Source organism: Cryptomeria japonica, chromosome 5, assembly GCF_030272615.1.
Source record: "Cryptomeria japonica chromosome 5, Sugi_1.0, whole genome shotgun sequence".
Lineage (NCBI taxonomy): Eukaryota > Viridiplantae > Streptophyta > Pinopsida > Cupressales > Cupressaceae > Cryptomeria > Cryptomeria japonica.
Genome location: NC_081409.1, coordinates 336971415 through 337043503, shown reverse-complemented (window position 1 = coordinate 337043503; position 72089 = coordinate 336971415). Strand labels below are relative to the sequence as shown.

Here is a 72089-nt window from a genome sequence, read left to right as displayed (position 1 = left end):
TCAGCTTGTTGATCTTAACTTCCAACTCCCTCTGCTTACCCTGCATGCTGGTAATGTTTTCCACCACCCACTTCTAAAAATTGAAGAATTCAAGGGTGCAATTGCGGGTGGTATCCAGAATGGTTTCCGCAGAATCCTTGCTCTATTCCATCTCCTCCGCATTAGGGTTTTCACCTTCCTTAGGCTTCAGAGCCTCTTTCTCAGTTTCTGAGCCTTCAATATTATGATGATGATTCTTAGAATTGCCTCCTTCCTCTCCTTCCTCATAATTCTCCTCCTTATTGATCTCCTTTTCAGAAACTTCTTCATTATTCTTTCCCTCTTCTTCCTCACAAAGCACATCCTTTTCTTCCTGCACAATATCAACCTTCCTTTTTTTATGGGTAGGGGTTCTGGTCTCCCCAGTCGAACCAGAGTCTATGCTTTTCTTAGAAATCTGAGCATTGAGAATTAAAGGGTCATCCTTTGTTGCCCTAGTCTTATCCTTCATATATTCATAAATCAATAGAATGAGACCCTGGTGCGCTAGAGGGTAGGAACTGGGTTTTTTAATATGGTCGGCCAAGCTCTCGTTAAGAGAAGAGGCTAAATAGAAGGGCAAAGAAATTCTCACCCCATGGCAGAAGTGGTTCAGGATGGCGAAGTGATAATTGTAAATTTTCCTAAACCTACCATCCATAGTTAAATATTCCATTAAAGCCCTAAGAATTTTTTGCCAGAAAGGTTTTACCTGTTGGGGGGTGAAGTAAGATATATTGTCCTTCTTCTCCAAGTTTCTCTTCTCGTCCTCCATCTTAGGGAAGTTTTTGAAGGCCTCAGCGGTGTACTTTATATCCCTATAGAATTTGGTCCCCTCCATCTTGAGCCTCGTTACCTCCGAGATCAGAATTTCATCAATGTGCCAGATTTCCCCAAATAGGGTAGCCCTGTTATTGCTCTAGCTTTTTGCAAACCCCTGAGAAATAGAGCTTCTACTACCATGAAGCTTCTCCATATAGTCCGTGAACCCATGTCAGTGGAGCCTTCTCCATACCTTCCTTTCACTCTTCCAGTGCTCACAACCAGATGGTTCATTCCTGTTAAGGCTGCCGCCCATTCTGCTTTCTAGGTCACAATCACCTCTGTTACAACTCTCGGCCCACAGGTAAAACTCTGTGTTTCTAGTTTCTCCTTGAAGAGAGACTTTCACAATTTTGAGATTGCCATTCATGTTCATACAAACCTGGCTATTATTACAATTACTTCTCGCACACATGTGTTCTTGGTTATGATGCTGAGAAGCACTCATCGACTGGTAGTTCATCCGGCCCCAAACTCCGTTATTGGTACTCTTTCCCCTGAATTCAATCATAATATTTGCTTGCTCCATTAAGGTGATCAAAATATAATTGTTCCTTAATCTCCCACTTAATGTGATCTTCCCCTATATATTTGACCCCCTTTTCCAAATTAACCCCTTCATTAGCAAGGATATCCGCTACCTTGTTACCCTCTCTAAAAGTATGGGTTAAAATAATGCTAACATAGTTATTAAGGATAGTCTTAGCATTTTTAATAATATTAGCAATATTCCAGGAGACTGAACTAGTACCTTTGAGGGCTTGTATAATATTTAAGGAATCCCCTTCAAGCCAGATTTTTTTAAATTTGAATTCCTGGGCTAACTGGAGGCTCTTAAGCATGGCCATAGCTTCAGCTGCATGGTTGTTTTGGATTCCAAAAGGGGAAGCAAAAGCAGCTATACACCTTCCTTGAGCATTTCTGATAACTCCACCTCCACCAGCCTTTCCAGGGTTCCCTTTGGCGGCCCCATCAAAATTAACCTTTATCCAGTCATAATCAGGGAACCTCCAAACAATGTTTTCTCTCTTCTTCTTGTTATCCACTCTGTAGACCTTATGAATCAGGTTCCATTCAGTAATAATGCCTTTTTCCATATCATTCATGTTTATAATAGCCCATTGCTGATTATTCTTGTGAGGGATGTTGATGTTCTCCTTTATAGCCCTGCATATTTTTTCAAAGACAACCTGAGTTTTACACTTTTCTTCCCTAAATATCCTGTTATTCCTTTCTTTCCAAATGCCCCAGCATATCATGGGGAGGGTCAGGGACCACAGGTTTTTAATAATTTGGCATTTGGTAAGATAATTCCATTGCCATATTATATCCTTAATGCTTTTGTTCATGACCCAATTAATTTTCCACTTTTCCCACATTTTACACCATATTTCCCTAGTGAAGGAACAATGAAAAAATAGGTGATCAACTGATTCCCCCTCCTTCTGATAGAGCTCACATCTATTAGGGAATTTGAAGCCCCTTCGAATTAAATTATCAATAGTAAGGATACTATTATGAGAAGCAAGCCAAAAGAACATGTTGACTTTAGGGATCAAGATGCTGTTCCAAACTTTACTCCAAAAGGGATTGTGGATTTGAGAAAAAGTGTTTTTATAAGTAGAAGAAACTGTGAATTCACCCTTAGGGTCACTTTTCCATAGGAAAACATCATCATAGTTGTTGTTAGGGGAAAAGGACAACAACTCTTTCTGAATAAAGGAAAGACCAGGATGGATGTCCTCAAGATTGGCCCATTTATTCTCCTTCCAATAGTCACAAACCATCAGCCCAAACCTCCTTTTACATTCTTCAATAACTTGATTGTTGTTTTGATCAAATAGGGCTTCATTCTTCATCCAGGGGCCTTCCCAAAACCTTATTCTGTCACCTTTTCCAAGGACCCATCCAGCTCCAGCTTTTGCAACTTTTATGGCTTTGGTTACACTATTCCAGATGAAAGATCTAGCTGGGATATCTTCATCATTGAGGATCCCTTGGATAGTCTGATTCTTAATGTATTTGTCAAACCAAATTTGACTCCAGTCTTTCTTAATGTCAAAAGCTCTCCATAATTGCTTGGCAAGAAGAGCTTTGTTAAAAGTTTTAATAATTTTAATCCCCAACCCTCCTTTGTTCTTTGGTCTACACACCTTGTCCCATGCAATCAAAGGTATTCTCTTCTTTTCTTCAACTCCTGACCATAAGAATCTCTTCTGAATTCTTTCCATAGTTTTAGCAATTTTAGCCGGAACACCAAACAGACTGAGGGCATAAACAGGGAGATTTTGAAGAGTTGCTTGGAGGAGCTGCATTTTCCCAGCTTGAGATAACATTGAACCTTTCCATCCTGCAAGTCTCTTATTAATTTTATCAATGATCATATTCCAGAAAGAATTTGGGGGAGCCATCCCTAAGGGAAGACCCAGGTAGGTAGAAGGTAGCAATTCCACTTTACAACCAATTATATTGGCTATTCTCTATTGTCTTATGACTAGAGTATTGAGAAAGTACATAGCTGATTTGTCCTAGTTAACTAGTTGACCAGTTGCCAAAGCATAGGAGTTGAGAGCAGTTTTGAAGGCTTCAGCCTCCTTGACTGAAGAATGTCCCATGATGATAGTATCATCAACAAACTATTGATGAGTGCAAAACACATTGGTAGAAGAAGGTTGAAGACCTTTGATAGTTTTTCTTTATTTCAATTTATGAATCATTCTACTCATACTTTCAGCTAAAATGGTAAAAAGGATAGGAGATATGGGGTCTCCTTGTCTTAGCCCTTTAGAGTTTTTAAAATTTTTTGTAGGAGATCCATTAACCAAAATAGAGAACATAGGAGTAGTGATTAGTTCTCTGATTATTTTGATAACCTTACCATCAAAACCAAAAGCCCCCATGATTTTACATAGAACATCCCATTCAACTCTATCATAAGCCTTTGCCAAATCCAACTTTATCAAGAAACCTTCTTTCTTTGCAGCGCTGAGAGAGTGTATGTTCTCATGAAAAAGAATGATTGAATCAAGAATTTCTCTACCAGGAACAAATCCTTTTTGCTCTTTAGATATGATGAAGGGAAGAATCGCCAACATTCTAGTCGTCATCACTTTGGATATTATTTTATAGAAAGAGTTGCATAGACTAATAGGCCTAAATTTTCCCATAGAATCTGCCCCAACAACTTTGGGGATTAAGGCAATAAAAGTGGAATTCAACTCCTTAAGGATTCTTCTGGATCCAAAGAATTCTTTTACCATATTAACTGTATCCTTCCCCACAATATTCCAAAATTATTCAAAGAAAAACATAGGGAATCCATCAGCGCCTGGAGCTTTATCCCCTTGAAAGGAGAAGACAACTTTTTTTATTTCTTCAGCAAACGGGATGGCAGCAAGGGTCTTATTCTGAAAAGAGTTTATAATATTAGGAATATTGCTAACCAGATTGAGTTGATGGGTCTGATCAAGATCCTCATTACTAGATAAGAGTTGCTTGAAGAATCTAACAACTTCATCCCTGATTTCATCCTTATTTGTCAGAGTGTTGTTCTCAACAGTTAACTTGGCGATTCTATTTGCTGCCTTATGCTTTAGGGAAGTCATATGGAAAAACTTAGTGTTTCTGTCCCCTGCCTTCAGCCATATATCCCTGGATCTCTGTCTCCAATATATTTCTTCCCTAGAAATTATAGTATGAATGTTGTCAAGGACCTTATCTTCCATGGCTTTGGAATACTTTTTGTAGCCCTCTTTCTGGATGGAGATTTGAATCTGGTCTAGTTCCTCCTTTAGCTTTTTCTTTGAATCAAAAATATCACCAAAGACCTTTTTGTTCCAAGTCTTAATGTTGATTTTGACATTTTTAAGTTTTTTGGCAACTTTATACATGGTTGTTCCATTAATATCAAGATTCCAACATTCAACAATGGACTTTTCAAGATTGGGGTGGGATATCCACATCTTTTCGAAGCGAAAAGGGAATCTTTGATATTGCTTAGAGTTCTCAGTAACAAAGGAAATGGGATAATGATCTGATCCAATTCTATTAATAACAGAAAGGGAACAACTATGAGAAAGAATCCAATCATTAGAGAGAAGAGCTCTATCAAGTCTTACCTGGATAAGATCTTCACCATCTCTTCAGTTTGACCAAATGTAGGAGGCTCCAGTGAGATCCAAGTCAATGAGAGCATTGTCATTGATAAAGTCCATCAGGTCGGATTCGCTTTTAGGTTGAGCTTGACTACCTCCAAATTTTTCTCTATCTTGTAGAGGAGTATTGAAATCTCCCATTACAATCCAACTGTTCATAGAGAAAATTTTCCTTTTTTGCTGAACTTTTTCCCAAAATTTACTTCTAACATGTTTGGAATTAGGGGCATAGATATTAGTTATAACAAATTCCTTCTCATCAAAAATATTTCTAGCTTTTAAGGATAGAATATTGCCATCCTCATCTATCATATCTCCAGAAGTTGTGCTTTTATTCCAGAATATAGCAACTCCTCCAGAGGCGCCACTTGAGCTACTACCACAGACTCCCCCATTTTTAAAAAACTTAAGTTTCTCCACTTTCTCTTTGCTCATTTTAGTTTCTTGAATCAGGATAATATTTGGATTTTGATCTCGAATAAGATTCCTTAATATATCCTGTTTATTGAGACCATTTAGGCCTCTGATGTTCCATGATATTACCTTCATTTTGAAACCTGGGGGCAGGACTCCTTGATAGTTCTCTACCTTTCATCAGCTATGTTTTGTTTACTCTCCTGGTCCTTGTACCATTTCATGGTTTTGCGTCCTAGTGGGGATCTTGATGCCCCAAAATCTGCCTTAGACCTGGTTTTGGTTTTTACTTCATTAGGACCTCCTGTCTTCTTGGTCTTAATTTTCTTTTCATTTTCTATCGTGTTTTCTTCTTGTTGTTCTGCCCTGGATTCATCATTTGCCCTGGATTCATCTTGTATGTTACTCCAAAGCTTTTCTCTTTTTCGGGGTGAAGTGGTCATATTTATTTCTATGTTATGGAATAAGGCATTTAAGTTTGCTTGTGGCAATCCAAACTTGTTGCTCCTTCTCATTTCTATTTCCTGTTCTTGAAGCTCTTTCCCTAAACAGGGTTCTTCTTTCTCTAACATGGGTTCATATCGTTCCTCATGATGAGAGTCAGTGATATCCTCATTATCACCATCCTCAAGGGTCTCTGTACTAGTTTCATCCTCCTTTTCTTGCAACTAAAGGGCTTCAAAGGCATTACCTATTTTGATCTCAAACTCCTTAGTTTCATTCTTCTTGTTCCCCTTCATAGTAGGGTCTTTAGTTAAGTCATTGGATTCATTTTCCTGATTTACTGAAATTAGATTTCCACTTTTTTCTTCTGCCTTATTGCAGACTTTGTTGTTATTTTTTTCTTTCCATACTAGTTTATTAATATTTTTGTCTTTAATCATAGGTCTTTTAGGGTTGCTGGGACAAGCCTTAGCCCAGTGACCTGCTTTTTTGCAAGAAAAGCACACAAAAGGGAGAGATTCAAATTCAATGGCTTGTTCCCATAACCCAAGTTTGGAATTTATATCAATGGTACTTGGGAGATCCATATTCTGTGAAATGTTGAAGCAGATGCGTGCATACACTAGTCTCTTGCGAGTTGCAGTCATTGGATCTATCGCAATAAGCTCCCCAAAGGAGTTAGCAATTCCTGAGAAAACATCCTCCACCCAGTACTCCAATGGTAGTCCAGGTAGTCTGACCCACACTAGGACAGATTCAAAAAAGGAATCATTTAGTTCCATGTTAGGGGTCCATTTTCTAATAGAAAGAGATGATTTACCAAACATCCAGGGGCCTCCACTTAGAATTGCTTCCAAATCTTCCCCGCATGAAAAAGAAAGCACAAAAAAACCCCGTGGTAGGACAGAAACTTCAGCCTATCCTTTCATTCTCCATTTTATTTTAACAAAGGATCTAACATCCTCAATATTAGGTCGGGGTCCGACAAATTTTCCCACCAAAGAAAGAGTCATTAAAGAAATGCTATGATCAATAACCAAATCAGGAACCTCAATCGCAAGTTTACCTATTCTATTGTCTGATATATCCTTCACAAAGGGGAGAGAAGATTTACCAGTTGGTTTACTAGAGGCATGTCTAGCAAAGAGGCTATTCCATGGTTTAGGTATTCTCCCCTCCTTGGTAGTACCTGAATCAACCTGCACTGCCTCGGGGCAAGAATCTTGCATGTTTTTTAATTTTTTAGGATCGGGAGAAGGGTCCCATGTTCGTGGGTCCCCATCCTATCTTCCATCCTGATCATCAACTATTTGTCCTCGAGCTACAGTGGATTTAGACCCAGAGGACCCAACATTGTTGTTCCCTCCATTTCTCAAATTCAAATTTCCCCCTGCAAACGATGTTCCCTCCGCTGTTCCCTCCATTTCTCTCCTAGACTGTTAGGAGTAACTGTTGGTATTATGGATACTAAAAAAATGGTTTGAACCAAGGATGTAGGCTCTACAGGCAAGAAGCCCCACCATTTCTCCAAGGTTATCCCCATGGACAAACATGCTCCATTGTCAACACGGTAGAGATGAACCCACGGGGTTTGAACTGAGGTTGAATCTAATGTTTTTATGGATGAATAAGTTTGTATGATTCACCCCCCCCTCTCATCTTGTTGGCTATTGGATCTATACTTATATTAAGCATTAGAACTATCAATTGTGTCGTTATGGGTCATATGGTGTCCTAAGGGGTCGTAGGACACAATATGACCCCTTAGGACACCATAAGACCGAAAGCGACCCAATATGGTGTCATAAGGGGTCATATTATGTCCTAAGGGGTCATATGATGTCTTAAAGGGGTCATATGACACAATATGACCCATTAGGACACAATATGACCCATAACGATTGAATATGATGTCTTAAGGGGTCATATGGTGTCCGAAGGGGTCGTAGGATACCATATGACCCCTTATGACACCATATGACCCCTTATGACACTATATTAGGTTTTTATGGGTCATATTGTGTCCTAATGAGTCTTATTGTATCATATGACTGCTTTAAGACATCATATGACCCCTTAGGACACAATATGACCCCTTATGACACCATATTGGGTCGCTTTGGGTCCTATGGTGTCCTAAGGGGTCATAGGACACAATATGACCCCTTAGGACATCATAGGACCCAAAGAGACCCAATATGGTGTCATAAGGGGTCATATTGTGTCCTAAGGCGTCATATGATGTCTTAAAGGGGTCATATGACACAATATGATCCATTAGGACACAATATGACCCATAACGACCAAATATGGTGTCTTAAGGAGTCATATGGTGTCCTAAGGGGTCATGGACACCATATGACCCTTATGGACACCATAGGACCCCTTATGACACCATATGGTGTCTTTAGGGGTCATATGGTGTCCTAAGGGGTCCTAGGACTTAATATGATCCCTTAGGACACCATAGGACCCATAACGACCCAATATGGTGTAATAATGGGCCGTATGGTGTCCTAAGGGGTCATAAGGGTCCATGGGACATCATATGACCCCTAAGGACAACATACGACCCCTTATGACACCATATGGTGTCGTTAGGGGTCATATGGTGTCCATAGGGGTCATATGGTGTCCATAGGGGTCATATGGTGTCCTAGGACACCATATGACCCCTTAGGACACCAAATTGTGTCGTTGTGGGTCATATGGTGTCCTAAGGGGTCGTAAGACACAATATGACCCCTTAGGACACCATAGGGCCCAAAGTAACCCAATATGGTGTCATAAGGGGTCATATTGTGTCCTAAGGGGTCATATTGTGTCCTAAGGGGTCATGTGGTGTCCTAAGGGGTCATATTGTGTCCTACAACCCCTTAGGACACCATATGACCCATAACGACATAATTTGGTGTCTTAAGGGGTCATATGGTGTTCTAAGGGGTCGTAGGACATAATATGACCCCTTAGGACACCATAGGACCCATAATGACCCAATATGGTGTCATAACGGGTCATATGGTGTCCTAAGGGGTCATAAGGGTTCATGGTACACCATATGATGCCTAAGGACAATATACAACCCATGACCCCTTAGGACACAATATGACCCATAACGACACAATTTGGTGTCTTAAGGGGTCATATGGCATCCCATGACCCCTTATGACCCCTAATGACACAATATGGTGTCCTAAGGGGTCCTATGTTGTCCTAAGAGGTTGTAGGACATAATATGGCCCCTTAGGACACCATAGGACCCATAACGACCCAATATGGTGTCTTAAGGGGTCATATGGTGTCCTAAGGGGTCGTAGGATACCATATGACCCCTATGGACACCATAGGACCCCTTATGACCCATCTCTCTCTCTCTCTCTCTCTCTCTCTCTCTCTCTCTCTCTCTCTCTCTCTCTTTCTCTCTCTCTCTCTCCCTCTCCTCCTCTCTCTCTCTCTCTCTCCCTCCCTCCTTCTCTCTCTCTCTCTCTCTCTCTCTCTCTCTAAAATATGACTAGTAAAATCGGATATTGGATTTTATCAGATATCCAATTTTTGCCATTGCCATTAATGTGGCAACAGTAAAAAAAAATGCGGCAATAGGAAAAAATTTTGGGACAACAAATTTATACATTAAAATCCGATATTTGATTTTTGTAAATAAAAAAGAGCCTTGTGGGCCATTTTGTGGATTCCAACGGCCCACAGTCTACATATTATGTTTTCTATTGAAGATCATGGTTTTTCAGATAGGTTGAAATTTTTTTGTGCTTTTGGGAGATTCTTAAAGTCAAATCTTACATTGTCAATCATTTAGGAGCTTCTGTGTGGAGGTAAATGGGGAGTAGTAGTCATCGGAAGTCTAAACGCAAAAGAAAACTTTCAAATGACCAAATTGAAGTTTATAGAGATAGAGATAGAGAAGGTCATAGGAGGAGAAGACAAGGTATGTTAAATATTGCGAATGTTACTTCAAGTGAAGAGGAAATTGAATTTGAAAATGTGTCACAAGTTATTGAAAATGAAAATATAGATTTTGAAAGTGAAAAATTTTGAAAATGTTGAAAATGTTGAAAGTGATAATGAAAATACTCAACATGTGGAAAATTTTGACATAGGAGGTGAAAATGTGGAAAACTTTGACATTGAAGGTGGAATTGCTCAATCAAGTGAACCATATATAGCACCTAATTACTTTAGAAATGAAGACCCTCTCATGGATGAAAGACAAATTCCAAATCCAAGACCTTCAAGAACCCCAAAATGGCCATTTGAAATTGATGAGAACATTATCGTGAATCTTTAAGGCAAGAGGTCAACAAAAACCATTCGGTTGTGGGATACACAACTTTTCGACCAAAATCTTAGCAATAAGACGTTGACCGAGAAATGCCAGCTCTTTGTTCAATGGCTAAAGATGATAAAGATGAGACCATTGCTAAAAAAATTGAAGATTCATATGAACAATAAGATGGAGAGAATTCTATTATTGCCAAAAATGTATTTGACGCTCTCAATTATATTGGAAAGAATACCAAAGAAAGAGATAAGAGAGCCGCTCAAAGAGTGATTACAACTTCCTTAGTAAGCCATCAATTGAGGAAGGCTCGTCAAATGAGACAAACTTGTGTTGATTTTAACATAAACCGTAAAACTTTGGATAGAGCACTTGCACGAAGAAAAAGACTTGACGATCCACTTCAACAAGATACATGGGCTTTTGTTAGGAGGCTTCCACGTGTTGATAGAAATTTGATTGACAATGTGAAGAAAGAGATTAAACAATTTTGGCACTCTAGTTCTAGAGGGTCACCCAATGTAAAGGACGTTTTGAAATTAAGAATCGGTAACCGAGACTGCACACCGCATCCCAAACATTTCTTGGAATCAAGCCAAACAATGTTGTACAATTTTTTTTGTGAAGTTCATCCAACTTTTCAAATATCACAAAGGGCCGTTGAGTCTTTGAAACCATTTTATTGTGTTCCTCTTAAGATTCGCAATACTTGTTGTTGCAAGTACCATGTGGAGTTTTCAATGTACCATGAACTTTTATGTCATATTCATTATACGATGCATAATAATGAGATGTTGTAGGAGTATGGTGCAATGCTATTTCTGAGATCATCAAGAGAATTGCAAGATCTATTTTTATGCCCTAGAGATGATGGCTGCTATTTCTATAGAAATGATTGTTTGAATGAGAAGTGCTTAGAATGTGGTGGGTTGTCAAAGTTTGTTTCATGTTTTCATGAGGGCAGCGAACAAGAGTTTGGAAAGAATTATGTTGAGAAAAAAGGATATGAGACAATGAAATATACTTTGAAGAGTGGAGGTGAAGGTTCTAGATGCGGATTAGTCTCAAGAGAAGTGAGTATTGTTAATTTTATTTTGGATTTTAAGGAAAATATTTTCTACAAGTATGCAAGGCACACCCATAGGTCTAAGTGGTTGGATCAATAGTTCAGGATGTGTAAGAACTCTTTTCTGATTGACACTATTGTATCGGTGGTTGATTTTGCAAAGAACTATACATTGCAACCACAAAATGAGATACAGTCTCAATACTACAATTCAATCCAGATTGCTATTTTTGTTCACATTACATATAGAAATGCTCCTGATAGTACATAAGAGGATGGAATATAATCAGGGAGTATCATTTTTATATGAGTGATGATAGATCACACTCCTCCAAGTATGTGCAACATTCTTTCAAGAATTGTTTTTGAGTTCTTGCATGAGAAAGATATTGCAATTGACCAACATGTCATATGGTCAGATAACTGTACGGATCAATTCAAGAATGCCCGTATGTTTTATTGGTTGAGTAGAATGCATGTAGAGAGGTGTATACCTCATATTTGGTGTTTTTTTGAGGCAGGGCATGGGGAGGGGGAGCATGATGGAGCGGGTGCATGTTTGAAGAGAGCTCTAGTTAAGGAGAAATTGAGGATTTCAGGTGCAAATTTCTATGATGCACATTCTATTGTTGATTGGTGTAGTTCAACATTGTCACATGGAGGTACTCTTGATTCAGTAGTGACCAGATTCTTTTGGTTGGTTGATGAGGGCACAATGGTAGATATATTGGATTGTCAAACAATTAAAGATTCTTCAAAGATGCATTCATTTCTCAGCTCAGATGCAAGTACATGGACCATTTGGACACGAGTGTTGCTTGTTTTTGTCAGAGTTGTGTTTAGTGTGATTGGGATCAGTGCAAGTCAAGTGAGTGGGTTGATACGTGGGTTCCCCAAAATCTAACTCCTTTATCTCAAACAATATCCTTGTCAAACGATGACATGGAAAGTTCACTTGAGTATGACCGTCTATCAGATCTTGTACAACCAGGACATGTTTTTGTAGTTGTTGCACCGCAAGGGAATGAAGAGAGATCCGAATATTGGTTGGCATGATGTGTATAGGGAAAACAAAAGTTAGCACAACCAGTGACAGATGATGATGGGTTCACATATCCTACAAGTTCAGTTGTTGTTGTGGGAACTTGGTTGCGAACATACATGATTAGAAAGAATGGCATACCTGCATTTGAAGACTATGAGAGACACAAAACCATTATAATGTATTCGCACCTTATTATAGTTACAAATGTCAAGTTGTTGAAGCATCAAGAAAAAACAAAGACCAAAGAGCTATGGACAGTGACTACTATTGATCATGAAGCAATACTGGATACTCTTAAGCAAAGAGATGACCCTTCAGGCATACTTGAGTAGTAGGTCTTTAATGGTGCCTTATTTTTTTTATCATGAATTTCATTTCAAACAATGATCATTAAACCTTAATGTTCAAGTTTGTTATGTGTATGTTAAGGGTGTGTTCAAAATGCAGGTCTATTGATGAATGCTTTTTTTGGCAACACGATTTTTGCATGCACATAGCGGGTACACTCGATATAATCGGAAGGGACGTATTTTTGCAACACGACTTATTATCATGCATTTGATGAGCTTTATAATTTTTGTTATTAGAGAACACTATTTGACAATTTTTGATGATATAATTATCACAAAACCTTTATGCTCATACAGGTCTTTTTTTATGATATACAACAGTATCACATTATGATTTTTGCGTCAACATAGTGGGTTTTGTTGATATAATTCGAAGGGACATATTTTTATGGTATATAATCCCACCTTTTCATTTATTAGCATGTATTTCAGTTGAAGTGATTATCATAAAGCCTTTATGTTCATCCATGCATTTTATGTGTAGACTAACAATTCTTAAAAATATAGGTTCATGCTAGATCATTCGCCGTTGACAAGACCCTCTCTTGGTGATGGTACATATTCCTTTGTGCATTAATAATATTAAATTTTGTGCATAAAAATTAAGTCAAGTGAACGTATTGCTATTTAGAAATGACCATATCTACCATCGTCTTCAACCATGTAGAGAAATGCAGTGAGAAGGGCTTTAATCAACATGTGTCTTTCTTCAAAGTTATGCTTGTATACTTTGCAGAGAAACTGGTAAGTTTTGTAATTATACAATCTTGTACGTCTTAAAAATGTTTCAAATGATCTATTTATAATTTGACAAACTAATTTGTATTACGTGTTAGAATTTGTTTCTTGTAGCACATTCATTCCGCATAAAAAGGTTACTTATTTAGGTCTTCATTTATATGCGGGCATTGTTGTATGTAAGCTTTTCTCTTAGGACATGAGGATGTCTGATGTAGATGAAGTTGGATGTTGTATTTGTATATGGATGTGAATTGATGTAACTTTGTTATGATGATATACAATGTCCATGAGCAAATTGGTTTAGTTATATTGATGATATACAATGTATTTGTACATGAGTACATTGGTGTACATGTATTGATAATGAAAAAAAATTATGTTTGCATATCCCTTCATGGATGTCACATGCAAGTGTAATGGTAATTATGTGTATACAATACATGTAAATATTGATGATCATTATGTGTCTATAGTGTAATGCTTGTTTATCTATATTTTTCATTAAACAAGTTAGGGCCACAGATTCTGAGATAGGCTTTTGTAGGGACCCCTCTCATGGCCCCATAGGTTCAAATGGGTCATTCACAGGTGCCACGGATTCCGAGTTAGGGCCTATCAAAGTTTGACAATTTTTAGCACTTAGGGCGCTCAAGGGACGATGCTGGTAGGGTATGACCCCGAGCGTTTGACCAAGTGGGGGGGAAAAATAGGAGCATGCATAGGGTAATAATGCCTAACAGGTCATGTCAGAGCCAACGGTTCGTCATTGTGACGAACAAAATGAGAAATTGGCCATGAGACAACATTCAAATGAATGAGACTGGTGATTTTTTTACCAACTAAAAAATTGTTTCCCTAATAAAATTGTAGGGAAATTTGAAAAACCAAGATAGGATTTTGTAAAGACCCCTCTCATGGCCACATAGGTTCAAATAGATCATTCGCAGGTGCCATGGATTTCAAGTTAGGTCCCATCAAAGTTTGACAATTTTTAGCACTTAGGGCGCTCAAGGGATGACGTTAGTAGGGTATGACCTTGAGCGTTCGACCGAGTGGGGGGGGGGGGAAATAGGAGCATGCATAGGGTAATAATTCTTAACTGGACATGTCAGAGCTGATGGTTCCTCATTGCAACAAGCAGAATGAGAAATTGTCCACGAGACAACATTTGAATGAATGAGACTGACGATTTTTTTGCCCACCGAAAAATTGCTGCCCTAATAAAACCGTAGGGAAAATTGAAAAAATGAGATAGGATTTTGTAGGGACCCCTCTCTTTGCCTCATAGGATCAAACAGATCATTTTTAGGTGCCACGGATTCCGAGTTAGGGCCTATCAAAGTTTGACAATTTTTAGCACTTAGGACACTCAAGGGACGACGCCGGTAGGGTATGACCCCGAGCATTCAACCAAGTGGGGGGGAAAAATAGGAGCATTCATAGGATAATAATGCCTAATTGGACATGTTGGAGTCAACAGTTCATCATCGCGATGAGTAGAACAAGAAATTGGCCACGAGACACCATTCAAATGAATGAGACTGATGATTTTTTTGCCAACCAAAAAATTGTTGCTCTAATAAAGCTGTAGGGAAACTTGAAAAACTGAGACAGGATTTTGTATGGACCCCTCTCATGGCTCCGTAAGTTCAAACTGATTGTTTGCAGGTGCCATGGATTTTGAGTTAGCGCCCGTCAAAGTTTGACAATTTTTAGCACTTAGGGTGCTCAAGGGACAACGTCGATAGGATATGACCCTAAGCATTCGACCGAGTGGGGGGGAAAATAGGATGATGCATAGGGTAATAATGCCTAACTAGACATGTCAAAACTAACAGTTCATCATCGCGATGAGCTTAATGAGAAATTGGCCATGCGACAACATTCGAATGAATGAGACTAACTATTTTTTCGCCAACCGAAAAATTAATGCCCTAATAAAACCATAGGGAAAATTGAAAAACCGAGATAGTCTTTTGTAGGGACCCCTCTCATGGCCCTGTAGGTTCAAACCGATCATTCGTAGGTGCCATAGATTCTAAGTTAGGGCCCGTCAAAGTTTGATAATTTTAGCACTTAGGGCGCTCAAGGGACGACGCCGGTAGGGTATGACCTTGAGCGTTCGACCGAGTGGGGGGGCAAAATAGGACCATGCATAGGGTAATAATGAATTGTATCAAGTATTGTTCATTAAATCAATTGTATTGTATTGTTCATTAAATGAATTGTATTGTTCATCAAATGAATTGTATTGAATTGTTCATTAAATGAATTGTATTGTTCATTATACAAACAACACTTACGATGAAATGAAATGAATTGTATTGTTCATTAAATAACCATTATTAACCATTGTTAATTATTGGAATGAAGATTAAAGATTTCCATGATAACACCATTCACAGATGAGCAACAATTTATATGATCGAATATCAACTTTTGTATATATTACAAATGTATGTCCATACACAAATATGGCATAAATGCCAACTAAAACAAAATGTATGTCTAAATATGTGAATGTATGTCCATATACAAAATATACATGCCAACTAGACATGTAAGTATCCCAAAACTATCTATAACATCCTAAGCTGTTGATGGATCATCAAAATCGATCCTCTTCGCCGCATTGCTCGGCTCTGAAGGATCCTGCACAAGAAAAACAAACCATGATTAATATTAGTTATTATATAATTCACATTCGAAAAGTTAACATAAAAATGAACTATAATTGAACTATTCATGTTTACCTCATCTCCATGTTTTCTCTTCAGCTTTGCAGGACTCTTGATGTATGTCTTCGGTAGAGGAGGTATGTTTTCAATATTTTCATACACAACCTACATATGTTCAGAAACATGACATTGATACAAGTTAGCATATAATTGTCACTGATAACAACAAATTATATCTACTAAACACAAAATAAAATAAACACACATCTACTCAAGGCATCTCTTCTTCTTCATCTTTAGGTATACTGGGTGTAGTCATCAAGGATGTGAAGCCAAGAATTCTCTGTACATATACACAATAAGTATATGAAACTATCAATCTATGTCTAGACATGTATAATCACTATAAGCTATTTAAACTATTCATTCAATCATATTTGCATTCAATTACATTTCCCTTGTTTCCAACTGCACTACCAGATCCTAAATCACACTGCCCCACACTCATGTTGCTTGTTCCCTACAAGAGTAAAATAAGATATACATGCAAGTTACTACATAATCTAATTAATACCAATATAAATGATGAGAATGTATGTACAATAAAATACAAACGACTAGGTGCAATAATATATGTACCATCAAGCTATCAAGGCCAAATGAAATGGCCAACTAGGTGCCCTCTTGAATTTGTCTCAACTCCTCGGTCATCAACTGTTAAATAGGCCATGTAAATAAAAATTATTACTTAATATTATCTAGATTATAAATATTCATTTAAAATATAGCATGAACTGTGAAAATACAAATCTTACAACTACATCATTAATGTATAATGACGGTGCCTCCTCGCCTCTAGCATGCGAGGACTCCCCAGGGTATCCTCCAATCTATGTCATAACATCTGGTGCATCATGCATCTCATGCACCTCATAATCTGCACTGTCAGCAGGAGGATCAACAGGATGTCCAACTGGACCCAAGCATACGTGCCCATGCATGACACAACTATGGGGCACACATATGTGTGGAGTCGAGGATGACGTGTCAGTGCCACCGGATGCACTGCTACCATCAAAAGTAGGCTAAGCTAAGGACCCAGCCCGAGAAACCAAAAGGCTACTCAAAGAGTGAATAACCGATATGGTATGTGAAGCCACCTTACAAATGATATCTGGATGCTACACTGGAGGTGGGGGATCAACAAGAGGAGGGGGGAAATGTGGGCCCTGGACTACTTTGACTGCCCCAGGTCTATTTTGGGGCATACCTAAACCCACACCCTGGAAAGGTTGGATGTCAAAGTAGTTCACATGTTTGCGTAAAACAAACTCAACATTCAATTTTTTTATGAAGTAGAAGGGGACATCAAGATTGTTGTTGGGTGGTTTGTCAAAAACCATCCACCAACGATCCCAAAATTTTTTCACAATACCATCATTTGTACACCATTTAATAGAAAGTTTTGTTTTTTTGGGGTCTACGGGTTGACCAGTGCGGGGATTCACAAACAATGAGGTGATATCGGCTTTTGATATCTCAAGATTCTTGATCTCCTTATACAAAAAGCCATCTGCATATTGTTCCCTCATAGAATCTCACCACAAAAGGGCGACATTATACTCCTCAGTCATGGTTTCCATACTCTTTATGATCAACGTGAGAGGATCAAACATTGGGTTTAGACGAGAGATCCTACGATATACATCTGCAATCCCCCTCAATTCATTCAAATTTTGTGCAATCAAATCCTGAATTGAGGGGGGGTTTGGCAAAGGAGGGTTTGGTTGTTGCGGTTGTGGTTGATCAATGTTTTCATTGTTATCCCCCATTTTTAACCTAATTGAATGTAAACAATTGAATTTAGTTAACAAATTTAAACAATTTTGTATTTGATTTAAAAAAACCTGGTTTTCATGAAAAAAACCATATTTTCAATGAAAAATCAAATAAACATTAAAAAAAATATAAAAATTGAATGAAAATGATTGAAAACAATAAAAATATTACCTTTCAATCTATTTTTTAGCAAATTTTGGGCAAAACACTGGATATCGGATACAATCAGATATCGGATTTCTATAAAATCGTGCAGCCCGTGGGTTAAAAATGACTCACAAGCTATCACAGTTGAAATATATTGTCTAAGAAAATCGGATATCCGATTTTTATACTTCAATTATTTTAAAATAACATTATATTATATAATATAATATAATAATATATTATATAATATGTATTATATTATATTATAAAATATAATTATTATTATTATTATTATTTTTGATTAGTAAGAGGTTGAGGCCAAGAATTTTATTAATTATTTTGAAGTTTACATTACTCCACTCGTGCGGGCGCTGGTAGGAAAGAGTGGAGGCGAGAAAACCTCCGGCCTTGCCCGGGACCATAGTCCAGCTAGTCCTGACTTAATACAAAAAATTCCAAATTTTAATACAAAACCACCCCGGGCCAGGGTGATTAGGAGGGGGTGTTAATATTTTACCCCTCCCTTACAAGCCCTAATTTACAAATTTCAGGTTTTGAATTTTAGAAATCATTTGTCCCTTAACTTCCACCTACATGGCTCTGAAGATGTTCTTTGATTGTAAATACTATTCCTTAATTGCTCAAAAAATACCTGTTTGGCCTGCTTGGTTAGTAATATAAACACTAGGCAGATATGTTAGTATCGATCAATCCTTTATCATAAATGAAATTTTAACTGTCCATCTAGAGGGATTGTTTAGTAAATTATTCTATGAAACCTATCCTCATAGAATATACATAAGAGATGTAAAACTTAAAACTGAGTGATTAACCAAGACTCCATCAGATAAGGAATCTCTGACTTACCATCTCTTGTTAATGCTCCTGGATGTACTCCTTGAGAAGGATGAGATCTAGGCTACAATAACAAAAGTAGGTAAGTGGGATTCAGTCAGTCTCTCTTTCCTTTCCCCATCATTTCTAGCAGAGAGGATGACGGAGTATGATTATACCCTACAGGATATAAATTTTTGTTCAGACCCCGAGTTCTGCATGTTAGCTTCCTTTAAACCATAGTCTTAAGATATGACAGGCTAGTGGTACTAGAAATACTCTCATAGATACACATTCTAAAATATATATCATCAGTGTGAGTAAATACCAGTAAATGCATACGTTCAAGTGCTTTGCTAATGTCTGAAGTAAATATACAATTTATTGGGTATGTAGAACAAAATACTACAATATGACTACATATACATTTGTGTTAAAGATTCAATACACACTACTATTTTACCTCATTCATTGTTAACTATAAGTAAAATTCTGTTTTACTAGATTTGGTAAACAACTTTAAAATGCCAGTATAATCAAACATTTAGTGGAGAAAATATCTCCTGCAAAAGTGACCCTGATCTATTATCTAGAGTGATACCCTATTAAGACTGAAGATAAGAATATAAGAATGTGATGTGGGAGAGTGAAGTAAGCATCGAAGACTGCATATTTAGAGAAGGCAAGAAAATTTTCCTCACTTAATGTAAATATAGTTATATAGGTTGACGCTTATGCATAATCTTGAAAGATAACCGAGAGTATATATATATATATATGTATATGTATGTATGTATATTTGAATATCTATATAAGTATATGTGTATATATATATGTATATATATATTTATATATATATATATATATACACACATATATATATATATACATATATATACATATAAATATATGTATATGTATATATATACATATATATATATACATATATATATATACATATATATATATACATATATATATGTATATATATATATGTATATATATATGTATATATATACATATACATATATTTATATGTATATATATGTATATATATATGTATACATATATATGATTTTATGACTATATATGTGTAAAAATATGAGTATATATATATATTTGAGAATATGTATATATATATATATGTATATATACATATATATGTCTATCTATTTATATAAGTATGAAAATATGTATGTATTTTGAAATTTCTGAGTATATATCTGTAGAACGAGATTGTGCTAATGAGGGCCATAGGATGACTACTGGAAACTGAGACTACCAATACATGCATCAAAGCAAAAAATCCTTATAAACGCAGCCTCAAAGCATAATTGACACTTCCCCCCTTTTAACCTAGAAACATAAGAAAGACTCAGGAAAGTAGATTTCTTACAGAAAAAAATAGAGATTGAAAGATCCATATTATGCCTTTATATAATCACCTACTATATATTTCTTATGGATAAATATCTTCATGTCTTCGTAAATCAAAAAATAGCAAGAGGAAAAAACCATCTCAAGTCTAAATGGAAAAGTTTTGAAAGATCATCTATGCAGCATTCCTTTTCAAAAAGGATAAAAGGGCTGTTAAGCGTATTGCCTCTAAGTATTCTATAACTACTAGAAACAAAAAGATTATTTCTGATAACGTGACCTCGTCCTTGAAGAATGCCATTCCAGGGGCCTTCATCCTTACTTGCTTATCTTATGGGAGGGATGAAGCTCGAAGCCCTCTAGTGCATCTGCTGAGAGGGCAACAGGGGAACGAGGGAGAGGCATATGATCAGGGATGATCATGATATTTTCCGCCTCTAGATAATTCTGCAACCACTTCTCCCGTGGGGGTTTCTTAACTTGGAGAATCCAAGAGAGAAATAGGAAATTCCTACTTCTGATAGAGCGCAGAGCTTCGAAAGCAACCGGGTCTTCAATTACCAGAATAGGGGAGCAAGGGACTAGGTTATTTTTCCTGATAAGGACATCATAGTCCCATGGTTTGGGAGCTATAAGTTCTTCATCTATATTAACCATAACCCGTTCCAATTCACCAAGAATGTCTTTAATGAAGACCTTCTTACATAATTTCACCACCATGTCCCTATCCCTCTCAAAATGCATTGCCGGGGCTAGAAAAATTGTAGCGATATCCGAGTTTGCTCTGGTTCGGTCCTCGTTCATAATGAAATCCCTCCCAAGAAATTTCATTACCGCTTCAGAAATCAAAGGGTTCTGTTGGACAAGAATACCTCTCAGCCTTTCATCCTTAATCTCACCAACGAAGGCCATCTGACGTTTCAGCCCCAAAAGCCTGAGCGTCGTATCCATTGTTGCTTAGTAGGAAGAAACTTAGCATTCCAAAACAGGACTCACACTCTTAAAGATGCATAATGAGCAACTACTAAAGAGTAAATACCAAACATGGAGTGTACAATTCAAGGCGTAAGATCATTAATATTAACCCTACAACCGTCAAGCATAGGGTACCTCAACTGTCCCATCATTGCCGAGACATAAACTCAACTTCGCAATGAGCCGTCAAAAGGCCCTGATCGAGAAAGGAAGCTGACGTGTGATGTCCGACATTAATGTTTCATATGGCAACTGAAGCTCTCCAACTAAAGGGTTCAAACAATGGAAAATATAGCGACAGATACCTAGAAAGGCTTAAGTCTTAGAGGAAGGCCTGCTTTACATTAATAATATTAGCTTTATATCCATGCCGCATATACTTAGATGAGATATGAAATCATGTTTATAAACCTATACTTATTTAATGTATGGATTAGTCTTCTTCTAATCCTCAAGCTTATCTAGACATGACATCGTGGCAATAAAGCTACATTTAGGTATAGCCCAGTAAGAAAGGAAAATGATGCCAATTAGATCGCAAAGTATCTGTATGATTTAGAGCCTATCTGAGTAAGGTTAAAGGAGATATTCCTGGAGGATTAAATAAATAATTGAATATTTAAACAATGGCTCTGAAAGTATTTGGATAAGCGGTTTGGAGGATTTGAGCAATTAGAGATGACTCTAAATCTAAAGATAGACTTGCTGGGATCCGAACCTATCTAGACATAAATATGCTTGAAAAATATATGTTTATATATATAAGTCTATATCTTAATAAATATGTATATATATATATATAAACTATACATGAATATATATTTGTATATATATGTAAATATATCTATCTCAAGGATGTATATATATATGTGTGTGTGTGTGTGTGTGTGTGTGTAGATACATACATTCATGCATGCATACATTCATACATACATACATACATATAATTGTATATATATTTGTATATGTGTATTTATGTATGAATGTGTGTATGTGTTTGTATCTGTGTGTATATACATACACACATATATATCTATACATGTATATATATACTATATATATGCATACATCCATATATATATTAGAGAAAGTTTGAGTTCACCCCGAATCTCCTTATAGATCTGAATATGGATATGTGAACTATCTAGATATGCCTAGATATATATATATATATATATATATATATATATATATATATATATATATATATATATATATATATAAGATTAATGATTATCTAAACTGCAGGGTTCAAGGGATGGTTTGAGTGTGCAGCTAAACCGAGGTAACTAAGATACAAACACGCAGGATGTGAGGGAATTATGAAGACAGATCTTGTCTCAGGTTGGCATAGACAGGAGCTTGATGCCATCAGCCCCTAAGTTGGCTAGCTCATCTACCCTTTTATTACCTTCCCTATAGATATGATTAACTGTAAACCTATCAAGACTTTTGCATAGGTCTATAGCCTTTGATAGCAAGGTATTAAGTTTCCAATTGGGCATGCTTCCTTTTCTTAGAGCATTGACAACTATAGCCAAATCTCCCTCAATATCTAAGCATTTAGCTTCAAGTTTCCTGCATAAAAGAAAGCCTTCCACCAAGGCCATCAATTCTGCCCAATTGTTTGTATTGATGCCATCCAGAGAGGCAAGGGATGCTATTTCCTTGCCTTCCCAGTTATGAACAACGCATCCTATCCTAGCTTGCCCTGGGTTGCCCTGGGCAACCCCATCAAAGTTTAACTTCAGCCACCCTTCACCAGCGGGCTGCCATCTGCATGTTGCTCTAGATCGGAGGCTGGCCAAAGGGCCTTCTCCTACAAAGGGAGGAAAGGACAAGCCCTTCCATCATTTTTTTATCCTCTCATCCCAATAAGATATAGAAGCATTTTTTAGTGAACCTGAGGTGAGTCTATTGTTCACATGCTCAGTGACAACTAACTCTATCTTATTGATGATTCTTAGGGCTTCTAGTTTTTCATTCTTAAAGATGCACCTATTTCTTTCTTTCCAGAGTTCCCACATTATGTGATGGGAGAGCTCTCCATAAACCTTCAAAGAGACATCCATGCCTAAGGAGAGGCCAAGCTGTGAGCATCCCTAAGATGGTGTTGGGAAAGGCTGCAGACCATTCAAGTTTATTGGTGAACCAGATCTAGCATTGATGAGCAAAGGGACAATTAAGGAGTATATGATTGGTTTCCTCCTCCTCTGCTTTGCATAGAGGACATCTACTAGGACCCTCATAGCCCATATGCTTAAATTTGTCCGTAGTGAGGAGTTTGCTTTGGATTGCTAGCTAGGAAAAAATACTTGCCTTGGGCAGACAATTTCTATCCCAGCACAGATTCAATGGAAGTTCTACCTTAGGTCTTAAAACTGCTTTGGATATGTGAGAGTACCCATCCTTGGAATTGTATTTTCCTTTTAAGGAGCCCTCCCACATGAGCTTGTCCTCATCATGACTTAAGAAAAAGTTCCTAGAGTTAAGAATTGACAAAAGTTTATGCTTGTCCTTCTCCAAGATGGCTTCATCATCTCTTTCGATCCACTACCAACCAACCCCTTCCTTTGAAGGGGAGATAACTATTTAGCAGGGGGCCTCTATGTGATTCAAGAAGGGCCCGGGTAATCCCAAAGTCATGGATGTTTTCAATGGCTTTATACCCTCCCCAAGAATCTAACCAAAAGAGGGCTTTGTTCCTAGACCCCAGGTTCCAGGTTAGCCTATCAGAGATAATCTTCCTACAATCAAGCATAAAATTCCAAAGGTAGGAACCTTTGGGAGGGTTGGGCTCTTTGAAGATTTGGGTTGGATCATCTCCATTAAGGTACTTGAGGTTAAGTAATCTTGCCCATTTGAGGTGAGGAAATCTGAATAATCTCCAGACCAACTTTGCCCCCAAAGCTCTACCTTGATCTCATAGGTTTTTGATGCCAATACCACCATCCTCTTTGGGTGTACATATCTTGTCCCAAGAAATGAGTGAGATTTTGTGGTTGCTATCAGTTCCTTGCCAAAAGAAAGTTCTGAGATGCTTATTGATCTCAACAAGTTTGGAAGATGACAACCATTGGAGGGAAAGCTAGAAAATGGGCATAGCTGATAAGACTGATCTAACCAAGGTAGCCCTACCAGTCGAAGAGAGCCATTTCCCTTTCCAAGTGCTAATTCTAGACTTGATCTTGTCCACTAAGTTGTCCCATAAATTAGAGGGTCTCCTGCCTCTATCAAGGGGGATGCCTAGATATTTGCAAGGAAGGGATCCTATACTAATTTCCAGGACATTGCAGATTTCTTTCCCTAAAAGGGGGTCTATGTTGAACAAAAAGACTGCAGATTTAGCTAGATTAACCTCTTGACCCGAGGCCATCATGTAGGAATTGAGAATGTCTTTAAAGGCATGGGCCTCCCCTGTGTCACCTTGCCCAAAAAGCATTGTGTCATCAACGAATTGTTGGTGGGTGAAGTAGGGGAGGCCACTAGTGATGGGAATACCTTGGATCTTCTCCTTCTCTTTGGCCATCGAAATAGATCTACCTAGGGCTTCAGCCATAATAATGAAAAGGAAGGAGGACATAGGATCACCCTGCCTGAGCCCCGTCGAACTACTAAAGAAACCTTCTAGGGAGCCATTAACCAGAACCAAGAATCTAGGGGTGGATATGCATTCGAAGATAAGGTTGATCCAGGTTTTGGAAAAGCCAAAGGCCTCCAAGAATTTGAAGAGGAAGCGCCAATCAACTTTATCATAAGCTTTACTTATGTCCAATTTGATTAGCATGCTTGGTGATTTGTTAAGCTGAATTGAATGAATGGCTTCCTAGGCAATAATCACCCCATCATAGATTGATCTGTCCATTACGAAGCCAGTTTGTTCCTCGCTAATAATTAAGGGGAGGAGATTTTGGAGTCTAGCTGCTAAGGTTTTAGTTAAGAGTTTATACAGAGTGTTGCAGAGAGCAATTGGTCTGAAGTCATTGAAACTCTCCGGGTTTTCTTTTTTTGGAATGAGGGCAAGGAAGGTATTGTTGACTTCTTTAAGAATCTTGCCCGAATTGCTTACCCCCTCCAAGGCCTCCATGATTTCTGTTCCCATAAAACCCCAACATTTTTGAAAAAAGCTAGTGGGGAAGCCATCCGGGCCCAGAGCTTTATCTAGATTCATCTTGAAGAGGGCAGATTTAACCTCCTCCACTAAGAATTTCTTTAAAAGGGTTTGGTTGTCGTCATTGGTAATGAGTTTCGAGAGATTCTTAATGATATTGAGTTGGCTCTTAAGGTCGGAGCCTTCAAGATTGTTTAAGATATTCTCATAGAACTTAACTGCCTCAGACGCAACCTTATCTGGTTCAGAAAGAATGGATCCTTGGTTGTTCATGATCTTAGAAATTCGATTGACCCCTCTCCTTTTCTTGGTGCTATTGTGGAAGAACTTGGTGTTTCGGTCCCCATCATTCAACCAAGTCTCCCTGGATTTTTGTTTCCAGAAGATCTCTTCGTATGATAGTATCTTTTCATACTCTAAGAGTAGGAACTTTTCCTTAAGGAAAAGATGCTCATCCATCCCCTTCTCAAGTACCTCAGTGTTAACCATATTGAGATCATTCTTTATTAGGGTTTTTTTTGTCAAAGATGTTACCAAAATTGGTCCTATTCCATTCTAAGAGCTTCCTTTTTATAAGCTTTAACTTACTAGCAACAATAAACATCTTTGAACCTGAGAAAATGGAGCTACTCCACCATTGCTCAAGTAAGTTTAGAAAGTTGTCATCTCTAAACCACATATTCTCAAATTTGAAGGGGCATTTTTTAGGGGCATTATCGAATGATAAGTTTAATTGGAGTGGGAAATGGTCCGATCCTGATAAAGGGAGAGGCTCTGCCTTAAGGGAGTAATTTAGCTCTGAGAGCCCTCCATAGATAAAGAACCTATCAAGTTTCTCTGCTATATTACAGAAACTAGATATTCTATTGTTCCAGGTAAAGGCATTCATTGCCGTCTGGATTTCTAGCAGGGAATTCCTATTGATCCAGAGATTAAAATCTACAGCTGAAGGAGGAAGCTTGTTACTTCCTCCTCTCTTATCTGATGCCTTAGTGATGGCATTGGAATCTCCACCAATGATACTTAGGTCGTTCGGGAAGCTTTTAAGAAAGGACTCAAGTTCCTTCCACACCTTCACCTTATCCTTAATCTGGATGGGACCATATATGTTAATTAGTTTGAATCTAAGGTTATTTTTGTAGCTTACTACATCTCCTCCTATCCAATTCTGCTGAATCTCTAATGGTGTGAATGAAAGGGTTCTAGGATCCCAAATGATAGCTAAGCCCCTTGAGGCGCCTGTGGCTGGGGAATGTTTTAGTTTTCTAACCCCTAGTTTTTGCTCAAAGAGGGAAATCTCAGATGCGTTCATTTTTGTTTCTTGAATTAACATTAAGTCAGGTTTAGAATCAGAGATACAATGCTTTAAGATGCATTTTTTGTTAGGGGCATTCAATCCCCTAACATTCCACATTATGATTTTCATGGCTCTGTGGGGAGGAACTTCCCCTCCCCTACATTAAAAAGAGTAGATATTTTGGATTGACCTCTAGCTTCTCCATCCTTCAATCTTAATTTAGCAAGGGATCTCCTGCCCCTTCTTTTACTGAATTTAGCACAATCTGGAGATTCTTTGCTTTTAACAGAATAGAGAATGCTTAGGGTGTTAGGTTGCTGATTTTCCAAGTTCTCTGATGCTATAAAGAGTTCATCTATTTCTAAGTTAACTCTATAATATTTACTAGATTATTAATGAGGAGATCCCTTTGTCTTTCCAATTCCTCATCATCACAGATTTCATCAACCAATTGATCCATAAGGTCGTTTACTACTTCTTCCCCTATAAAATTGGCAATGATGTCTACTTCCTTAGACACTCGGTCACTCTCAGATACTACAGCTATAATAGGGTCAACCCATGGTGAAGAAGGGCAAGCCTCTCCCCCTAGAGGGGTCTTCAGATTTGAGACTAGGGAGAATTATTGATACTACCAAGAAGCCTTCTCTAGATCTTGGGGAGGATTATCCTTTTCTTTTGATAGCGATGGGATTATGAGATTCCGCAAAGGGGAAGTTTTTGAGGAGTTATCTCTCTCTAGTGGGGTAAGAGATCACGATGGTAACATATTTGTCATACCAAGTTGTTCTTTCTGGGGGAGCTACTCACAAATTTCCCCCTCTTCCAAGTTTCTATCCCCGAGAGAAGGGTCACCTATAGGGGGGATAATAGAGGGCAGTGGTTGGGGTGGAGAACATAGGGTCTTAACTGGGGATCTCTGATAACACAAAACCATGACAGGGTGATTAGTGCTAGTATTATTAAAAACCTCAAAGGAGAAACCCCCTCCATCCACAAATCTAATTGGAGTGATTCTCGACTCAGAGATTGATTTAGGGAAAGCATTTTTTTTAAAGGGAATCTTCCTTGGTCTTTCAATTTCGAAAGGACCATTGTAGAAGGGTAATTCAAGGGATAAACATAGATTATCGTAACATAGTGTTACTGGTTCGATGGTTTTAATGTTCATATCCATGTTAACAATCAGAAGATGGTTAAAGAAGCTTAAGGCTGATTTTTTAACTTCTACAAATTTACCTATTTTGTTCCCTAAAATTCTTAAAAAATCATTATTTCGTAATTCAATTGGGATTTTTTCGAGTGATATAGCTCTATTGACCATGGATGAATTTAATTGAGAAGGATGAAAGAGGGTTTGCCATCCCCAGTAGTCAAACCCTAAGCCCATGAACTCTGATAAACCCTTGTTTAGCAATGAATTTCTTAAATTTTGATTACCACATTCAATAGCTAAGAACTGATCAGGAAGGATGTCAATTTTTACCTGGTTATTGAGAGAAGACACCACCTAGTTGGCAATTTGTTCAGTCGGGATCCCCCAAACTTTCCATCGTGCAAAAAAAATTCTGTCGTTGTAATGCATTTGATACATATCCAATGTTTGGGAATCAATATCAATGATTATCCCGCTGGGACTAGCTTTAGGTAATTTGCGAACAGACTTTTTGGTAAAGAGAGCGGAAGCCGAGGGCCTGTTTGTCCGGTTAGGTTTTACAGAACCTGCCTTCCACCCAAGGTTGGGATTTTGCATAAGACGATTTGATTGCCCTTCTGCCTTGTTATTTCTGCACCTTACTGGCTGCCAATTTTGATCCCTACCTTGGAGCGAAGGAAGGGGATCCCTAGCCGAATCAACCAGTGAATACTTTGTTTTTGCAAAGAAAGCTTCTTGCTTGATGGTTCGAGATTTTACCCTGCTCAGTTCGTCTGCCCTAGCATGACTAGCCAGAACCACAAAATGATTTCCATAGCCTTGATAAACACCTTGCAGTGGAAAGGGATGTTCGCAGAGAGGAAATGACTTTATTCTACTTTTCGCACACAGAACCATCTCTCCTAAAATACTAATATTTTAACTAACCAAGAAACAAGTATTATTCATTGTCTCTATAAAATATAATTATATATTATATAATATATAATATAATAATATATTATATAATACATATTATATAATATATTATTATATGGTAATATAATATTATATAATATATATAATATAATATATTATTATATTATAATATAATATTATATAATATATGCAATATAATATATTATTATATTATAATATAATATTATATAATATATGTAATATAATATATTATTATATTACATAACTATATAATATATTATTATATTATATAATTATATAATATATCATTACATTATATATATTATATTTAATATTATATTATATAATATAATAATATAATAATATAATATATAATATAATATTTTTTAATATAATATAATATAATATTTTATAATCTAATATTATATTATATATTATGTATTATATAATATACATTATATATTATATAATTTATTTTTTAATTTAAAATTACAAATAAAAATCAGATATCCGATATCCGATTTGATTAGGTAATTACCATGCCAAGGTCTACTGACACCCAGGCCAAGCAAAAAGTCAACACAGATTTTCACATTTTTAGGCGAGTGGAGAAGGCTATTTTTTTCACATCGCCACTTTTTGGCCCCCCATGATCCTGCACTAACCCTCTTTGTGTTTGTGTTAATACCAAAAAAAGAATCCATGCTAATGTATGTACCCATGGTCTCTTTGGTATTGGCAATGGCTAGTATAATCTAGTATTTTACATCACTCAGGACCTTGGCATTTTGACATATTTGGCGATTATGCATGATTATTTTTACATCAACACTCATCCTCAACCAATAGTAATTCTCATTTAGCTATGCTAATGTCTTGTCCACTCCAAAATGTCCACTCAAACTACCACTATGTTTCTCTTTCATCAAGTTTTCCCTAATTGATCCTTGATGTATGCATAATCTCTTCCCTTTGAACACCAAATTCTCTTGTATGAAATACTCCAACCATGGAGTTCTATCAGTACCAATTGGATTTTTATACACTACCCAAAATTCTTTAAAATATGCATCTTCTTCATTCAAATTTGCCATACAATCAAAGCCAACAACAATTACTTTCAACTCAGTCAACAACAAACATCTCCTACATAATGAATCATCAACTCTATTTGATTTTTCAATTCTATGCTTCAAAATAAAATGATAACTTTGAAGAAGCTCTACCCATTTTACATGTTTTTGTTAGGCCCAATATGGAAAGCTAATATACTGAGAGGGGAGGGGTGAATCGGTACTTCAAAACTTTTCTTCAACAATAACTTTACTATTAAGCATAAACTGAATATTGCTGAAACATAATATGATGCTAAACAAATAAATAACAATCATACATGATTCACTCCATTACACATATATTTTGGTTATGTAGAAACTCTTGGTTAGAGAGAAAAACTATGGTGGGGATGACACCCACAACTTCACTACTACAATAATAAAGGTTGCTCGGTTAGAGCTACATGTTTAGCTATTTTTGATAGCTTACCCTGTTAGGAGTATCAAAATCTGTTAGATCTACCTTGCTAAAGGATTTTACAACACTTATTCTAAATGTTGTACCTAGTTAGAGGCTTTACAATTTATAGACTTAGTTAGAGTCTTTTACCTTGTTAGAGGTTTTTCTTACAACTCAAAATATTACAATCAAATCTTTACAAAATATCTGCAACTTTACATCTGAAATGTTATAGCAGATTCTATGTGCTCAAAATGATATTACCTTGCTTATAGCATACCTTGGTAATCCATATATTAACTCGGTAAACCCTTCTATTTACTCTGTTCCTTGACTGTTCTCTGAAATCCTTCTTGGTGACCTCTGTGTTTCTCTGTCAACTGTAATAGTCATAATACTCTGTAATTTCTCATGATTTTCCTTTTTGTATATGTCTTGCTTCATACACACATGCACACATGTCTAATCCTGAATTCATGCTGTATAAATAGATTTCTTATGTTGGTGATCTGGTCCATGCTTCGATCTTACAAACATGATTTCTCGAATGAATAACCATGCAAAATATTTCATTGGTTAGATGACCTCAAAATCATACACAATCTTTAAGAGCAATTTCCAATGTGATAACGGTTACATGTTCCTCGATCTTTGTAACATGTTTCCCATATATGTCCAGGTTCAGTGAATCTGGTAACATGTTTCACTCGGTGTGTGTTCACTCGGTATATCATTCTTGTTGCTCGGTAGACATAGAGTGTTACTTGGTAGACAGCTTGGTGTACACTAAGCTCTGAGACTAGTTTCTTCTATAACTGACTGCACTGTGCTTACCGACTACATGATTCGGTAGTAGTAACCGACTAGAATACATAGAATAAATTTGAACATAAGACTAATGGCAATCTTAGTAAGTAGTAACAATCTCCCATTTTGACATTAGTTGAGATGTTTGACAAAAACTACTTTCAATTTTATAATTCAAAAAACTATATACTTGCAAAATTTGACTAAACTGACAATATATATATTTGTCAATAAAATAGTATATTCAGATATACTCCCCTTATCAATATACTATACATAACTCTGATTTTGCATGCTCGGTGATCAATGTTCTATGTGCTGCTCTTGTTCTTTGCTTACTGCTCTGTTCACTGCTCGGTATACTGCTCTTGGATACTCTGCTTGGTATACTCCCCCTGTATACTACACTCCCCCTGTATACTTTAATACTATACTCCCTTTTTTTGACAAACATCAAAATTTAGTTACCATTTGGTGGAGGCAACTGGTCAAAAATGGATTTATACTTTGTCCTTGCATCAGTGAGAGCGGCAAAAAGGGCATCCTTTACACTGTCCATTAAAGAATTATGTGCTTGAATATTAGCTAATAGGGAAATTAAGCCATCTAAAGTGCTTCCCTCTTGTGTAGTAGATAGGTAGGTGGCTCGGGTGATCTATTCTTGAACGGAGGACAAGTGTGGAATGAATAAGGTTTGAAGAGTCATAATGTCCATCCTTATTTTGTGCTCTTCATTCCTGAGTTCCAACTGTTGAGCCATGAGCTTTTGTAACTTTGTATAAAAATTCAGAACAGAATTGGGCTCGGTGGTCAACTTATTTGAGAGATCGGTGATCTCTTTCTCAATTGCTTCTATTTTATTTTTGATATCTTTAATGAATAAAGAAAATGTACAGAGTTTCTGAAATAAATAAAGAATGTGCTTGAGTTGAGGGGACAACTCAGCAATAAATTTGACAAGTTTAACTTTGCCAATAGCAATAGCTTTCTGTACCTCTTCAATCATTTTTGCAGTGAGCTCTTTGTCCTTTAACTTGCTCAAATATTTAGATGCATCTACTCCAGATGTCTCTATCTGATTGAGGAGTTCATCCAGTTGAATATGGATGGCTGCATCTGTTGACACTGTAGTTGCAGGTAGCATATCTGTTAATAGTGTCTTTACCTTCTGAAGTACTTTATTTTTCTTTTGTATGGCCATTTGTTTTTCCTATTCAGCCTTTGCTTTGCATAGTTCATCGAATTCAATGAGTGTTTGCCCTTTTAATTTGGATATGTCTACATTGGGCAACACTATTGGTTTCGATAAATCTACCTTGAAACTATGCTTTTTCATCTTCTTTTCTTTAGATTTTGCCGGTTCAACCAATACAATAGCTTGGGAGGCTTGTGGATCCTCGGTAGGTTGCTCGGTGGAGGCAACACTTTTGTCAGTTTCTTTAGCCTTTGCTAAGTCCTTCGGTGGTTCAGTTCTTGGGTTCTCAGTTGCAACATTTTTAGTGTTAGAGGGATCTTGAGAGGTCTGTTCCCCGGTGGCCTGAGGAGTAGCTTCTCCTTCTGTAGACTTGTGAACCTCTGCACCTTGTTCAGTATCTTGAGGGGCCTCGGTTGCAGCAGACTGAGTAATCGGAGGATAGGGCTGAACTTGTTCCAAAATTGACTCACTGGATAGCAGTTTTGCATATGCATTGCCTTCTATCATTTCCTGTTTAGGTGCCTCGGTGTCCATGATGTCTTCATCAATTTGTATGGCATCGATAGGGTCTTGCTCGGTGACATCAGGATCTTGCTCAGTGATATCAACTATTTCTACTTCACCTTGCTCACCAGCAGTCTTGATTCGAAAGATTTCCTACCACTTTTCTTTTGTCTCATTCTCCACTTCAATATATAGACCATTCATCAATTTTAAGGCTCTTTGTTTGACAAGGAAATTTGTGTGGTATGTTTTCAAATTTTCATTTATTTCAACTACCGACATGTCTGGAAAGAGATGTATTAGACTTCTTTCTCTAATCTATTTCTCCGAGTCCATTGCATATTTCCACCTGTTATCAATATGCAAATATAATTCTTTTGGAAGAGAGTTAGATACTTCCAATGGGACCAATCGGAATTTCAGAAGTGTGCAGATGACAGCTTCTTCAATTTGTCTCTTTTCATCATCAAATCTAGTTTCATACTTGACAAATCTGAATGATCCAAATCCACCATATTGCTTTAGACTAGCACAAAAGTTTTCAACACTATGTACATTTTCTTTTGTTCTCTTAACAATCTAAAATTTGTTAGCATCTTCAGACTCTGTGTCACTGGACTCTTTAGTCAAAATGATTCTCCGAGTAGATTTCTTATAGGTCTTTGTTACCTTAGGAACAACAACAGTCTTTGGTTTCTTACTCAATGACACTGCAGATGATCTTGAGTTTGGGTGCTTCACTGAGGGAGTCGGTGATGCCTTTAATGTGTCTTGTTTCTTCCTCTTCAGTACTTTCCCTTTAGGCAACTCAGTTCTTAATGTAATAGCAGCCTCTTAGGCTTCTGATTCCTCTTTGGTGATTACTAGTGTGCCCTTGACAGGTGTGGAGGAAGAACCTTCTCCAAATTTCTCTGATAATGCCTTGATCATTTTTGTTTCTTTTCTTGTAGGTTTTGGTACTACAATGCTCATCTTTACTTTCTCTTTCACTTCTTGATATGTTCCATACCTCAGCTCGGTAGCATGCCTTGGTAGTGTAAGAAAGGCATCTATCTGCTGTTGTGTGATGTCAAAGTCAATCTCATAATCAATAGGTGGCAAAGATTGAGTTCTTGGTTCCATAGCATTCACATAGCAGTCGTCGGTGTCTACTTCAAAACATATATCATCTTTCTATTTTTCCACTAGCTGGGGCGGAATTCTATACCTGTTATGCATCTTCTCTTGAAAATTGCTGAAATAATCATCCATAATATCATTGAAGTTGTCACCTAGACATTTGATAAAGTCATTGATTTGATGGGTGACTGGTCGGTGTAGCTCCCAAACTACTTTACCGACTGATGAAAAGAATTTTTCAAAATAGAAAAACATGCATACTAACAGTGATCCAAACTTTAGTGTATTGGCCGAGTTGTTCTTCTTCGGCTTCCTGATGGTGTTCAGATTCTCAAATAGGTTTTTCAGCAATACTTCACAAAGATCAATTTTCATTCCCTTTTTCACAATTTTGTATGCTAAGTCGACTGCTGCACAAGGTACATTGTTTTCCCTTGCCGATTGGAAGAAACAATAACCTATCACTCTAATAGAAAACTTTAGCTCTGCATCAGTTACATTATTTAGTTTCAATCCTCTACAATCTGATTCCACTCCGATTAAGGTGATCAATTCCTTTTGTGATATCATCTTCTGAGCTCGGGCATGATAAAAAATAGGGTAACTGGTGATTAGATGAATGATTTCCTTGGTGATTTTGAATGGTTGCTCCTCTAACCACATGAAATCATCGTGAACTCTGCTTAGAACAAAATTGACCCACTAGGGTTTGAAGACACGGGGATAGGTTAGGGCTTCAGTCAATCCCTTGATCTTAATGTGCTCATACTTGCTATCCAATTTCCCATCGGTGCACAATTCATCATAGGTGTCTTTGATTTCAACATGACCTAGTTCTTCAACTCGACATTTGGTGAAGAATCTAACATCCTCAACTAGTAAAACTCTATCTGGGATGAGTGAGAATGCAGTTTTGTCATCCGGTTCCGATTCTACTTTGGGAGTTAGAGAGTATTTCAATGAGGGCTTTTCAACATTCTTAACAACAATGGGCTCTTGGATCTTAGGTGCCATTTGTAGATTTCAGATAAAAATTAACAAAAGATCCTCAGGGTTTGAAAACTTTCAAATGGCAGACGCTTTTCCTCTTAACAAATATGAAACAGAAATCTTCAACTGATATGATCGGTAAACCAACTGAACAATGCGTTGAGATTGAAGTAAATACCTTGAATTTCGCTTTGGAGGAGGTTTGATCGCCTTTGAATCGCTTTGCTCTGCTCTCTTGAAAACTTGGTAAGTGTAAAATGACCGTGTAAATGCTTTAAGTACACAATATACCTTATTGGGCTCCGTGCAGGTTAGGTCAAAAACATTAAATGCACTCGGTTCCACTAAACTGATTTACTTTCCTTTTTGCGCTTTAACCGAGTAGCCAGATTTCCTTCATTTACCGACTAAATATGCTTCCTGTGGTTATCGACTTGATAGATTTCCTGTATAGTGCTCCAAAAGACTTTGATAGAATTTCAAACTTACTAATACATCTTAGCTATGCAAATTTTGAATTAAGTACATACTAAAATAGGAATTGTTAAAGATTTAACCTTGAGAGAATGCAGTCCCTTCATACCTTTACCGATTAATTTGGAATAGATGCACCTAGCTCGGTAGGTAAGGTGCTTTCTTCATTTGACACAATTTCCTTCTTTTTCCAAATCATCTGTAATTTGCCTTTTATTTCTTCAGTGTCTCCTCTAGGTTGATCTCTGCAATCTCTAGCCAAGTGTCCAACTTTGTGACAATGAAAACATGCCATACCAGGATTTCTCCATGATCTTCGGTTGTTCATTCCAAACCTTATAAAGCAGTTGGCACTTATATGTCCATATCTTCCACAACATTCACACCATATCCTTGTATTGTAATCCCATGGTACTGCAGCATATGGTCGGTTAAGATCTCTATGAGTTTGGTAGCTTCTAGTATTTGCTCGGTGTGCAGACCACATATAGTTCTTTTGCTTAAACCAACACTTCTCGATACTGTGTCCATATCTATTGCAATTTTTACAAAACCCTTTGAATTTTGCCTTCTTATAATTGTTAACAGACTTTGTCCTACATTGCTTAAATGTGTGACCATATTTATTGCAATTGTAACAATAACCATTGGACTTAGTGACATTCGGTTGCTTACCTTTTCTTATTTGGCACATGTTGGCAGTATGACCTTGATTTCCACAGTAGTTGCAAATAGGCTTCTTTCCTTTGATGTTCTTCTTGATTCCAGCTTGCTTTGATGATTCTCCTCTCTCGATAGTATGAATTCCCTTCTCGGTAGAGTCTTTTCCTTTGTAACCGAGTCTTGCATCTTTATTGGGTCTTCTTGTATTCAGTTGCTCATCCAGCATCTTTGATGCTTCATAACTCTTCTTCAGTGTTTCTTTGGATTTCTTCTCTATTTCAAGTTCATCAGTCAACCTTGATACTTCAAGTTTCAATGCTTGATTCTCATCATCTTTCAGATTTGCTTCATGATGTGCATAACCTAGTTGATCTAACAGATTTTGTTGAATCACAATCAATCTTATGATTTCATCATTCTTTTTAGATACTAATGCTTCAAGTTGTTGTTTCTCTCTTTCTAGATCTCTTACTTTATCCTCGGCTATCCTCAATGCATTAAGATTTTCAGTCATCTGTGTGCTGAAATGCTCATGTTCTCTTTTCATTGCTTTTAGCTGACCAGTCAGTGCTTTGTTCTTTTCTTTCAACACTTCAATCATTTCTTCAGTCTCTTCAGACATACTGTTCTCAGATGATGTCTCAATTTGTTCCACTAGTATTTTTCTTTGCATGTCTGCAATCATGTGATTAGCATGATCTAGCTCTTCTTGCAGATGTACAATTCTCCGAGATTGTTTATAGCCTTCCATTGATAAGATCTTTCTCTTTAGGCAGTTAAACCTTTTTTCAAGATTCAAGCTCTGATACCAATTGTTAGGCCCAATATGGAAAGCTAATGTACTGAGAGGGGAGGGGTGAATCAGTACTTCAAAACTTTTCTTCAACAATAACTTTACTATTAAGCATAAACTAAATATTGTTGAAACATAATATGATGCTAAAACAAATAAATAACAATCATACATGATTCACTCCATTACACATATATTTTGGTTACACAGAAACTCTTGGTTAGAGAGAAAAACTGCAGTGGGGATGACACCCACAACTTCACTACTGCAATAATAAAGGTTGCTCGGTTAGAGCTACATGTTTAGCTATTTCTGATAGCTTACCCTGTTAGGAGTATCAAGATCTATTAGATCTACCTTGCTAAAGGATTTTACAACACTTATTCTAAATGATGTACCTAGTTAGAGGCTTTACAATTTATAGACTTAGTTAGAGTCTTTTACCTTGTTAGAGGTTTTTCTTACAAATCAAAATATTACAATCAAATCTTTACAAAATATCCGCAACTTTACATCTGAAATGTTATAGCAGATTCTATGTGCTCAAAATGATATTACCTTGCTTATAGCATACCTCGATAATCCATATATTAACTCGGTAAGCCCTTCTGTTTACTCTGTTCCTTGACTGTTCTTTGAAATCCTTCTTGGTGACCTCTATGTTTCTCTATCAACTGTAACAGTCATAATACTCTGTAATTTCTCATGATTTTCCTTTTTGTATATGTCTTGCTTCATACACACATGCACACATGTCTAATCTTGAATTCATGTTGTATAAATAGATTTCTTATGTCGGTGATATGGTCCATGCTTCGATCTTACAAACATGATTTCTCGAATGAATAACCATGCAAAATATTTCATTGGTTAGATGACCTCAAAATCATACACAATCTTTAAGTGCAATTTCCAATGTGATAACGGTTACATGTTCCTCGATCTTTGTAACACGTTTCACTCGGTGTGTGTTCACTCGATATATCATTCTTGCTGCTCGGTAGACATAGAGTGTTACTTGGTAGACAGCTCGGTGTACACTAAGCTCTGAGACTAGTTTCTTCTATAACCGACTGCACTGTGCTTACCGACTGCATGATTCGGTAGTAGTAAACGACTAGAATACATAGAATAACTTTGAACATAAGACTAATGGCAATCTTAGTAAGTAGTAATAGTTTTTCAATCAATTTACCTTATCTATTGATTAATTGTAATGCATGATGATCTGTTTACATCACAAACTCCTTTCGTAGAAAGTATTGTCTCCACTTTTTGAGTGCCCGGACAACTGCATAGAACTCATCATCATACATGCAGTATTTTATTTTTGCCTTATTTAGCTTCTCGTTGAAGTAAGATATTCGTTTTTCCTCTTGACTTAGAATTTCCCCTTTTGTTGTCCCACTTTCATCATAATCAACTTGGGACACTTTTCCAAAACTGGGAAGTCCTAACATGGGTTGTTCCATCACCTTTACCTTCAAAATATTAAAACTCCTCTCTAGTGCATCTATCTAAACAAATTCCTTTTTATTACCTTTCATTATCTTTGTAATTGGTGCAAAAAATCCCATTGAAATTAATGATAAACTTCCTATATAGAATCTTGCTAATCCATTGAAATGTCTTGATAAGAAAAGTAGTGTCTAGGTTTGGGATATGCCTCTATGTCCATCAAAGCGTCAAGATTCTACCAATCAAGATCTAGTTCATGTTACTCTTGCACCAAAGTATTCCCATGGGGGGGGGGGTATTTTTGGGAAAAATAATCATTCTTCAATGCTTCATCTCCAAGAGAGAGATAATTATAGGAAGTGATAATGGTATCTTCTTCTTGCAGTAAAACGGACATGCATGGTTCATTAGGGCCTCATATCTAGAATGGAGGGCATTGGAATGAATAGAAGGTAAAGTGACATCAAGGGAATTGTTAACTATATCAACTTCTTGAGTCACAATGTCCTCATGAGTGGGATGAGTTTTGGGAGATGTAGAGGATGATTTAATTGATATGAAATCATCAAGGGCTTTATCTAACATATCAAAATAATCACTATTAAATGGCTTATCAAATGCATGAAAATATTGTAAAAGGAGATTCAACATGGTTGGATAAGCTTTCTTTCTTCAAGATATGGGTTGATTTTGTTTATTTTTCTAATCTAGGAAAAGAAAAACTTGTTCTAGAACTAATGCAATTAAATGATGAAATATAATGAAATAAAGCATTCAAAATAGTAATGTAGTCTAAAGACACAATAATGGATATAAAACATATTTTTCTGTGCTTTTCAAAATTAAAATGCTATATGAAGTGATAGTGATGTTATTTATTAACCAAAGCAAGTAGTAAATTTCATAAATTAATGCTTCTAAATTTGGAAATTTCATGAAAAAACCAGATTTGAATCTAAAAATTAGAAGTTAAAAAAATGTAATAAGAGTTGGGTACACCAAAATGTAAGGTGGTAAATGGGATTCACTAGTCAAATTATGTACACTAGGAATCAAAAACCATTTACATCAACCCTACATTTAAGAATGAATCAATAGGCCCAACTACAAACCTATTAGTGAACTAGGTCCAATTGTCTCCCTCCCTCCCTCTCTTTACCTCTATCCCTTTATGAACTTTCTCCTCCTCTTCTCTCCCCACCCTCACCTCTCTATCTCCTCTTTCCCAAGGTATCTCATGCCCTCTATGTCAACCTCTACCTCCATTCCTTCTTACTTGCCTCTCTCTTTTTTCTCATGTATCTCCCATTCTCCCTCCATTCCATTTTTAGGTCTCTCCCTTTCTTCCCCTTTCCCTCTCTATCTCCCCCTCCCTCCTTACCTCCCTCTCCCTCTACCTTCCCCACCTTTGTGTGTGTGTGTGTGTGTGTGTGTCTATTTGTCTATCTATTTGTCTATCTGTGTGTGTGTGGTTGTCTCTATCTTTGTCTCGATCTCTATCTCTTTGTCTGTCTTTATCAGTCTCTGTCTATGTCTCTCTCTCTATCTCTCTTTGTCTCTGTCTCTATCTATCTTTGTCTCTCTCTCTTTCTTGGTTTCTCCCTCCCTTCCTTTCCACCTCTCTACCTCTGTATCCATGTCTCATTAACCAACTCTCTTTGTCCCACTGTGTCTATCTCAGCTCTCTCTCTACCCATCTATGTATCTAGGATATAGGGTTTAGGATATAGGGTTCAGGGTATAAAATTGAGGTACCTAAGGGTTTAGGGTATTATTATAGGGTTACAAAAATGTATTGACATAAGGCTAGTGATAAATAATGCTAGCACACTATTTTTTACATTGGTTCTATTCTCTTTCTCTTTTTCTTTCTCTCCCACTTATATTAAGGCTTATAGTTTAGGGTTTATGATTGATGATCAATATTTGAGGTTTTACCTTTCACTACCTTCCTATCTATTTCCCTCTCTATTGATACTTCTCTTTCTCTCTCCCTTCTCTAGGTCTCTCCCACCTTCTCTCCCTCTCTGCCTCATATTTCCTCCTTACTCCAATCTCTATCCCTACATCCCTCCCTTTCTCTTCTCATCTCTCATTCTCTTATTGTTTCTCTCCCCACTCTCTCCCTTCTCTCGATCACTACCTCTCCCTACCAACCCCCCTCTCTCTCTCTCTTCTATCTAGGTCTCTTTCTTACTCACTCTTTACCTCTCTACCACTCCATCCCTATCTCATTACCCACTTCTCTCTCTCCCTCTATCTCTCCCTCTATCTTTCTCACATCTATCCCCCACCCCCTTCTCTCTCTCCCCCGAGTTTAGGTATCTCACCTCTATAGTTCTTTCTTCCCTCTCCACCTCTCTCCCCTACCTCCTTGTCTCTCTCTCTCTCTAGGTCTCTCACTCGCTCCCTATCTACCTCTTCCTTCCTCCCTCCTTAACCCTCTCTTTCTCTTTGTTCTCTCTCTCCTCTCTAGGCCATCACCTCTCTCCTCTTTTGTCCCCGTCTATCTATCTCACCCTTCTCTCTCCCCATCTTGGTCTCTCACCTCTCTCTCCCCCTCTAGTTCTCTCACCTCTCTATCTATCCCCTCTCTGTTTCTCCCCCCCACTACCAGTCTCTCTTTATGAACTCTCTCATTATATTCTATCTCTTAGCTCACCTCTCTATCTCCTCTTCCTAAGGCTTCCAAGTCTATCCACCATGATTTGACCTAAAATTATCATTTTCTGATTTTTTTTTTAATTTAGAAAAGAATTCTATGTAGATTGATGTCATATATTTTTTTTCAAAAAGGTAAAAAAATAAAAAGTTATTAAATAAATAAGAAAACTTGATATTTCAAGTTTATGGAATGGATCTAGTACAAATTGATTCAAAAATACAAAAAATTCAAATCTTAAAAAAATTATATATTTGGAATCTACAAAACATAATCTCTAATGGGTTTTAATTTTGTTTGATAATTGTGTAAAAAGGCATCAAACAAATGGCATAAGTTAGTATTTTGTTACTCAAATAGTCCAACCTTGCACTTGTAGGTTCAAGGCTTAGGTTTGGGCATTCTAGGCCTTACTTGACCCAAATCCCAAGGCACATGGTGGTTTGGTTTTAAAATTTTAAATAATGGGGCCTTGTTCTATAATGGGTCCCCATTATTTAAATGTAACAGGGGCTGTTATATAAAGTGTGAAAATGAGTTTGTAGGCTTAAAAAAATATATTTTTTTTTACGAAACAAGGTCCCATTTTTTAAATAACGAGGCCTCGTTATTTAAAACTATATATTTTTAAAAATGGGGCCCCATTTTGTAAATAATGGGGCCCTATTTTTTAAATAATAGGGTCGGGGCTTCAGCCCTAGCTCGCCCAGTCATGGATCGCAACTTAAGGCGTGGGTATGCTCCCCATGGTCTTGAGTTTGCGTCCCCGGTTGTGTCAACTCTGTGTGTGTTGCTACCTTGTGAGTGGGTCGTACACACTGGGGGATTATTCTCACTTCAGCAAGGACACCTCCAGATTCCACGATAGTGAATATAAAAAAAAATAATAGGGCCTGTTTTATGAATTTTTGGCTTGGGTGCCACAGCATAACACGTACCTATTTTCTAAAATATGGGTCCCCATTTCTAGTGGTGTTCTTTCCAACGCACACACTTCCCCCTAATTGGGACCCAACTTCTTGGATCAACCCTATTGTTTATGATTAAAAATCTTTGGCACATATACTAATTCTGTTATGAATTATTCTATCAACAATCATATTCAATGATTTGATCTCCAACAAAAAAAAAATAGTGATCATACTCCTTTTAGTGGTGGCGATATTTCAAACTGCTTAACAATCTTACATGCTTAACAATCTAATACCAGGAAAATCAGAATACAAAGACAAGACAATACAAAACAACTCTTCACAGATTTCTTAACTACTACGGACTTTGCACTCTATTGGTGTATTCTCTTCTTTCTTTAGTAACTTCCTTCTCAACTATGATCCCCTCGCACTTTGGGTTGGCATCAATCGTTTTCTCTCTCTGCAGATGTCTTCATCGGTGGTCAACTTATCCTTTCTTTGGTGGAAACAACATTGGGTGATTTTCTTTGTTTTCCAGATGAGAAAAAAAACTTAGTTTAAAACCTGCTCCATTCTAAAACCAAAACCAACATAAAGTGAGAATCCTCTATAGCCCTTTCTTTTCTCACACAATGGTTGTATTCTTCTACAACAATACTTTAATCAACTCTTTCTTTTTTTTTAATAAAAATATACAATCTTGCAATTCAATTGTGGTTTGATCTTTCAGCTCTAGCAACGATTAAATAACCTGGCTCTTCAACTTTATTAGAATTTTGTAGGTTGAACTCTCAAATCTTGCTCTCCTTGGATTCTAACTTATGCGTGTTGGCTCACTGGTTGAAAAATTCTGCAAGCAACTTGGAAATTTTGTGATATTAGAAATCACCAATCTTGCACTACTTGGGGTATTCTGCCTCTCAAGAAAAATATAAGCTTTCGACTCTAATACCATGTTAAAAACATGTATAGGAGGAGAAACTCAAAAAGAGCTCTAAAATGTACAGGCTCAGTCCATTAATTTATAGCCAAATACATCATAGTGATAAGGTTTGCTACATAGGAATAAGGTTGTACTGATCAATACAAAAGATAAGATAAAGCTAGCATTAATGGTGGACAATTGAGGTGGACGTGCAATTACTAGTCAGTGATGACATGGGTTGGTGGTGGTTTGTATTGATAAAATTGGTTATAATTAATTTACCATTCCAACGAGTTAGAGACATTGTTGAAGAACAAGATGATGACAAATAAGAGGGCCAAGTAAATTGGTGAAGGAAGAATTGCACGAGAAGGAAACTCAGGAGAAAAATCAAGTAGATGAAGAAAAAGACTGCTAATTTAACAAAAGCTCATACTCTAGCGTCAGATTTAGTGAGGTTGGAAATAGTACCAAATGATAAAGTTGCATATTTCTATCCAAGCTAGCACTAGCTGCTAAGGCTACTGAAAAGAGAGAAATTGATTCTGTCTTTGAAAAAGAAGGGGAGCACCGCAAAAATCTTAATTTTGGAGAGTGAAATCCTAGAAACTCTCAAACTGACATCAACACAATTCATTCACTTCTAGAATTTGAATTTATTGCAAAGAATAAATTTGATGTCTAGCTTTACTATGATGTTCACAATCTTCAAAGAATGGCACAGAAGGAAAGATTCAAGAAGTGGGTAGAGGTTGATAATTTTGGCATGTTTTGACAAGAAATGCTCCTTTCTATGGCTCTACTAGAAGATGCTATTATCGTTTCTTGGGGTTTATATCCTTAAAAAGACCTACAATGATCACAATGAGGGAAGCCATCATATATTTTATATCAACTGGGGAAGCCGGTGAAGATAAGGGCCCAACTAGTGAAAAAGCCAATGGTGATTTGGTGTTGACTAGTGGAAAATGCAGCGAACATGTGGTCTCAACTAGTGGAGAATTCCATCGAGATGTGGCTTCTAAAAATAGAGAATCCTTTCTACATGTGGCCTCAACTAGGGGAGAAGCCAACACAAAGGTCATGGGGTCATCTCATGGTCAAGGCACCTTGGTTAAATCCAACGAAACATCTAATCCAAAATTGCATCGCCAAAATCAAGAAAATGAGATTGGTGGTAAAATTATAGGATTGCAAGTTAAAAGAATAATTAATGAGTCAATTGTAGCTTCATTTTTATATGGCATGAATAAGAATGTGGTCTTTAAGTTCAAGAATTTAGTAAAAATTTGATTTCTCTCGGGAAAAGTTAGCATTGCAAGGCTACGAGAAGTTGTAGAAAAAATTAAAGTGGAACTATCATCTTCTTCTCGGATAGAGATTAATCTACCTTTTATCAAAGAAAATGCATCAGGAACATTACAATGACTAGATAAAAATTTGAAACATTAGTGAATAACTTGATTGAGGCAACACAAAGTTCATGTGAAAAATATCTTGCAAAGGTTTCAACTTTTGAGCTGAATGAAGGGCTTCTTTTTGGGGGCATGAATTGTGTGTCCAAAGTTTAAGTGGTATTTGTTAAGATTTTTTGATAATTTTATCAAGCAATTGGAAGAAAATAGTAAACTTTACGAAGTTGATAGAGTCTATCTTGTGTCAGATGACAATGTGGCTAGTTTTGAAAATGTTTTGTCATTTTAAAGAGAAGATGATTAGTTGCTAACTTTTATTGATTCTGATTTGGTGCGGTGAAGAGTCATTTGAAGTGTCCTTAAAATCTCACAAAGCCTTTTTGGGCTTGGCTATAATGTAGCAATAAGACTGGAAAAGAAGGGGACATCAATATTCATGGTTGTATGGGTTGGACTTCAAGTGGGAGATTGTTGAGTATATGAACTCCAATAGTCACCTGACTATTCCTCTTTATCTCCTTGGCGACTCATCATATTTTGAGAGTAAAATAATTTCTATATATGATGAATATTGAGAGTTGTATTTGTTGTAACAATGAATAGAATATATTGCCTCACTTTCCTGTGGATGTAGCTTTAATGGTGAACCACAAAACTTACTATGTTATGTGCTTTTATGATTGTCTCTTTTTAGTTTTGTTGTTTATGTTTATGTTTATATTTATTTTCTTTTTGAACTCAACAATCGCACCTTCTTCACCCAAATGTGGTCCAAAAAAATAATAGAACATGACCTCACATAGTAAGAATATCGCAAAAAGTAAGGATATCATGCCTTCAACATACCAAACACTCATAGATCAAACAAAAACATTGGTGGCCAAAATAGAAATTGCATAAAAAGTTCAAAAAAACTGACTTGCAAAATTACCCTACCAAATTTTCATTTAAAATGAAGTTATGACACCCTGTAGAAATTGGGAATCAATTGGATGAATGACAATATTGAATAGGCTAAATGAGAAAACATTAAATGCATAGAATATGCTAAGACAAACATTCCATTAATCTCTCATTATTAACTTAAAATAGAAGACAGTTCAATTTATTGTGCAAGGGAGACCAATTGAAATAGAAAATTCTATCTAGGATGTAGGCATACATCCAAACAACTGTAAGTCTCAAAGGAAATCCACTTATGCAAGCTTATCTTAGAAGTTAGAATAAGAATGGAAAGATTCTAACACTAGCAACTTAGAAAAGATATGATCAAGATGAAGCTTATAAACTAGTAAAAGGAGTATCTAAAATAGAATGAAAATTATTAATCTAACTCAACAAAGATAAAAACTATATTTTTAATCTATATAATTAAAATAAATTTAAAAAATAAAAAGAAAAATAAAAAATATTTTTTATTAATACAGATATACCAAAAAAAAAAAACAAGTTTATAAATCTATTTTCAATTACGTGAACTAATCTCTTGTTCTAGAAATGAAATAAATTCTTAAATACAAATCAAAACACTTACAAAAGCATAAACAAGAACCATTGTAATTTAGCTAAATTGTTGAATCTTCAGTTTGTGTGAGCATCCCATTAACTAGTGTTGATAATGTCTTAATTTTATTCAGACTCAAATTTATGGCGACGACATACAAAATACAGGCTTGGATCTTTAATTTTGATAAACGAACTCAATGTTAATATAGATTGCCATACACAAAACTTATGATTTTCTGTATCTATAGTCCTTAGCTAGTTCTATGCTGAAATAATGACTTAGTAGTGAAAAGGAATAACTAACGAGCGAATAAAGATACATTAACAGATCCATGAGATCCTGCTGAATCCCTTGACGAAGAAGTTGGAGTTCTGTCATTTACATTACTTTCTAGAAACGCCGGTTTGGTAGGCTGATCAGTTATCTCTGAGTTACTTGTTAACATTGATACAATTTGGGTCATACTTGGACGCTGGGATGGAGATGCTTTTACACACAGTAGAGCAATTGTTATAACTCTCACCATTTGCTCTTGTGAGTACTCTCCTTTCAACTTCGGATCAACCATTTCCAATATTTTATCGCTCTCATAGAGTTGCCAAATCTACAACCACCAAATAATTCAATGTATTATATTAATATATGTCTTTGATTAGTCTTGAACAAATCATAGAGCAATAAGAGGTGAGAAGATTGAGAGCGCACCCATTGCAAAAGAAGCTGAAGAGGATCTGGCAACTTTTGATCTATACACTTTCTTCCACTAACAATCTCAAGAACCACCACCCCGAAACTATAGACGTCAGCTTTTTCTGTTAATTGTCCACGAACGACATACTCAGGCGCAGTATAACCTCTGTTTGATAAATATGATAGTATAATCTACAAACTTGTGGTGTAGCATTGATAGAATTTTGTAAATACACTTACATTGTTCCTCCAACTTTGGTGGAAACGTGGGATTCCCCTTCAGGATAGAATCTAGCCAATCCAAGAAGCCAATATTGTTCACTTCATACTATAATAATAATAATATAAACCTTGTAAACTTCGCCGAATCCCCCTTTTCCAAGTAGATTACTGGGATCGAAATTAGCAGTTACATCTCGAAGAGTTTCGTAATTATAAATTGTAACTTGCTCGATTGCTTCTCTGGCTTCCAGATCCTCTTCTGCACAAAATATTATACGTTTTATTTCAGTCACATTTTATTTAATTAAATTTGCGGAATGTCACCATCTTTGCTAGCAATTTTCAACTCTATGAGGTAAGGAGTACTTCAGATTTGAATTTTTCCATTCTGAATACTCAAGGTCCCACTAGATGTACATACAAACATCTTATGGGCATAAGGGTCATTTTTTATGGCAATTCAAATGTAAAATTCAATGCACTTGACAAGATGGAGATAGTGATCAAAAATTTAGTTGAGGAAATTACTTCATTGATAGAGATTTTTTTACAATATTATTGGTTGTCTCTGTCAACAAGGAGAATTTTAGCAATTTCAATAGAAACAATCTATTTGATGCAATCCAACAACTCAGTAAAGATGGATCTAGGGTGGAGATATCAATGTATGAGTTGTCAATCAGTTTTTACACAGTTGAATTTAGAAATCAATTACAATCAATGCATGAGTTGTCAATCAGTTTAAGAAACTCTTTTTCAAATCAAGGACTTCTTCAGTAGAAAATTTTCTTCTTCATGCTATCACAGGGTGTGGAACAAAAGAGGAAAGTAGAATGTCAATAGAAGTTTGGATATTTATGTAAACTTTTTTATTTTAAGTTAAAAATTTTGATTATTTTTTTATAGATTTTGATTATATATTAATTTTGATTATCAATTTTTCAGATCATATTCTATGATTCAGTAGGATATATTAAAACCAGAGAAGAGAATAGATCATAAAATATGATACAATACTTTGATGATAGAAAACATCACACAGCCTAAATTTTAAAAAATTACATTAATGATATCTTAAACTCAAAATTTCACAATTTTAATTAACTATTTTCTGTACATCATCAAATGCTCTGTTCTCACAAACTGAAAAAAAAATCAGCTTTATTTATATTTGAATACTTATAAATCAAAAGTCTAAACATAGTCTAAACATTTATAAATCAAGATTTTTCTAGTACCCCCTCCTTCTTCATAGACCATTAGATTCTTATTTTTTCCCAAATCATTTGTTGAGAAGAATGGAATTTTAGAGTACCTGTTTTGGCAAAGACAGGGATGATGCTCTTAAACCTCTGGCGGCACTGGCAATATCTACAAAGCACAGCAACACACACCGCCGCCAACAAAACTCCCCTCCCAACGCTTCCTAACAATATAGGCACTCTTTTGGACTTTGACCGATTTTCATTCTCTGTGGACGCTGTTAAACACACAAACACACATATATATGAAAGAAAGACTGATTCAATGTAAGATACAGGATTCAAAAACATAATTTGTTGTTAAAAGCAATTGGTCGTACCGGCCAGGTTATGAGAAAAGAAAGGATAATTTGCATAGCGAATAAAACAACCAGCCATCAAAGCATGGGCTTCCTGGGTGAGAAGGCAATTTGTTGTAAGATGCTCCCGAGCATCCCTGAGGCAAGATTGGCATGTGTCGTTGTTAAGGGATTTGACGCACTGAACAAGAGCATAGATAGAGTTGAGGGAGCCGACAGCATAGCCATCGTTTGTAGAAGCGTTTTGTATGAGCCGACTTAGTAGTCCATGCGCTGTGTTGGAGAAGTCTACAGTCTCAGACACGCTGGAGCAATTCTTATCATCTCCACCGTCTTCCCCCCCATCAAAGAAAGTGTTATTCTCAAAATGCAGAAAACAGCCATCAAGATGAATCTTTGCTCCATTAGATTTAGGACAAAACTCCTTCACTTTAGCCTTGGCTGCGGTGAAGCACTGTAAGCATTCGTTAGGTGTGAGATATTCTCTACATTGAACAAGTCCATACACTGGATCTGCGGTGCCGTTGTCGATGACTGAAGTGGCGAAATGGGATCCATTAGAAGACAGATTTGAGACAAGCGATCCGAAAACAGCAGCTTGATTGTTATTGAAAGCAGTAAAATTTTTGTAAGTCCTGTTTAGACTCTCGCTACATCCAGAGCCGAGGTAAGTAATCTGTGGGTCATCTGCCGCAGCTGAAACCAGTGCGATTGCGATTACTCCCAGAAATGATAATAAAAGTATGTTGTGTTCTGACATATCTCTGCGCTTCCAACAGCAACGAAGAGTATTGAAATTTGTGGTCACAAGCCTCCCTGGATGGCTTCCATTTTGTTATGTATAGCGTCTTGTTTGCGTAAGAAGAATGTGTATGACGTGGCATGAGCAGGTACACTTTGAATGGTATCTTGTATTCTTGGGTATGTAAATGCAGCGATACACCCTGTTGATGACATTTTCGGTCAGTCCTTCAATGACCCGGAATTGCGCGGAAAAATCAGCGGCATCAGCTGGGACACCCAGATCTATTGACTTCTGTCTATGCGCACCCATATTGTACCATAATGTATTGTTGGGTACCTATGTATTGTTTATCTTAGATGACACCGAATCCCGTGGAAAGCTCAGTTATATCTTTTGTGTGTAGTGAAAATTATTGTGAAAAGAAGCATTTCATTTAATTCACGACTGCTTATTTAACTTATTGAAAACAAATGGCTGAGAGGTCATTTTAATAAAGGAAAAAGCCAAATTTGAAAGTGATTTTTCTTTGACATTTGAATATAAATGATAGTAAAGGTCATTTTATTAAAGTCACACTGTCAATTTGAAAGTGAACATTTTTTGGCATTATGTGATAAAGAATTATATGAATGTTCTTAGTAGATTTTTAGATGTATTGTTTGATTTTAGATGTAAATATTCAATGAAGTGAGAGTTTTATAGGATGTATGTGTTTTTTATTGGATATAATGGTATTGGAGGTATTATAGCTTTTTAGATTTTTTTTTAGTAATATGTATATGTTATTTGGTAGGATTTATTTATGTAGGATGGTATATATATAGGGACTTGTGATTGTGCATTGGATTAAATATGATCTATTTTGATGATGAGCATACCTTGTTTTTGAGGTATGATAATTTCACAATAGACATATGAAAATCTCTTAAAATATAAAATATAAACAATTTATTTTACTTTTTCTTTCATCATACTCTCTCTTTTTTTTAAACGCATTACACTATAATATTTATTTTTACATGCACTTGTAACCACTTATTACCAATGGAACCTTGTCATTATACTTTACTTTTCCTTTACACTATTAAATTACTAGACATTTTCTAAAAGATTTATAATAGTAAAAAAAATCACCACAATTTAAATATTTTTAATAATTGATGTCAAAACTCTAAGTGTGACTACTTAATCTAATACCTCTCTGAAAACTACACTTTTGCAAATGAGTTTTTTTAATATTAGAATAAATAAGAACATGAGTTTATTTAATGCTAAGGCTACTAGCTCTAAAGAATTAGGTATAGTTTTATTATGCATATATTCCTCTCTTTGTAAACTCTAAGTATTTCTCTTTACTATTATAATTTACTTTTTACCTAAAGTTTAGGTTCTTGATTCTAAACATAAATCACCACAATTTAAATATTTTAGTAATTGATATCAAAACTCTAAGTGTAACTACTTAATCTAATGGAACAATCTATGAGGTCACTACCTCTATAAAAACTACTCTTTGCACATATTAGAGTAAACAAGAACATGGGATTATTTAATGCTAAGGCTACTACTTCTAAAGAATTAGGTATAGTTTTATTATGCATATATTTTTATCTCTTTACTCCTCTCTTTTACCTTAAATTTAGGTTCTTGATTCTAAACATAAATTATTATATTGTAATCAATTTTTATACCAAAAGTGTTACTTATTCAAAATGAGGGACTTCTTTTTACAAATCAAAGGTAAAAAATTATACATCATGGTATGAACTGTCAGATTTTCAGTGCATTTTTCCTATCATTTTCCTATTTTTTATTTTTATTTTTTTACTGTCAGATTTTCAGTGCATTTTTCCTATCATTTTCCTATTTTTTATTTTTATTTTTTTACTGTCAGATTTTCAGTACGTTTTTCCTATCATTTTCCTATTTTTTATTTTTATTTTTTTACCCCCATCAAATAAAAATGTTTTACAGAAGATTGAAATTTTTTTGCTCATTCAATACACTCTCTAATGCTGCTAAGTACGCTAAAAGCTTTATTTTTGCACGTTTTATTCTTTTTAATGATTATAACCTAATATGTGTTTCTCAGTTTTATTTATTATTTTACATTATATTTAAAATATAAAGTTTTTTACATATAATGGGTATTTTTAAAGAAGTTTAATCTACTTAAGAATGATAAAAAGAAAAAGTAAGAAATGAAAAAATGAAAAATGGATATCTTATTTTCAATGCGTCATTTTAATTAATAATGTTTTGCAATGATATGCAGTGCAATGCATGGTGAATCCAAATTAACCACATATTTACTATGAAAGTAGATTTTTATATTATTATTGTATGAATAACTAATACAAATTTGTTGGTAGAGGAGGGTTGATCTGGATTGGGGTTGCAGAGGGATTCTTTAGCATTTATTCATTTGTGAATTATTCTTCTCGTGATTGCGAGTGACTGGTATATGAATTATAGATTTGTGCATTTGCCTATTGCTATCATCACTTTCAAAATATTTAAGGTTTTTATATAATGTTTGGTTTTGTTGTATTTAATTTAGGGTTTTGCATTTTATATTTTGTATATGTTGCAGTAGTGAGTATTGAGATTTTAATATTTCATTAGAATCGTATGTTTTCATTATCTTTATGAATAGATTATTTTCAATTTTAATAAACGCATTTGAATTGCAGCAATGAGGAGATCAATGCATTGGAGAGGCTTCTATTTTACAACATGCAAAAAGAAAAGGTAGAATAAAAATGTTTAAAAATGTTTCTTATATGTCTAAATTAATTTCTTTGCTTTTTCAATGTTAGAATAAAAGCTTACTCTAATTGAAAGTTATATAAAGGTTAAACTCTTACTGTCATGGTTAGGGTTAGAATAAAGGTTATGAGTAAGATAATTTTAATGATAAGAAACTTTTAACTATTTTAAAATGTCTATATTTTAATTATAATAAATTTTGAAGCTATTTTAAAATGTATTTATTTCATTAGAACAAAAAGTTTCATGGTAATTGTTTCATAAAAAAATTCAAATAAGGAAAAACAATATTCATAAGAAAAGTACATAATATTAAAGACTTTTGTAATATTTTATAAAAAATGACAATAAGTGTTATGAATGCATTATCCTACAATAGTTACCTATTTATAGCCTTAAGTTAACACTAAACTCTAATTAACTATAACCTTAACCCCTACACCTAATCTCTCTAATTAAATTAAAACCCTAACCTAATCTTAAAGTTAACTCTAATGATATAGTTTTTAAATTTTTCAAATTATATCATAAAAGTTTAAACCCTTAATTAATTTTTTGGATTGATTACCATTAGGGTTTGATAAACATTAAAAAGCATACTCTAATCATTAAAATTTATATAAATTTTAGTTTTAAATTTATTCTAAAACTAATTGTTGATTCATTTAACAACATTTAAAAATAAATTTATTTTAATTTTAAAATTTGAATTGATTTTCATACAAAAACAAAAAGGGTAGAATAGAAATTTTGTTAATTTATTTAGATTAATTTCTTTTCTTTTTTCAATTTCACAACTAAAAGCATACTATAACAATTTAATATCAATTAACTTTTACTAATGCCTATAGAGTATAAGTTTAACTTTTATTTTAAAATATATGAATAATTTACATATTACATAAATAAGTATAAGAAAAAAATAGAAATATCAAATTACTATTGATGATACTCATTTATTCTTAATCTAATATATTTATTAATAAAGTATATTTTGATACAACCTTTGTTAATTTTATTATTATTCAAATAATTTTTAAATGTTTTATTGATGTTTCAAATTATTTTATAAAGGTTAAACCCTTAATTAAGTATTTGATTTTATTAACATTAGGGTTTGATAAGAATTCAACTAAAGATTAAAATAAGGAAACAAAATATTCATAAGAAAAGTACATAATAATAAAGATTCTTTTAATATTTTATAAAAAATTATTATAAGTGTTATGAATACATTATCCTACAATAGTTACCTATTATCTTATATAAGGATATAAACCATAACAATGATATAAACCATAAACATAATCCTAATGCTAACCCTAACCTTTCACATAATCCTAAACATAACCCTAAATCCTAAGCATAACCATAATCTTAACCCTATCCCTAACCTTAACCCTAACCATTAGCCTAACCCCAACAATGATGTAAACCCTAACTACAATCCTAACCCTAACCCTTAAAACTATAACTCTAAGCCTCTAATATAAACCTTAAATCCTTAACCCCACTCCTAATGTTGTGATATAAACCCTAACCCTAAACACAAAACTAACCATAATCGTAAATCCTAATCTTAACCCTAATTATAATCCCATGATATAAATCCAAACTATAACCATAAAAATAAATATAAACCCTAAACCTAGACATAATCCTAAATGTAACCCTAAATCCTAAGCCTAACCATAATCTTAACCCTTTCCCTAACCTTAATCCTAACCATGATATAAATATAAACCCTAACCATTAGCCTAACCTTAGCAATGATGTAAACCTTAACTATAATCCTAACCCTAACCCTTAACCCTAACTCTAGCCTTCTAATATAAACCCTAACCCTAACATTGTGATATAAACTATACCCCTAAACATAAAATTAACCATAATCATAAATCCTAATCCTAATCCTGATCTTAAGCCCATGATATAAACCCTAACCCTAGAAATAATCATAACAGTAACATTAAATCCTGACCCTAACAATAATCGTAACACTAACCGTAACTATAACCTTAAACCCTAAATCCAAAACCTAACCATTAACCTAACCCTAACAATGATGTAAACCCTTACTACAACCCTAACCCTAACCATTAACCTAACCCTAAAAGTGATGCAAACCATAACCATTAGCCAAACCCTAATCCTAGCCATGTTGTAAATCCAAAATGTACCCATTAACTTAACCCTAACAATGATATAAACCATAAACATAATCCTAATCCTAACCCTAACCTTTCACATAATCCTAAACATAACCCTAAATCCTAAGCATAACCATAATCTTAACCCTATCCCTAACCTTAACCCTAACCATGATATAAATCCAAACCCTAACCATTAGCCTAACCACAAAAATGATGTAAACCCTAACTACCATCCTAACCCTAACCCTTAAAACTATAACTCTAAGCCTCTAATATAAACCTTAAACCCTTAACCCCACTCCTAATGTTGTGATATAAACCCTAACCCTAAACACAAAACTAACCATAATCGTAAATCCTAATCCTAACCCTAATTATAATCCCATGATATAAAGCCTAACCCTAGAAATAATCATAACAATAACACTAAATACTAATCTTAACAACAATTGTAAACCTAACCCTAACCTGAACCCTAAATCCAAAACCTAACCATTAACCTAACCCTAATGATGATGTAAACCTGTATTGCAATCCTAATCCTAACCATTAACCTAACCCTAAAAGTGATGCAAACCATAAATATAAATCCAAACCATAACCATAACAATAAATATAAACCCTAACCCTAGACACAATCCTAAATGTAACCCTAAATCCTAAGCCTAACAATAATCTTATCCCTTTCCCTAACCTTAATCCTAACCATGATATAAATCTAAACCCTAACTATTAGCCTAACCTTAACAATGTTGTAAACCCTAACTATAATCCTAACCCTAACCCTTAACCCTAACTCTAACCCTCTAATATAAACCTTAACCCTGACATTGTGATATAAACCGTACCCCTAAACATAAAATTAACCATAATCATAAATCCTAATCCTAACCCTGATCCTAAGCCCATGATATAAACCCTAACCCTAGAAATAATCATAACAGTAACATTAAATCCTAGCCCTAACAATAATTGTAACCCTAATCCTAACTCTAACCTTAAACCCTAAATCCAAAACCTAATCATTAACCTAACCCTAACAATGATATAAACCCTTACTACAATCCTAACCCTAAAAGTGATGCAAACCATGACCATTAGCCGGACCCTAATCCTAACCATGTTGTAAATCCAAACTGTACCCATTAACTTAACCCTAACAATGATATAAACCATAAACATAATCCTAATCCTAACCATAACCCTATGATATAAAAGCTAACCTTGGACATAATCCTAAACATAACCCTAAATCATAAGCATAACCTCAATCTTAACCCTAACCCTACCCTTAACCCTAACCATGATGTAAATGCAAACCCTAACCATTAACCCAACCTAAAAGTGATGCAAAACACAACTATAACCCTAACCCTAAGTCTAACCCTATTATATAAACCCTAGCCCTACACATAATCCTAAGCATAACCATAAATCATATGCCTAAACATAATCTTGACCCTGACCCTAACCCTAACCATTAACGTAAACCTAAGAATGATGTAATATCTATCTATAATCCTAACCCTAACCCTTAACCCTATGATATAAACCCTAACCATAGACATAACCCTAGCCATAATTTTAAATATTAATCCTTTGAACCACAATCACAAACTTAACTATAACCCTAACCTTGATGCTAATCTTAACCCTAACGTTGTGATATAAACCCTAACCCTAAATGTAAAACTAACCATAATCATAAATCCTAATCATAACCCTAATCTTAATCCCATGATATAAACCCTAAACTTAGAAATAATCATAACAATAATACTAAATCCTAAGCCTAACCATTAACCTAACTCTAACAATGATATAAACCCTTACTACAACCATAACCCTAACCATTAACCTAACCATAATAATGATGTAAACCCTAACTATAATCCTAACTCTAACCCTAACCCTAGACATAATCCTCACCATAATGATAAATCCAAAGCCTAACCACAATCTTAACCCTATCCCTAATCCTAATCATGAAGTAAATCCAAACCCTAATCATTAACCTAACCCTAACAATGATGTAAACCCTAACTATAATCCTAACCCTAACCCATAACCATAACCACCCTAGCCCTATGATATAAAGGTCCTAACCCTACATATAATCTTAACCATAACCCTAAATCCTAAGCCTAACCACAATTTTAACATTAATTGTAACACTAAACATGATGTAAATCCAAGCCCTAACCATTAACCTAACCCTAAAAATGATGTAAACCCAAACTATAATCCTAAACCTAATCCTTAACCCTAACCCTAACCGCAATCCTAACCCTAACCTTATGATATAAACTCTAATCATAGAGATAATCCTAACCATATACCTAAAAATTAAGCCTAACTAGAACCTTAACCCTAACCATTAACCTAACCATACCAACGATGTAAACCCTAACTATAATCCTAACTCTAACCTTAACCCTAGACATAATCCTCACCATAATGATAAATCCAAAGCCTAACCACAATCTTAACCCTATCCCTAATCCTAATCATGAAGTAAATCCAAACCCTAATCATTAACCAAACCCTAATCATTCACCTAACCCTAACAATGATGTAAACCCTAACTATAATCCTAACCCTAATCATAGCCCTATGATATAAACCATAACCCTACACATAATCTAACCATTACCTAAATCCTAGCCTAATCATAATCTTAACGCTAACCGTAACACTAAACATGATGTAAATCCAAACCCTGACCATTAACCTAACCTCAACAATGATGTAAACCCTAACTACAACCATAACCCTAACCCTAATAGCAAGACAAAATGAACCCTATTCCTTATTGAATTAGGCCTACTATTTTAAACTAAATCAAATCCTAACCCTAATAGTAAACCATAATGAACCCTAATCCTTATTGAATTAGGCCTACTATTTTGATTCCAATCCTAACTATAATTATAAATCTAGAATTGAACCAAATGGAATCCTAAATCTAACACTGTACCAATACAAAATATACAACTATACAACAATATATAATTTGAAATTAATTTATGTCATGTCTTTCAATTCATGTTGCGATTGCTACTAGCTTATATATATTTAATAATATATATAGAATAAGCTAAGAGATATTCTTCTCGAAGCACCTATTGCCATTTAATGTTGATAAATTAATAAAAAAATAGGCACCTCTAGAAGGATATCTCTTGGCTTATTCTATATATATTATTAAATATATATAAGCTAGTATTACTCTATTTTAATTTGCTTTTCAAATTATTTAGAATCTCTATCTAAATCTTTAAATCTAAAGATATATTTTAGTTATCCTCATGCAATTTGATAATATAAAAATTTGATGATAAATCTAAACTTTTTTTTATTTGATATGTTACAAGGTAACTACCAACAGATAAATTTTGTCATGAAAATATTTTGATCCTAATTAATTGATTATTAGTTAATTGTGAAAATCTGGGTAGTTACCATTACAAGGTAACAAACAAATCTTTTACTTTTTAAGTAATTTATAAATACCTCTCAATTCGTCTCTTTTGCTTAATAATGCTTGATATTGAAGATCATTTCATTGAATAAATATTGATGCCCTGCAAAATAGACAAGGTTAGTCAATGATAAATAACACATAAGACAAGAAACCGTTAGTGTTAGTCAATCAAAAACTAATCTAAACAGGCATATCAAGAGAGACACTAAAATCATGCTAATATATCTAACTAATGAAACAAAGATAATGAGGCATCTCCAAATGCCTCTTAGCATGTTCTTAGCTCCTTCTCCCTTATTCCTCTCCTCTCGAAGTTCCAAAATAGTGTAGCTCTCAGTAGCTTTTTGCACTATGGATGCTTATGGAGGATTGAGATTGAAATATTATTCTAAATGTAAATAAAGAAGCTAATATTAAGCTATTGATGCTAAAATGATTTATTTTAACCAAAATGACAATACATGAGTTTGCTATGCTAAATGCTCTCTAAAATGCCTATAGGTTAAATGCATACAAGTTTTTCAGGATCTGGAGTATGAAGAAATGGGCTCTATTTATAGAAAAAATGGAGCAATAGATGGTTGAGATTGAGTAATCTCAACAAGGGTCAGGATTGAATGATTTCAAATCTATGTGAGGGCTTTCAACCCAATCCCAGGATGACAAGTGTTAATGTGAGATAGGTTGAGAGGGGAGGGAATAAGCATTAAATACTTGATATGACTTTGGGAGTTAAAGTCAAGGTTGGTTGAATGAATAAACTCTTTATTCAAAGAATAAAGCTTTTATCCAATGGATAAACTCTTGTGCAAATGTGAAAAGGATGAATATGGTCAAAACAATAAATGTTTGGGGAGACAAGTTTGAAATAACCATAAATGGTTATGTAAGAGCCATAAATGGTCATGTAAGAGCCATTAGTGGTCTTGGAAGACTTAGGGGGTTAATTTGTTGAACACACAAAGCATTAAATATTTTTCAAAGACTTTTGAAATCTTTAAGTGACTTCATTTTGCTTAGGAATGTGACAAAAATTAAGGGATGGATTAGGCTAATTAGGAAGGGGTTAGAAGAATCTAGAAGGGGATTAGTTTTGCAAGTGGATTTGGTGGGTGAGGGAAAATAGGATTTTATTAAAATAAAAATTCATTTATTTTAATAAATGTGTGCAAGTTGCATTTGTAAGAAAATGCAAGTGGGAGGGGGATAATGATTTAAATAAATATTTTATTTAATTTATTTAAAAGAGGAATAGGGGGATTTAATTAAATAAATAGATTTTATTTATTTAATTGATTGTGAATTTGGTTTAATGAATGAATTAAAATAAATTGAATAATTTATTTAATTAATAGGAGAATGTTTGGAGATGAATTAATTAAATATTAATTTAATTAACTGATGGCTAGTGGATTTTTAATCAAATAAATAGCGAATATTTATTTAATTAAGCTGGACAGATTTGTGTGACTACATTTGCCCCTCTTTGAGACGGTGCGGTTTATCGCGTTGTTTCAAAGAAAGAAAAACTAGTGTGAGAAAATGTCCCATAAAATGTAAATTTAATGGGTGGTATGCCCCCTCGAGAGATGGGCCGAAAAAGTTTGAAAAATCAGGCGATCTCTCGAAAAAGAATGAAAATTGGCAGGGTGTTAGAAGAGAAGAAGTTAGCCATATGGGTGAAAAATAGAAGAAAATAGGGGGAAAATGGAGAAATGGGGGGCTCGGGAAGTTCACGGGACCACGACGGTGAGTGGGGGGAAGTTATGGTGACGACGAAGGGTATAAATGGGGTGAAAGGGATGAAAACAAGATCATTTGTGACTGCGACCAGTGTGAAACTAGAGCTCTGATAGTGACCTTTTGGAGGAGTGAGCAGCAGTCATGATGCCGATACCGATTGCAGAGCATAGATTTGAGCGAGTCTGACGGTTCTAGCGCTTAGATGACTACGGACCAGCAGTACGCAAATTTGAATTTTTAATTTTTATGCATTTTTGATACGTTTTTTAGCTGAGTCTAAGTCGAGTCGGAGTAAGAGCGCTGGAACTATGGTTTTAGTGCTTTTGCTCCATGAACTAGCACTACTGTGCCGCAATGGCACTATTGCCCCTTTGTTTGAGCGCTTTTGTTTTGTTGTAGCGCTATTGTATGCAAGTTTAGGCGCTTTTGATTAATAAGCGCTATTGAGGGCTTGTTTGAGCACTATGGATCTTGATTAGCGCTACTGTGTAGTTTGTCTAGTGTATGTGTAGTTTGAGCGCTATGAGATAGCTTTTTGAGCGCTTTTGTTAGGGTTGTAGTGCTATTGTTGGGAAACTAACGCTTTTGCGAGTAAAATAGCACTTTTGCTTTAGGATAAAGAGATGCCCCAGTTTGGATGAAGAAAATCTCCGGATGCCAATGATGGATGGAGGGCGATGTGAAGTGGGAGTTGTTTTGAACCATAGCAGCCTAATGAGACTTAGGTCATTTGTAGGATAAATGCTTGTTGAAGTCTAGGTGGCCATGATTGCTTACCTGTTGAGACCCAAAGATACTTGATCAAAGTATTTATTGATAGTCTAGGTTTAAACTTAAAAAAGTTGGAAAAAAAAATAACTGATGGTGATTGATGAATGTCCATGTGTAGGAGGAGCTAGGTGTGTTGCAGTTACGCGAGCAACATCTCATGACATAGGGGTTGTGGGATCGATTTTCAGAGGCGGAGATTGATTACATTGTCGCGACTGGACTATATGAGGTGATGCACATGCCCATGATTCGTATGAATCATGGATTGATCACAGCATTAGCAGAGTGGTGGCACAGCGAGACGTGCACCTTCCATCAAGCATAGGGGGAGATGACAGTGACCCTAGAGGATGTGTGGCACATCTTGTGGATTCTGATTCGAGGGGAGCTGGTCACATACGACAGATCATGGGGGACTCTTGCAGTGCAGAGGATTTTTGATGAGGACGTGTTTATTGATGATGGCTCCATTGCTTGGGAGGAGATAGCTGCTTTATATGAGCCTTTACCAGCAGTTTTATCAAGTATTGTGGGAGGACTTCTTTGTCCAGATAGGTGATCACATGGTTTGGCCGTGGGGTGGGGGCAGGTGATCGAGATGATGGTGACCGAGGGGGCCCGATTTGCGTGGGGACCGTGCATGCTGGCACACCTATACTAGGAGCTTCATGAGGTAGTTTACCGAGAGAGGGGTTCCTTAGCAGTGGGCATGACGCTGCTACATATTTGGGCCTGGGAGCACCTACCAGTGACTTGACTAGTAAGTCTGAGATTCCACGTAGTAGACCAGCCGTACATATTCATGTATAGCGGCATGATGAGTCAGCCCCACCTGGAGAAGTTAGAGTGGTGGTGGTGAGCATTAGACGATCTGGATACAGTTATATGGCATCTATACTTGGAGTGTGAGCCATGGGATGATGATGCAGAGGCACTGTCGTATGTGTTTATGACTTGATTCCTCATTGGGAGGACCTCGTACCATGTGGAGAGACAGTGCCCAGGAGAGTGCTGAGATAGTTTAGACAGTAGTAGGGACTGCCCAGTGGATCAGGAGAGTATGCTCGGGTTATTCGGGAGAGGTACACATAGGGGCCAGTGCTACCATATGATCAGGCATTGGCAAAGTTCCAAACACTGTAGGCAAGACCGTGGGACATACGACCGAGGGTCGTGGATGCAGGAGTGTCAGATGAGTACACACAGTATCGGGTAGTGCACCCAATCTTACGGATATCTGATCCAGCAGAGCCGATCCTGAATTTTGAGGATGAGAGGGGACGGAGATGGAGGAGGGCAGGAGGAGGAGGTGGTGGGTTGGGGATGCGGAGTCAGCGGAGAGGGAGAGGTGGACTGCCTCTATAGATATCACAGGGACCATTGATACAGGGAGGAGTTCGGTTGAGTGGGAGGGGGATGGAGAGGGAGATCCCGATGGACAGAGGGGAGGGAGCTACTAGAGAGGGTGGTACGGGTGAGGCGGCTATGGATACCGGGGAGGGAGCCACTGGAGATCTTCAAGATCACATGATAGTATGTTTGCAGACCCGGATAGAGGATTTGGAGGCGGAGGTGGTGGCTAGGGATGTGCAGCTATTTGCACGGGAGTCAGAGCTGGCGGTGGTGCTGTGGGAGAGGGATAGCGCAGTGGAGAGATTGGCAGAGCTGTAGGAGAGAGTCTGGGTCAGAGTAGGAGCACAGGGGCCTACAGGGGAGGTGATGACAGAAATGCGACGAGCACAGGCGGAGATAGACTACTGGCGGGGTTTATATGAGCAGGTGGTGCCAGTTAGTCAGTGAGCTCTTAGCTATTCTCAAATGCGACAGACCAGATCAGAGCGATCGCAGAGGGTGCAGAGCAGTGGGGGTGTGATGGGTCCTCTATGGAGGGAGAGATCAGGGGATGCAGGAGGGAGTGGTGGTTCAATGAGGCCTCCACGGAGAGATGGATCAGGTGGTGTAGGCACCAGTGGGAGAGTAGGTGGTAATGGTGGTGGTGGTACAACATCTGGCCAGAGTGGCATTTGAGAGAGAATTTTTACATATATGTATTGTTTCATTGTTTATTTTTGGATTGTACCTTGGATGGCTCTTGGTAGCCAATTTTGTGTAGACTTCATTGTACTCTGATATATGAGATGATATATATAAGGAGATCCCATATTGTGATGATATGCAGTTGATATGTATGGATGTTTATGCAAGATGATGAGTGATTGCTTAGATGGATATGTGTATATGTATGCATTTGATGAGATGTTTTTTTTTTTTTTATATGCATGTTTTTATGATGATTTATGATGTGGAATACTAACATATGAATGCAGGTTTATATATGTATGATTTGTTTGATTTTTGATGTAATGCTTTATGTATGTAATGCCATGATGTTGATGTATGCTTATGATGGTTTATGAATAGGATTTTGGTGTTTCCTTTTGTAATGTAATGATGAGATAATTTTATGTGATGATGTTAATGTAATGGTTAAATGAATGAGTTTATGTATGGATATGCATCTAGATGTGTTTAGATGAATATAATATGGATAAACAAAATGTAAAGTACAAATGTTTATATGATAATGCCTAAACGAATGCATATGTATAATGGATATATATAATGGTATGAACCAATGTTTAGAAACAAATGGGTTTATGATTCTAAATGCTTTTAAATATGATTTAAGTAAAAATGATAATGTGACGATACTATAACTTATGGTTTTAATAACTGCACCTTAATGCAATTGAAAAATGATAATGAATGTAATGTGAAATGAATCCTAAAATGAGCCTAATAAGATACTTTAATAAATGGATGAATGAATGCACTTTTTCACTAATGAATGGATGCAATAATAAATGATAAAGGATGATGAAATGATGATGGATAATTTGACACTAAATGAATGCATAGTAAATGATTTAAAAACACAATCAAAGACAATTTGATCCCATGAATGAATCTAATTATTTATGATTGATGCAATGATGCAAATGATTAATGAAAACTAATGTCCAAAATGATGAACTATATGCAATATTAAGGTAAAAATGACATGAATGGACTTAATGCAAGATGCACCTAAGTGTGATGATGATATGACCATGAGGAATGCAAGCTTTTTGAGACTTTGCATGATGCATTGATGATGTATTAGAGTACTCGGTCGTGATTGTATCCAAGATCAGCTTTAATGGTCACGTTTGCATATAAAGCCTACATATGAATGAATGAATGGATGGGTGATATGCAACGGAATGCAAGATATAAACAGATGAGGTGGAAATGATGATCCATAGTGCTCTATTTTCATCATTGAGCTTTTAAAATGTTGGAAGAGAATACAAGCATCTGGACATAATGATTCAAGATGACCTGAGTATTCCTTACATGGATTTTATATAGCAAGTTAATACAAATGACTTGATATAAGGGTCAAGTCGACCAGAGTATTTCTTGCGGAACAGACAAGGATTATCTCCTTTCATGCATGACTTGGATCGTCCTCCTTGATCTTAGGCTGATCATATCCTGAGACAAGTGCATACCGTACTAAGAGATAAAACCTTTATGTAGTTTGGATGAGGTAGGAGGAACCAAAGGAAGAGCATTGTACCTGCAAACAAATAGTATATACATAAAGAATAAAGAATAAGGATCCTAGGTAATGGTTCATGCCCATATGGTCGAGGTATACACTGTAGTCAACAAGCCATAATGATCTATGGCTGCATTTTGCATAAGATCACGTAGCCTGGTGAACTTCCCACGTAGAAACCATTAGTACATGCCCCAGAACTTCATTGGAAGTAATGCACAAACGATACAAAACAATGCTGAAAGATCCTGATATAGATAAACAAATGATTGTACTCACAAATCAACCAAGTATTTGATAGCTTAACATAATTTTCTTGTCAAAGAAAATGTCACTTTTGTCTTTGTTTTGGTAAGGAAGGATGCATCCTTGTTGAAGACAGTTTTGATTGTTGATGTCGATTGTTTGGTCAATTGATAAGTGGTCATTTTGTGGAGTATATCACAATGTTTGTTTGGTATCTGCACAGATGAGTATGTACAAGGTGTTGCCATGTTTTTGTGTAATTTTCAATGGTTTTTCGATGTTTTGGATTTTGTGGAACATTTTTGAATGTTTTTGGATTTTGCGAGACATTTTTGAATGTTTTTGGATTTTGTGAGACATTTTTGAATGTTTTTGGATTTTGTGAGACATTTCTAAATGTTTTTGCCAATGAATCATAAGTAATGTAGAATCCACTTCCATCATCTAGATTTTAAGGGTATTGCCCCCAAGTGTAGACATGACTATGAAAAAAGTGGGATGCAAGACGCATGAAGTACTATCTTTGATTATAGATCAAATAACAAGCCATGGTTTGGATGGATAGATGTGTGTATGTATGAATGTGATCGCAATGAGCCTGAAAGATACTGGAGCCATTGTCTTTACGAGTGGTGCCTATTTGCCAGGTTTTCACCATCGCACTTACCCAAGGTGCCACCAGAGTGGTTGTTCACCGTTTGGATGCATGATTTTTCTTTACTTTTTTGAATATTTTTGTATTTCTTCAGGACATTTTTCTTAATGTTTTTGGTATTTTCCGGTATGTAGGGGAGCCTGATGCTTTGTTCAGCTTAGGTATAAAACCGTTTGAGGTGCATGCTATTGATTGGATCTGCAAGTGGTTCTCCTTCTGATGTAGCCAACTGATATGCCCGGGACTCGAATATAGCAATGACAACATATGGGCCTAGCTAGTTTGATTCAAACTTGCCCTAATGTTCTCTATTTGGTTGGTTGTGAGGATTCTCTCGTAGAACAAGATCACCTACCTCAAATGTATGAGATCTAACTTGGTGATTGTAGCTTCTGCTCATGTGTTGCTGATAGGCTTTTAGATGGTTGTACGCAGCTTGTTGCTTCTCATCAAGTAACTCTAAGTCCTGAAGGTGTGAGACTCTGTATGCTTCATCATCGATGAGATTGTGCAAGGAAACCCGTAAGGATGGTATCTCGACCTCAATAGGTAAGATAGCTTCAACACCATAGACCAATGAATAAGGAGTTGCACCTGTAGGGGTTCGAATGCTAGTTTGATATGCCCATAGCACTGGATTCAGTTGAACATGCCAATCACAGCTGGCATCATTGATTGTCTTCTTTAGGATTCTTAATATGTTTTTATTGGATGCTTCGGCCTGACCATTGCCTTGTGAGTAATAGGGGGTGGAAAAGCGATGTTGGATATGAAATTTATCACAAAGTTCACAGACATCCTGATTTTTGAAAGGAAGACCATTATCTGTGATGATGGACATGGGCACACCATACCGGCAAATGATGTAGTTAAGGATGAATGAGGCGATCTACTTGCCAGTGACTTGGGTAAGTGGAACAGCTTCGATCCACTTTGTGAAATATTCGGTGGCGGTAATAATGAATTTATGGCCGTTGGATGAAGATGGATGAATCTTGCCCACAAGATCAAGGCCCCATTGACAAAAAGGCCATGGTGTTGTGATTGGTTGTAGTTCCTGGACTGGTGTGTGTATCAGGTTGCCATGAACTTGACATTTCTTGCATTTTCTGACAAAGTAGTAGGAATCTTTTTCCATAGATGGCCAATAGTATCCATTGCACAAAAGTTTCTTGGCTAGTGACAGACCACTTGAGTGAGTCCCGCAAATTCCTTCATGGACTTCCTCCAAAGCCTTTGTTATCTCACCTTGTTCCAGACATCAAAGGAGAGTACCATCAAGACCGCGTCAGTATAGGGTTTTAGCAATAATGGTATATGGAGCAGTTTGGCGAATGAAGGTTTTACATTGGTTATTTGATTGGTCAAGAGGTAGGGTGTGATCGCGAAGATAGGTGTAGAATTCACCGTACCATGGGGATTCAGAACCGACAAGGTGACATATCATTTTGGATTCAAGGATATCATAAGTGGGAATCCAAAGCTATTCTACCAAGAACTCATAGCATGTTGAATTTTGTGGAAGATCTAGGAGAGATGTGATGGTAGCCATAGCATCAGCAGCTCGATTATGATCTCTTGGTATCTACTCAAAAGTGATAGTAGTAAATGATGTCTTTAGATTGTCCACCATTTGCTTATATGGCATGAGTTTATCATCCTTGGTCTGATATTCATCTGTTGTTTGTCGAATGACTAGTTGGGAGTCACCATATCTTGTAGTTCTTGTAATTTCCATTGTACTACTAGCTTGAGTCCTGTGATCAAGGCCTCATACTTTGCTATGTTGTTTGTGCATGGAAATGTGAGCCTGTAAGACTTCAGGATGCTATCACCCCGAGGTGTGATAAACAGAATGCCTACCCTCGAGCCGTGCCTAGTGTATGAACCATCAAAGTATAATTTCCAGGGTTGTGTTGTTGTAATCATGAATATCTCTTCATCTGGAAAATTGGAAATGAGAGGATGATCGCCCATGAGAGGTGCATCGGCCAACTGATCTGCTATAACTTGACCTTTGATAGCCTTATGGTCCACATACTCGATGTCAAATTCACTTAGAATCATCACCCATTTGACCAAGCAGCCTGTCAATGCTACTTTGCTGAGTAAATACTTGAGTGGATCAATCTTTGCAATGAGTTGTACCTTGTGTGTTAATAGATAGTGCCTCAGTTTAGTGGCTGCTAGGATTACTGCTAGGCAAGCTCGCTCAATAGGTGTGTAATTGAGTTCATAGCCCACTAGTGTGCGAGAGATGTAGTAAACAAGACACTCTTTTCCTTCTACATTATGTTGTGCCAGTAGTACACCCAATGTTGTACTTGTTGCTGAGATATAGAGTAACAATGGTCTACTTGGATCTGGTGGCATCAGCAATGGTGGATTCATGAGATAGTCTTTAAGCGTCTGAAATGCTTGCTAGCATCTGACATCCCATTGAAAGCGGATGTTCTTGTGTAGCAGGTGTGTGAATGGGTGACATTTATTAGCCAATCATGCAATGAATCTTCAGATGGATTGGAGCCATCCTTGTAGTGTCCTTAGCTGACTGATATTCTTTGGAGGTGGCATGTCCATGATTGCTTTTACCTTTGCTGGGTTGACCTCAATACCTTTGCTTGAGACAATGTATCCTAGAAGCTTCCTGGAGGTTACTCCAAAGACACATTTCTTTGGGTTGAGTCGAACATGGTATTGTTCCAGTCTATCAAAGATTTTATCTAAGATGTGGAGATGCCCTTCTCTAGTGAGTGATTTTGCTAGTAAGTCATCCACATAATCTTCCATCATAGTATGCATCATGTCATGGAAGATGGTGGTCATTTCTCTTTGATAGGTTGCTCCCGCATTCTTGAGACCAAAAGGCATTACATTCTAGCAATATGTGCCCCATGGACATGTGAAGGCTGTCTTATGTTGGTCCTCTGGTGCGATCTTTATCTGATTGTATCCTGAAAAGCCATCCATGAGTGAAAGCATGGCATGTCCTACTGTTAGATCTACTATTATGTCGATATTTGGTAGGGGGAAGTCATCCTTAGGACATGCTTTGTTTAGATCTCTGAAGTTAGTACAAATGTGGATGCCCCCTTTTGGTTTGCCGATAGGCACAATGTTGGAGATCCATTCTGCATAATCAATTGGCCTAATGAAACCAACATCTAGGAGTTTCTTGAGTTCTGTTTTGACAAGCACTGCAATCTGAGGATGCATCTTACGAAGCTTCTGCTTGACAGGTTTGGCTCCTTCTGTGACGATGAGGTGATGCATGACTAAATCAGGATCAAGCCCAGGCATGTTTGCATATGACCATGCAAAGTTGATTTGACACTATTGAAAGAACTCTATAAATTTAGGTTGTTCCTCTGAAATGAGAAGAGATGCCAAATGTATGATATGAGGATTTTCAGGAGTCCCCACATTGTATTCTTTGGTTTCCTCGATGAGAATCGTTGATCGTACTTGTTGTGTATTAGCAGGGAGAATGTCAAACCCTTCATCCTCAGGTGCCTTAGAGAGGTTTTCACCATTGGATATGCTCTTTCTTTTTACTTTTGTGGGATCAAACAGTGCCACAGTGTGGTTTTCACTGGAAGATCCATGTTTTATTGTTATATTTTTGTAGCTGAAAGGTTTGGCATCCGCCCCGAAGTATGCTGCGCTATTAAGTCCAATGGCGAATCCAGCTTTGTGATCCCCACTTGGTAGGTTATCCCTTAATTCCAAAAAGTCAATGATGGCCTCATCATTTTGGAAGAAGTCAAGATATGGGGGATTTGGTTGGTTCCATTCGATGAGTTCAGGATGAATAATGGGGATTATTTCATCGATTAGGTTAAGTGCATTAGATGTATCAGTGAGGGTTAAGATGCTATGGTGAAGGTCATTGATGGTACTCTCTCTGTCAGTATCAGGCGTAGGATGAGACATAGGGTTTGTGGAAGATGTCTTTATCTGTGCTTCTCCATAAACAGGGATGTCTTTGCGTGGCAGAGGTGGTGATGTGTCTTCCTCATCTGAAGTATTAAGTTGTACAGAATCAAATTCCCATTCATGTGAGTCGATCTCTGAATCACTTTCTAGCATCTGATTGCTATACCATACGGGGATGTCCTTTGAGTTAAACACTGCAGGTGTGATTGGTTGATGTACCTTTGTAGTGATTGGTGTTGCAAGAAGGTTGATGGGGATTAAAGAATCTGGTATAGGGAGTATCGGTAATATTGACTCAGTGGCGTCTGCTGGAACTGCTAGTGCCATAGATGCTGCTGTGGGTTTCGATACAATTGTTGCTGCTAATGGTACTATTGATGGGATTACTGGTTTGATTGTTGGGATGATTGGCATTGGTGATAGTTGTGTTGGAATTTTGAGCCTCGGTGGGGCAGTTGTGATGGTGTTTGATGCTGCTTTGATAATGAAAGGTGTCCTTTTGGCAGTAGGCTGACATAATTGTTTGCTGGGTTTTCCTTTGAATTTGAGTTTAGGAAAGATCTCTTTTTCAAAGCCTAGGCCTATATTACCTTTGGGTTTTAATTCTGGCAGCAAAGGTTCATGTCATCCTTGTTTGCAATATCCCAAAGCACTCTGACCATCATACCCCATTCTTTGCATAATGAGGAGACCTTTGCCATACTGATCCGTAGGAAGTTTAACTTGCGGTATATCAGTGGTGATGGGATCTTTATAGATCCATTCCGCTAAGTCCTCATCTTGGGTTTCTTCTTCTTGACTTTTTCCAAGGATGAAAGGCGTCAAAGCACATGCTGGCATGATTAGGGGTTGCTGGAGTACCTGTTGTGGTTTACCATGTGTTCTAGGAGAAGTGGGCATTTGTCCTACACAAAAGAGTTGACTCAAGTTGTATTCCCCAAGACCTTCCTCTGCTATCTTTATCTTAAGCTTTTCTTGCTTGGGTATAGTGGTGTTTGAACTGGTAAGAGAGGCGGGACTTATATATGATGTGGAGGAAATGGCTTCTCTATTATTAGGAATAGTAATCTCTAGTTGATGGCTGATATTATGGCAATACACAAAGGGATTTGCATCGCCCAGGATTGTGATCTCTACACCATTATGCGGGAACTTGACACATTGATGGTAGGTAGATGGAACGACTTGCATGACATGTATCTAGGGTCTTCCTAACAATAGATTGTATGGTAGAGGAAGGTCCAGAACCTGACAGATGATGTGCTTCACCACAGGGCCTACTCGGATTGGTAGTACCACTGCTCCTTTGGATGAACATTTTGCATCGTCATAGGCTTTGATTGTGATCTTCTTACGAAGATCCACTGATTCTACTGCATAGCCCAATGTTGTGACCAACTGTAGTGTACAAATATTCAGGCCTACTCCATTATCAATCAAGACTCGCTTGATCCTATGCTGGTTGATAAAGCCTTCAATGTGTAGCGAAGCATTATGAGGTTGCTGGAAAGAAGAGTTGTCACTTTTGGAAAAAGTGAGACAAGGTGATGACTTTAGACTTCCAACCATGGCTTGAAATTGGTCTGTATTCAGATTCGCAGGGACTGATGCCTCTTGGAGTGCCTGATCCAAGATAGTTTTATGAGATGGTGATAGGTGCAATAGCTCTAAAATGGATATAAGCATAGGTGTTTTGTCTAATTGTTCCACAAGATTGTACTGCTTTGGGATGGAGGTGGTGCCTTGTGGAGCTGCCTTTATGCTGACCTTGCCATGATGTGTAACAACATTGCAATTTGAGTTGGGATTTTTGAAGGTTATAGTTGCAACTTGTTCACTGGCATCATACAGATGATTTACAGTGTAATTATACGTAGCTTGTGTATAATTAGTGGTATCAGTGCCTTACCTGGAAGTGGAAGGACCCCTTTGATCTTTTGATGGAAGTGGATTTTTGAACATCAAATGATCATTATTGGTTGTTTTTGGGTCATGTCCTTCAATTTCAATTTCTCCTCGATCAATAAGATCCTGAATGAGATCTTTCAATCGGTGACAATTACTTGTCTTGTGTCCTCTTCCTTGATGGAATTCACAGTGTTCAGTATCTCTCCACCATGCCGGTTTGACCTGAGGCTCATAGTTTGATAGTTTAGGTAGAGTGACCAAATTTTGAGAAATGAGTTGTTGCACTACTGTTTCAATGGGTTCCCCTAAGGGAGTGTATGTGCGTTTCTGTTTTTGCTGACGAGGTCTAGGTTCATCGTGAGATGTGATGCGACCTTGATTAGAAGGAACATTTGTGTTGTTCTGAGGTGGAGGATTTTGTCCTGCAAACCGAACCACAGGTTGTGCGTTTTGGATAGTCCGGGCATCCACAACCCCATCGTTGACGATATTCTTGTTTTTATTCTAGAAGCTTGGTTTATCACTATTGAAGTGTGGGTGAGGACCATCTTTTGGTTCATTAAATATTTTGATGAGTCCTTTCTTGATTAGTGCCCGTTCACATTTTAAACCCTTGGTGATCATATCATTAAAAGAGTCTGTGTCTTTGACATCCAGGTGAAATTCCATTTCTTCATTTAAGTTGGAAATGAATATTTCCACTAGTTCTCATTCAGGTAACTGAAGAGAACGTCTCCTAGACATTTGGTGCTATTGTTGCAGGAATATTGAGAATAGTTCACCTAGTTTTTGTTTGGTGTTGCACAGATCGGCCATGGTGATGTCACATTCAATGTTATGAGAGTAATGAGCGAGGAATTTTTGGATAAGTTCCTCAAATGTTCTAATGCCACCTGGTAGTCGGGAAAACCATGATGTGGTTGTTCCTCTCAAGCTTTGGGGAAAAAGGCGCATTAGGTATGTGTCTTCGTATGCTACTTCGAGACAAGCGGAATGAAATTCTTGGACATGATTGCGGGGATCCCCCTTTCCTCTATATTTTTCAAATTTGGGTGTTTCAAATCCTCATGGAAAGGGTGGCATATAAAGATTCCTATCAAAAGGATAGGGACAGATGTCATTGAGTGAGAATTGATTGGTCTTGACACCACTATGAAGTTGTTGGGTGAGATTCTTGACTTGTTTCCGCAACATCTCCATTTCATTTGGAGGAGGAGGTGGTGGGTTACCTCGGGGAATATTATATCTGATGGGATCTCTACCTCTTTCCTCTTCATGGTGACTTTGTCTTTCTGACGCTTGTCTTAATTGGACAAGATCAAAGTCAGAGGGGAGTTTTGCTCCTTCTTGAGCAAGCTTTAAGAAGTGAGCATCCGCATTGCTCCTGAGTATTTCGTCAAACAGTCTGTTAAAGAGAGGGTTATGCTGAGCCCTTTCTATTGTTGTAGGAGTTTGAGTACTTGGGTTTTCGTCATTCGCATTTCCTCCAAGTGCTTCTTGAAATTCATTGAGATTTTCCTCTTCTTCCTCAATTTCTATTTCTCGTTGCCTTGACTGTGATCAGGTTTGAGCCATTTTGCTTTATGAGTCTTTGAAGTTGTGTGAAAATGATGATGAGTTGTTGATGAAATGAAAGATTGATGGTTGGTGAATGGTGTTGCATGTAGATCTCTAGCACTTTTAAGGTAGATGTAACCGAAATTCCTTCTTTGAATTGCTTGTTTGTTTTGATAAGATTTGATGTGATAAGGTGTAGAGCAATTTGAGATGTGTTACAAATTTAACTACCTAGTAATGAGAGGATTCACACATGAACTAGTTTTAACTTGCGTAGATGTGTTTCTTAGGATGAGCTTATCGTAGATGTAGAAACAATCTAAAAAGTGATGTGATGCATTTGATTCAAGCAATATCTAAAAAGAGAACTTGGGACAAGAACCTCTTAATGTTTTGAAAGTTGGAATGGATTGATGATGAAGTG

The 72089-nt window shown here is 36.5% G+C and overlaps 2 protein-coding genes across 3 annotated transcripts; both read right to left on the bottom strand.

Annotated features, from left to right (window-relative positions):
* Nucleotides 1-22538: 22538 nt before the first annotated feature.
* Nucleotides 22539-46189, bottom strand: LOC131875919 (uncharacterized). Its single transcript, XM_059220646.1, has 2 exons — nt 45941-46189; nt 22539-22919 (listed from the first exon to the last, which is right to left on the bottom strand). The coding sequence occupies exons 1-2, from the start codon at nt 46187-46189 to the stop codon at nt 22539-22541; spliced, it is 630 nt and encodes a 209-aa protein (XP_059076629.1).
* On the bottom strand, nt 45750-48999 carry LOC131875628 (plasmodesmata-located protein 8-like). Of its 2 annotated transcripts, none has more exons than XM_059220217.1 (5): nt 48116-48999; nt 47849-48013; nt 46552-46792; nt 46327-46433; nt 45750-46225 (listed from the first exon to the last, which is right to left on the bottom strand). In XM_059220217.1, the coding sequence occupies exons 1-3, from the start codon at nt 48852-48854 to the stop codon at nt 46635-46637; spliced, it is 1062 nt and encodes a 353-aa protein (XP_059076200.1). In that variant the 5' UTR covers nt 48855-48999; the 3' UTR covers nt 45750-46225; nt 46327-46433; nt 46552-46634. The 2 variants fall into 2 exon arrangements, with proteins under 2 accessions (XP_059076200.1, XP_059076199.1); XM_059220216.1 differs by having other exon boundaries at nt 45756-46225; nt 46327-46477; nt 48116-48991.
* Between the last annotated feature and the right edge of the window lie 23090 nt (nt 49000-72089).

What these genes read in the sequence shown, in the direction of transcription:
- LOC131875919 (XM_059220646.1), bottom strand. Translation starts at nt 46,189, where the DNA reads ATGGTTGATCCGAAGTTGAAAGGAGAGTACTCACAAGAGCAAATGGTG. An exon ending in GATCTCATGGATCTGTTAAT is followed by an intron (nt 22,920 to 45,940) that starts GTATCTTTATTC and finishes GGGGTTGCCCAG; the next exon opens with GGCAACCCAGGGCAAGCTAG.
- LOC131875628 (XM_059220217.1), bottom strand. Translation starts at nt 48,854, where the DNA reads ATGTCAGAACACAACATACTTTTATTATCATTTCTGGGAGTAATCGCA. An exon ending in CTTTTCTCATAACCTGGCCG is followed by an intron (nt 48,014 to 48,115) that starts GTACGACCAATT and finishes TGTGTTTAACAG; the next exon opens with CGTCCACAGAGAATGAAAAT. An exon ending in CCCTGTCTTTGCCAAAACAG is followed by an intron (nt 46,793 to 47,848) that starts GTACTCTAAAAT and finishes TATTTTGTGCAG; the next exon opens with AAGAGGATCTGGAAGCCAGA.